Source organism: Mesocricetus auratus, unplaced genomic scaffold (genome assembly GCF_017639785.1).
Source record: "Mesocricetus auratus isolate SY011 unplaced genomic scaffold, BCM_Maur_2.0 Super-Scaffold_100018, whole genome shotgun sequence".
In the NCBI taxonomy this organism is placed as follows: domain Eukaryota; kingdom Metazoa; phylum Chordata; class Mammalia; order Rodentia; family Cricetidae; genus Mesocricetus; species Mesocricetus auratus.
In genome coordinates, this window is record NW_024429199.1 from 29,460,769 (window position 1) to 29,532,857 (window position 72,089).

The window sequence follows — 72,089 nt, forward strand, 5'->3', positions numbered from 1 at the left end:
ATCTCCAATATGGTTAGTTCAGAGCTAAATAAAGAAAAAATCATCTGTAGCAAGAATTTCTGAATATGGGTAAGTAATGAAAGTAATTACTTCCTATTTCTTTTCATGTATGTACAATGATCTAGATACAAACTCTAGCCCTCTTAAGTTCTATAAATAACACAGTTGAGCCTAGAGGAAAATCAGGTCATTCATGAATTAAATAACAATTACGGTTGATATGTAACTGATGAGGAGTGATACAGGTTTATAATCTGTACTGATACAATCACCATGGCAACTATTTTTCATGCATCTATGTTTCTACTCATTTTCTATCAATAAAATAACTAAATGTTAGTAGCTTAAACTTGATTTTTAAGCATAATTTATCATTATGTCCTTATCACTTATATAAGAATTGCTGTTCTTACTATTTTTGAAGTCAACTTGCCTTTTTACCTTAATATTAGAGAGATTACAACCAGAGGGTTTTGGTTGTTATTCCAAAAAAAATTACAGTTAAGGTTGATGATTACCATTCTTGATAGAATGGATTTTCATTCCACTCTACTTCTTTTTTAATCAAGTTAAAGCTACTCTTATCTTTTGAGAATTTTATACAGTGTATTTTGATCATATTAAAAGACTCTTAGTGACTTGTCATAATACCCACAGATTATGATACTGCCCAACCCATATCATATAACTTACTTTATTAGTAGATGGTGATTAACTGAGAAACTTGCCAGGATACAGAGAAAAAGAGACTGCAAAATGTACCACCATGTAGGGAATATCTGTATCACAACTCCTCCTAAGACTTAGAGATCATTGCAGAAAGGGATAAGAAACATTGTAAGAGCCAGTTGAGGTGCATGACACAAGTAAACACTATCTTTCTAGACACAACATGACAGTTACACATATCCATGAAAGCAGCTTTGACCATATGCACAAGAGCTGTGCAATTTTTCCTTTCCATTCTTAAATTTAGTACCGTCAATTACTGCAACTTTAAGATGATGTCTTATACATTTTTGCTATGAAAGGTTAGCTACACTATACAAAATTGATGAACAGATGAACAAAGAGGGTAAAATATGTAAAATAACATTCCTAGGTGTGTAAATTTATAGCACTCAATAAAGGGACGTGGTAATATGTTGAATCCACCATCATTCTCTTCCTAAAGTTTATCTTGGTAGGTGTGATGTCTGACTCATGGAGCACTATAGAAAAAGAGCCTCATGTAATAGAAATAGATAAGAAACCTGTGATTAAATGAAATTTATGTAGTCAGTGTAGAGATGCAGCAAGAAAAATAAATGAAGGAGAGATACAAGATCCATTACTTTTAAATGGAGAAGAAACACCCCTCTGGTGAGATGACATGGAACAGATATTTACATGTGAACAACAACCCATGAGGATATCTGGGTTAATAGCTCATCAAAAGTTGCATCAAAAAGCACCAACATCTATGAGTTTGGCTAGAGTTTCTGGAAACAAGACAGGGTGATGAGATCCTAGACAGCTGGGGCTGATGGGGTAGGACCTCTGTTTGTAAGGTCCAGTGTATAGATTATAATAGACTTTCACAGACCACGTTAAGGACTTCACTCACTGTGAGATGGTGAGAAGATGGTTGATGGAGTTGTTATAACAAGAATTTGCAAGGCTTTTTAGTAACCTTTGCTACCTAGTAGACAACTGACTACAGAAGAAAAGGAATGAATAAAAAGCTGAGAATAAGGAATCTACAATAGTCTAAGCAAGTGACCCTCACGCCTGGAGGAAACAGGATCCCATATTACTGGCCTACAGATCGCAGATTTTGACAATTCTTAGAGTAGTAATATGTTATAGAGATTGTAACCATCATCATTTTGGTAGCATTCAATCTTTTGACAGAGTAGGCAATTCTTCCACCAAATATTAATGTTATTAATAGAACCTTGAGCATAATTTTTAAACTTAAATACTGCAGTTTTGTACATTTCAAGGCTGAAGGTTTTAACTAAATTACCTCCACAATCTCCATCTCTGACCCTTTGTATTTCTTAACTAACTATTGTAGATGTAGAACGTGAAAAATTGTAGGTCATCGGGATTTCAATGCAGCAATGTAGTGTCTTATGCCAATTCCTTTCTAGCTCCCAGGGAAACATTAGGAAACTACTATTACACTAGAGAGGAAGAAAGTCTAGAGACTTTGGTGATTTTTTTAATGATGAATAATAATTGTGCAAAATAACTTTAAAAACTCCAAGGAGCTTTTTCTTGATTTTTTGGTGTGATTGCAATTATGCAATTCAAAATCTCCAACTGAATTAAACCTCCTGTAACCATTTTAATGAGTCAGGAAAGAAAGGGAAAATTGCAGAGCTTAAATTCTTTTTCAATATGATGACTCTTGAGAATTTTAGTGACCTTGGTGGACCTTCCAGAGTTTGAGTTCATTTATAATCAAACCAGAAAAAATATTTTGAGATGCTGTTTAGACGCCCAAAAGAATGATTGGTCCCCGAATAACTTTCTTTGCATGGCATTTTGATAAGGTCATTGTAAATGAGTCAGAAACATGGATTACATTTCCTTTAAAAACACAGATCACTTCATAACAGACTTGGTCCAAATTCATTTTGGCTTTTGCTGAATCTCAAGTGTTTTCCTTCCATTTTTTTCTGTCTTAAATTCTCCAACAAACTAGCAAAACCTGTAATCTAGGTGAGCTCACCTGCCTCTTCTGCTCACTTTCCTATTGAGCTTAGCCCCAGGCTGTTCTTTAATAGCTTGTAACCTCAGACTAGAAATTCTTATACCAAGAATCAGTAGAGGCACAAAGTCTAATAAAAGCCTGGGAATTTTTTTATTTTGGTTCTTTGCTGAAAAATAAGTGCTCTAAGGGAATGATATTGTTCCCGAGTCTTGACTCAAGTTTGTTCTGTATTTGAACTCTCTGATTATGAAATTTCAATTAAAGCTATAAAAATCAAAGCTAACAGATACCAGGGCATGCCACATAAAAAAACAGGATGTTCTTTTTTTGTCTGGGAAATAATTATCTAAGTTCAGTGGCTGGTCCCAGGTTGCCGGGTTTACATTTGCTGCTCCTCATGATAGAAACACTTGGACTATAATAAATTTTCCATGAGCAACAGAGGTGTCATTCAAAATGGTGATTTTATTGGGGTGCAAATCCCTTTAATTATTGCTTCAGTTAATTTTAAAACTGGGTTTGAAACCTGGGGTCCGGGTACAAATAAAGACTGACTCTTCTCATGCCACATCCAGCCTGTTCCTCCTGCTACAGACACCAGAACACCTCCAGGGTTCTCCTCTACCAGGGAAGCCCTCTGTTATTTTGCTTTTTGCATACCTTGTTTTATTCCTCAAAAGTTATTACAGTGTTTGGGTTATGTCTTTAGCACAGGAATAAATCTCCTTGTGTATGTATTACTTTGGTGACTTAAATACAAACTTTAGTAGTGAAGAAAAATAGCCAGTATTTTATACCTTAGCTGTGCAGTTGAGTAGCAATGTTGAGATTGTTGTTCCATACATTCATTGTAGTTAAAGTCTAAAATGACTCAAATAGATGTAATGGCAACATGTTCTTGTCTGTGAGTCTGTGAATATGTCTGTATAAATAAGTATATATGTATATACACATGCACACATATATACAACATGCACATATATACATACACAAATACATAATCATATGTGTGTGAGTGTGTGTGGTGTGTGTGTGTGTGACATGTGTGTAGGTCTAGGTCTAGATAGGTAGATACTAGTTGGAAATGTCTTTGAATTTGAACTATACAACAATGAAATAAAAAAGTAAAATCAGCAATGGTTACTCTGAGTCACTGACACTGGAAATATCTGTAGGAAAGAATAAAGCCATTTTGTTTCCTTTTATGTGACATTAAGACAAAGTCATCTAAAATACTTTTTAGGGATGAATATGCTACTTTAAAGAATTAAACTTATTTTCATGTTTATTCTTTGAGATCTCATACATGAATGTAATACACCCTAACCACACTTATCCCTCTGTTTATTCCTATCTCTCTTCTCATGCCTCCCCTACTCCAATCACTGCATCCCTCCAACTAAGTCCCCATCCTTCTTTGTTTTTGATTTTCTGTGTACGTAGTTTAACTGGGTTAAACTAAGGCTACTTTTGAAGCATATGTGTGAAACTTTCCATTTAGGATTCAGTAACTAACCAGAAGCAACAATACTGATGACAATGACTTCCTCTCCCCCAGGAGCCTTTAAGAGCCATTAGCTCCCTTGGGTAGGTCAAAGCCACAGGAAACTCCCACCCCATACATAACTAAATGTTGACAGGCTCAATCTTGCACAATTTATATGCAGAAAATGCAGATATTGTGAGTTTATGAGTACCACAGCTATGCCCTGGCCATAAAACAGGGTTTTTCATCCCCAACCTTTCATCTGGTACCTCTCATTTTTTTACCCATCTTGTGTAATGTTCATCTGAATTCTAACTTTTCAGTATAGCATCTACTAGGTTAATATTCAGAAGAAATGTTGGATTTAAATACTCAAGCTAAACAAGAAATTAACTAATTACACTACATTTTTGCCCGTGTTATATGGGCACATTCGTAAATAAGCATATTTATCAGTATGTGCTGCTTTTTGAGTTCAAATAACTGTGAAAGTTCATTAACAATATCTCTTTGATTCATGATACAATTATCATAAGTGAATTTTTAAAAAGCCTCTGTTACATATAGACTAATGTAAAATATCAAAGAGAGACATTTCTCTTGCTCCTCATCATAAATGGTCATCAACACTTGAAAACTAATTTTCCCACATATCCTGATCTTTATTTATTACTACTCTCAGAGATCACTCTTGTGGTTGCTTATTTGATAAATATATCATTGGGACTATTCACAAATTTTTAGCTCTACTGGATAATGGAATTAGTCATTCATATTTATCTCAATTCACAAGAAGTTCATAGTTTCAAAGGATTGAGTAGACACATAAAGGAGGTTAAGTAGTTGTTCTTCTCTGTGTACTTCTTTCCTTCATTGGTCAATGGTTGTTGATCAACAGTGAACTTCAACACCTTTACCTTTAAATTGTTTTTCATTTTAACCAGGGAAATTCTATGTAATTTTAAAGAGTAGTTTTTAATGATATCCATAATATTTTTTCCCCAAATGTCAGCTATATTTGGTATTTTCTCCCTTTTAAATCCATTCATTGGCTTAGAGTAGTTTTTTTAATTATCTTGTAGATATGACCTAATCAACTCTAGTACTGAAATGCTATTAAAAGTGGAATGGTTTAAGTATTTTGAAAAGAACACATATTGTCTTCTCAAAGATTTATAATGAATACCAGTTCATTAAAACACAATCAGTATATGTTTTATAAAATTCTATTTAAATTTAAAAACATATATAATATTACAAGTATGAAATTAATTAAAAGTTGAGCAACATCATGATCTGTTTATGTTTGTTGTATCTATTTTAAAATTATAAATAAAAATTTAGTAAAAACTTGAGTTAGCTAAACCAGAATCTTGTTTACAAGGGTTTATTTCACAGTAAGGCAACTGTGAACATGAATAAGTGACACAGATAGTGTAACTATAAATTAGAATAAAAGCAACAAGCCTGTGATACTTGGAGATGCAAAAAGAAACTTTCATTTGATTTCCCATTAGCTCTAGTAACTGAACACCCCTGGTAATTCAGTTGGTATAGAATGGATAGCAATTATTCAGACTGGACAAGCATGTAAACCCAAAGATGACTTACACTATTCCTGCGACTATTCCAAATCTCGGTGTGTTTGTGCTTTTAAATTAACTCCAACAGTAACATTTCTGCTGAAATTGGGAAGACTGTCAGTCCTTTCATCTTCATCCCTCCATTTAAGTTTTAGTTAGCCCACTTACTGGTTTGCTGGTTGAGCTCTGCATGCTTCCTCCATGCTGCACCACAGCTGGATGTTGCGTCATCCTCAACTTAACTGTTTTTTCACAAAGCCCAAAGAACGAACTCACTCCCATTCTGTTTCAAATAAAATCCATCTCCTTAGCGAGCATGGTGGGTCTCTGTTCTTATGTCTTGCTTCTCCTATTATGATGAAACACTTTACAACATTGCAAAAGTGCTTGGGTCAGGAAACACAATCCCTGTCTTCCCAGAGTGATGCTGTAGATCAGCTAGGGCAGTGCCTAGCTGCTATACCAAGGGCAGCCTTCTCTGCTTACAGATTTGGGGGTAATTTTAGGCCAACTTCTGTTATTGATTCTATGTTATTTTACTGATTTTGTAGCCAGAGACTTCAATATGATTAAATATGACTCAGAGGATGATTTTCTTTTTGTAAATATTCCATTCTCAAGGAAAAGGACATATATTTTATTTTGGTGTTGAATGTCCTATTATTACCAATTAAGAGAATTCATTGATTAGTTTTTCCTCCAGTGCTTCATATCTATATTGATTTAATGCCTGTTTTGTCAATTATTAAGACAATTGTAATGAAATCCCTACTCATGATACTGGGTTTGTTCACTTATGCTTGGATTGCTGTTAGTTATCATCTCCTGTATTTGACTTCCATTGTGAAGAGCATACTCGTCAAAATGGTTTAGTGAGAAGAATCACAAAATAGTATTCATGAAAACTAGCCTCAGGAATAACAATAGCTATTATTATTATTATTATATTGTGTTGTTTAGACTTTATATTACTTAGTCTAGGACTAGAAATTGTTAGGTACCAAGGACAATTTCAAGCCCCCAACCTGTAGACCAGACTGAACTTGAACTCAAATATCTGGTTACTTCAGCATCCCATGTGCTGAGATTAAAACTGTGTGCCACTACTGCCAGACTCATGATTCTCTTTATTAGGATAATAGGCATGAGCCAGTATGTCTAGCTTATATCATGATATTGATATACATTATTTTATAAGGAATATATAACATTTTATCATTGCTATTTACCATAATAATGTCTGCTAAATTTTGAAGCATTTAGCACACATACTTAGAATAGTCACAAATTGTGTATTTTTTAAATTAACACTACTGCCTGGCATATTTTTGTGCTTATTATTTTATAAGAAATTATATAATCTTTCTTTTTTAAAATTATGAAGTAATTAATATTGTCAATTAACACAAAAATTGACTTGCATAGGTCAGTAGCCTTCCTTATCCACAAATCTCAAACTTCCTAGAAAAGAGTTCTGGGAATCAGTACCTTTCACAGAAGCCTCAAAAAGAAAACTATCTTGCAGTAGCTCTAACCAAACAACCTAAAGATTTACATAATAAAAACTTTAAGACGTTGGACAGGATTAATATTGTGAATTGGCCATTCTATCAGAAGCAATCCACAAATTCAATACAATTCCTATCAGAATTCCATCGTAATTCTTCAGAGAAATTAAAAATAAACAATCTTCAACTTCAAATGAAAACACGAAAACTCAGGATAGCTGAAACAATTCTGTGTAATAATACATCTGCTGGTAGTATGCCATCCTAGATTTCAAGGTGTATTACAGAGCCATGGTAATAAAAACAACATGGTATTAGCATGAAAACAGCCAGGTTGATCAATGGAATCAAACTGAAGTCACATAGTTCCACACATTTAGAGACCCTGACATTTGAGGAGAAAAAAAAGCAAAAAATACACTCTGTAGAAAAGACAACATCGAGAGGGACCTGTAGGCAGTACAAAGCAGCAAGCATTGGCCTCCATTTCTGCCTTGCCCCTCTGCTATCTGGTAGATAGGTGAGTGCCAGGGGCTCCTCCACCCAACTTCTCACTCTCCCTTCTAGAGTCCCCTGACCTGTGGCCTCCAGATCCTCCCTGCAGCAAAATCACAGTTAAGAGTTTGGAAAGGATTTTCCAAGCAAATGGCCCTAAGAAGCAAGCTAGTGTAGCCATCTTAATATCTAACAAATCAGACCTCAAACTAAAATTAACCTAAAGAGATAAAGAAGGTCATTTCATTTTCATCACAAGAAAAATACATCAAGATGAAGTCTCAGTTCTGAACATCTATGCAGCAAATACAAAGGCACCCACATTCATAAAGGAAATATAACTAAAACTCAAATCACACATTAAACCACACACACTTATAGTAGGAGTCTTCAACGCCCCACTCTCACCATAGGACAAGACAGAAACTTAGCAAAGAACAAAGGAACTAATAGAACTTAGGACCCAATTGGGAATAACAGATATCTATAGAACATTCCACCCAAACACAAAGGAATATACCTTCTTCTCAGTGCCACATGGAACCTTCTCTAAAATATCCCACATTCTCGGCAATAAAACAAACCTTAGCAGATACAAAAATAAATATTGGAATAACCTCTTGTGTCTTATCAGATCACCATGGCTTAAAATTTGAATTCAACAATATTGCAGAAACCGTATAAACTCATGGAAACTGAACAATGATCAACTCCATCACTCCTGGGTAAAGGAATAAATAACGAAGTCAAAGACATCCTAGAATTCAATGAAAATGAAGGCACAACATACTCAAAACTATGTGACACTCTGAAAGCAGTGCTAATAGGAATGTTCATAGAACTAAGTGCCCACATGAAGAAACTGGAGAATAGCTGCACTAGAGAATTAACAGAACACCTGAAAGCTCTAGAACAGAAAAAAGCAAATTCACCCAAGAGGAGTAAATGCCAGGAAATAATCAAATTGAGAGTTGAAATCAATAAAGTAGAAACAGATAAAACAACAAAATGAATCAATGAAAGTAAGAGTTGGTTCTTTGAGAAACTAGACAAATCTTTATCCAGCATAGCCAGAAGACAGAGAGAGAACATGGAAATTAACAAAATCAGAAATGAAAAGTGGGACATAACAACAGACACTGGGGAAATCCAGAGAATCATCAGGTCTTACTTTGAAAACCTGTACTCAACAAAATTCTCAAAAGTAAAGGAAATGGAGAATTTATGGATAGATATCAGATAAGCAATTTAAATAGACCTATAACACCTAAAGAAATAGATGCAGTCATCAATAGTGTTCAATCAAATAAAAGCCCAGGGCCAAATGGTTTCAGTGCAGAATTCTACCAGAAATTCAAAGAAGAGCTAATATGAACACTCCTCAAACTGATCCACACAATAGAAGCAGAAGAATCATTGCCAAACTCATTTTATAAGGCTACAATTACCTTGGTACACAAACAACAAAAGGAAACAATTAAGATAGAGAACTACAGACCAATGTTCCTCATGCATATTGATTCAAAAATACTCCATAAAATACTGGAAAATCAAATCCAAGAACACATCAGAGAAATCATCCACCATGATCAAGTAGGATTCATCCCAGACATGTAGGGATGGTTCAACATACAAAAATCCATCAATGTAATCTACCATATAAGCAATCTGAAAAACAGAAACTGCATGATCCTCTCACTAGATGCCGAAAAAGCCCCTTCATGATAAAGGTCTAGGAGAAATCAGGGATAACAGGAACATACCTAAGCATAATAAAGGCAATATACAGCAAACCAACAGCCAACATCAAATTAAACATAGAGAAACTCAACGTGATTCCTCTAAAATCAGGAACAAATAAGGCTGTCCACTCTCTCCATATCTCTTCAATATTGTATTTGAAGTTCTAGCTAGAGCAATAACACAACAAAAAGACATCAAGGGGATACATATTGGAAAGGTAGAAGTCCAAATTTCAGTATTTGCAGATGATATATCAGTTTAAATAAGTGACCCGAAAAATTGTACCAGTTGATAAATACCTCCAGCAAAGTGGCAGGATACAAGATAAACTAAAAAAATCAGTATCCATAGTATATATATACAGTAAAGGGGCTGAGAAAGAAGTCAGAGAAATATTACCCTTTACAAAAGACACAAACAAAATAAAACATCTTGGGGTAACAGTAACCAAATAGGTGAAAGACCTGTATGACAAGAACTTTGAGACATTAAAGAAAGAAATAAGGAAGACACCAGAAAATGGAAAGATCTCCCATGTTCTTAGATAGGTAGGATCAACATAGTAAAAATGGCAATCTTACCAAAAGCAATCTACAGATTCAATGCAATCCCTATCAAAATACCAGCACAATTCTTCACAGACCTTGAAAGGACAATGCTCAACTTTATACATAAAAATAATAGAACCAGGATAACCAAAACAACCTTGTACAATAAATGAACTTCTGGAAGCATCACTATTCTTGACTTTAAGCTCTACTATACAGCTATAGTCCTGAAAACTGCTGGGAGTGGCACAAAAACAGACAGGTGGACTAATGAAATCAAATTGAAGACCCTGATATTAACCAAAGATATGAACACATGACCTTTGATGAAGAAGCTAAAACTATACAATGGAAAAAAAGAAAGCATCCTCCACAAATGGTGGTAGAATAACTGGATGCTTCATGTGGAAGACTGCAAATAGATCCAGGTCTATCACCATGCACAAAACTTAACTCCAAATGGATCAAAGACCTCAACATAAATTCAGCCACACAGTAGCCCAGATACTGAAATTGATATGTAATAAATGGGACCTCCTGAAACTGAAAAGCTTCTGAAGGCAAAAGCCACAGTCAACAAGATAATACTGCAGGCCACAGAATGGGAAAAGGTTTTCATCAATACCACATGAGACAGAGGGCTGATTTCTAAAATATACAAAGAACTCAATAAGCTAGTCACCAAAACACCAAATAATTCAACTAAAAAGTGGGGTACAGGACTAAACAGAGAATTCTCAATGAAAGAATTTAAAATGACTGAACGACCCTTAAGAAACTGCTCAACATCCTTAGCCATCAGGGGAATGCAAATCAAAACAACTCTGAAATATATACATGTTCCCCCAGAAGGGGAAAGGGACAAGATCTCCTGAGAAAATTTGGAGTATGGGGGGAGGGGAGAGGGAGTTATGAGAAAGAGAAGGGGAAGTGGGGAGAGGAGGACAGGAAAGTGCAAGAAGATTGTGTCAGGGGGAGAACATAAAAGAGAGAAAGAAAAGTGATGCCTTAATAGAGGAAGCCATTGTAGGTTTAAGGAGATATATGGCACTAGGGAAATGTCCAGAGATCTTCATGGATGACCCCAAATACCAATTTAAGCAATAGTGGAGAGGCTACCTTAAACACCCTTTCCCAATAATGAGATTGATGACTACTTTATATGCTATCCTAGAGCCTTTATCCAGTAGCTGATGGAAGCCATGGCAGACACTGAGCTAAACACTGAGCTGAACTCCTTGAATCCAGTAGCAGAGTAGGAGGAGTGATGAGCAAAGGGTTCAGAACCATGTTGGAAAAACCCAAAGAGGCAGCTCACCTGAACAAAGGGGGAGCTCATGAACCCCAGACTGATAGCTGGGAAAACAACATGAGACAGATCCACACCCCTGAACATGGGTGTCAGTTACAAAGCCTGGGTTGTCTATGGGGCCTCTGGCAGTGTGTCACTATTTATACCTAGTGTACAAATGGACTTTGGGAGTCCATTTCACATGGACAGATACTCTTCTCAGCCTGGACACATGGGGGTGGGCCTGAGCCCTACACAAGATGATATTACAGACTTTGAAGATCCCCCATGGGGAGCAAAGGGGGATTGGATGTGGAGGTTAGTGGGGGCCAGGGGAGAAGGGTGACATGTAAAAATGGAAATCAATAAAGATATATGGAAAATAAAAAAAAGAAAGATAGCATCTTCAGCAAATGATGCTGATGAAACTGTATGGTTGTAGAAGAATGTTCATAGATCTACTTATCACACTTCACAAAACTCAACTCCAGTGTCTCAAGGGTCTCAATAGAAGACCAGACACTCTTAATCTGTTAAGAGAAAGTGGATGATGTTGTTGGCACAGGAAGAGATTTTATAAGTAAGACACCAATGACAGAGTCATTAAAACCAACTCATAAGGCTGAAAAGCATTTGTCTTGCAAGGAACTTCTACATTAGGGCAACGAAATAATCTTGTGTTTTGATATTAGTTTTTCTGCCTATTTGCCACTTTAATATTTGTGTAGGTTTATTGATTTATTTATTTACTCTGTGATATTTTCATACGTGTATACAATGAATTTTCATGATATCCACCTCTACCAGGCCCTGACCCCTCCCAAATTTCTTCTCAAGACATTCCCCATACAACTTCACCTACTCCTTTTCCACTTTCAAAACTCACTGAGTACAAGTTTTGCTGCACTCATGTGTGTGGATATAGAGCCAACCACTGGGGCATGTGCAAACTATCAAGAACCACACCTCCCTAAAGAAAATTCTCTGTCCCCAGTAATCATTAAGCCAGTAACACCTGAATTAGGTGTTGGACCTCATGTGCCTACCCTGATCCTTGCTGGCATGTTGACTGACTTGATTTTGAGCAGGTCTTCGGCAGGTAGCCACAGCTGTTGTGAGTTCATGGGTGCATCAGCCTTGTTGAGTCCAGAAGATACTTTTTTTATTTTTCAGTTTAAATTTAGATAAGAAACAAGGTTGCTTCACAAGTCAGATCCAGGTCCCTCTCCCTTTCCCTCCCCTACTCCTGTGCCCTTTCCCCAACCCCCTCCATTATCCCCTCATTTCCCCAGGGAGGGTGAGGCCCTCCATGGGGGTGTCCATAGTCTGACATTTCATACAGAGCAGGGCCTAGACCCTCTCCCAAGAGTTCAGGGTGAGAGTGCATCTCACATTGTTGGATGGGAGTCCAAAGTCCATGTGTATACTCGGGATGAGTACTGATCTGCTGCCCATGGCTCAATAGATTACCTAGGCCTCCTCACTGACACCCTCATTCAGGGAGTCTTGATCAGTCCTATGCTGGATTCCCAGGCTGATGCCTGGGATTCAAGAGTTAACCTTTGTCAGGTCAGCTGTTTCTGGGGGTTAAACCAGCCCAGTCTTAATCCCTTTGGTCATCAGTCCTCCCTGTTACTGGCTTTCTTGAGTTCGGCTCAGTACTTAACCAAGGTAGTCTGCCTCTTCTTCCATCAGCCACTGAATGAAGTTACTTTTTAATGCAGCATTCTTCTTCAAACTCTGGTCCTTAGAATATTCTGTCCTTCTTTTTTGATGTTCCCTGAGCCATCAGGGAAGGGAGTATGATGCAGATGTTCCATTAGTGTTGTTGTCTCCACAGTGACTTAATCATTTGCAGTCTCAGCACTAACTTCTCTCTCAGTGCCAAAGGAAGTTTCTCAGATGAAGGTGGATATGAATATACATACTTTCAGAAGGCAGTTTGATGTTTTTCTATGTCCATTTCACAAAATAAAAGTAATATGTTCTCCCCCCATCCTGTGACTTTACCAGTCATGGATTCTTCACTGTAGCCTTGGTACCAGATATGAGTTTTGTCTTGTGTGGCAAACCTTGCATTGAATCAGAAAACTACTGCTTGCACCCACAGCACTCAAGTATCTATTGCAAGAATCTATTCCAATAGCCATCTCTTGCTGGGTTGTTTATTATTGCACACCTCAGGGTTCATAGCTGACAAAGGCTGCAGGTGACTTTTCTTCTTCAGTAACCTGCAGAGCCTATTCCAGCATTATGAAAGTCAGTCATCAGGAAGGAAAGTTCCGGTCAGTTTCGGCCTGATTTCTTCACATTCAGTAACTATTGTCAATAGCAACAGGGTGTTCTCATCCAGTTGTAGAGGACAAACAAGAGCACTGCTTGGACTCTGTACTGTCTTAGAGGTCTTTTGGACCTCTTTAACTAACAACTTGAACAGAGATATATCCCAAGACTGGTATCCAGATTTCTGATAGACAAACTACAGATTCTGGATAAGACATTGTCTGCACTCCCATGAAGGATAACACTAATTTAATACTTAAAATATAAGTACATATTTTTAGACTGACATAGTTCACCGCCTACGTACGTATACATCTTTATGTCCGTCCGTATACGTCTTTAGTCATGCCTAAAGTGGGTGTGGTTAGCCGTGTGGTATACTGCTCTTACCTCATCTGTATGTGCCTCTAGTAAGTCACATGGTTAATGGCGGCATACAGGCTTCCTCCTACAATTCCCTTTTTAGTCTAAAAAGGACAACTAACTTGTGTCCATGAACAAAATGTATCAAACATCTATTCTATCCAAACCTAAACTTATCTGAAAGAAACACCCAAATCTGAACACCTCCTTCCAATCCCAACTCTAAAATAATTGACAACTAACACTAAAAGGTGTAAACTATCCTATAATATCAATAGTAGGGAAAGGGAGCATGGAATTCTCAAAACTACTTCCTGCTGAGATGGGGCGATGATAATCTCATGGGGACCTGTGAGAAGAAAAATGTTATATAACAAAATCTCAGTAGATAAGACAGTCTCTGTATGGTAGGAGATGCTTGATTGAAGTTCCTGACTGGGGTTCTAGTGTTGATTAAAGCTCTCATCTGAAGCTCTGGCCAGATTGTAGAAGATGTGCTGTTTCAGTTTCTTGGTCCAGAGTTATGTAGAGTGATGTAGTTTCAAGCCAATTTCAGGATAGTGCTTGTCAGGTGGAGTCAATGATATGGGGCAGTTCAGATGCGTCCAGTTGAATCAGGTGAAGTCAAGGAAGTGGATCCTCATTTTCTTTCTGAATCAGTTGAAGATTTATCAAGAGATTTACTGGAGCCAAGGGATGTAGCCAATTCTGAAATCTCTTTTTTTAAAAAATACATTCTCTTACCATAGGTTCCTCTCCATCAACTCTTCCCAGCTCCCCAGAACCTTACCTCTCCCCCCAGATCATCTACTCCTTCATTTCCTTCAGAAAAGAACAGGCCTCCCTCCAAGACACAACAACCTGAAAGAACCAAACAAGATACTATAAGACAAGGCAAAAGACCTCATACCAAGCCAGAAAAGGAAACCCAACAGGAGGAAAAGAGTCCCAAGAATAGGAAAAAAAATAACCAGAGAAATACCTACTCCCACAGGAGTCCCACCAAAACAGCAAGCAAGCAGATGTTTGATTGAAGTTCCTGACTGGGGTTCTATAGTGTTGATTGAAGCTCTTGTCTGAAGCTCTGGTCAGATTGTAGAAGATGTGCTGTTTCAGTTCCTTGGTCCAGAGTTATGTACAGTGATGTAGTTTCGAGCCAGTTTCAGGATAGTGCTTGTCAGGTGGAGTCGATGATGTGGGGCAGTTCAGATGCCTCCAGTTGAATCAGGTGAAGTCAAGGAAGTGGGCCCTCATTCTCTTTCTGAAGCAGATGAAGATTGCTGTCATTAAATCCCTTCTCTGGAAAACTAAAACATTAATGATAACAAAGAAATATTTTAACTTTTATATGTATGCATACTGGAAGAGGTGACAATAGGGAAGATGGTAAACATGAAGGAAATTGGACTTTTCAGAAAAAGAAATCCACAGATAACAGTCCCTAATTTTATTTTCTTCTGTCTTATATCAATGGCTCTTTGATATAATACAGAAATTCTTAATTTTATTTAAATAATATGCTTGAATTTAGAGTAGGAGAGCCAATCCAACTCCAAAGCCAGCTTTAGTTAAATGAATGGGGACTGAGGTATGTGAAGAAATAAAGATAAAAGGGTACTATGAAAAAACAATATAGAGAGATTTAGACTTTTATACCACACAGTGAGTTACTGTTTGATGGTCCTCAGGGTAGCTATTGATTTTTCTTCAGGAATCCATATGTCCAGTATTCTTTGCTGAGTTTACCTGTGAAGACAAAAAACAAAACACTTCTCTTTCCTTTTAGGAGGTCACTTTACCCATGGTGGATATGAATTTATAGATGAGCTGTTATCTTCCTCCTCCTGAGACGTCTTCTGTTCTGATCGAATTTTAATTAATTTTGATGGAACACAAACCTTTTCTTCTCCTGTGGAAACAAAAACATAACCCCTTCACCAACGTAACACATATTCTGGTTTCCAGACTGAGGTCATAACATCCTTAAAATACACCGGTTGGTTCAGTTCAGAAGTCTTCTCTGTAGTCCAGTGTCTTTCTGCTGCAGTTTGTCCTTTTTCATCAGCATTAAGAAAATTCAACGTTAGTAAAGAATTATGTAGCCTGTGTTTAGGGGTTTTTGTTTTCCCTGGCTGTTTATGAAGCATCTCTTTTAAGGTTCGGTTAGATCTTTCAGTTACTGCTGGTTCTGTGGGATTGTAAGGTATAATAGTTACATGTTTTATACTATAATATTTGAAAAATTGTTCCAATTTACTGGAGACATATGCTGGAGCATTGTCAGTTTTTATTGTTTTAGGTATACCCATAACAGCCATCACCTCTAAGAGGTGTGTAATAACAGAATCAGCTTTTTCAGAGCTGAAGGCAGTAGCCCATTGGTAGCCTGAGAACTTGTCTATGGTATGGTGTACATATTTCAAAATGCCAAATTCTGGGAAGTGAAGTACATCCATTTGCAAAAGTTCATTTCTGTGAACACCTTTAGGATTACATCCTGATGGTAATGGAGTTTGATTGTAGAATGAGCAACTGGGACAATTTCTTACTATTTCTTTGGCTTGTTGCCAGGTGATAGAAAAATCCTTCTTTAAACCTTTGCTGTTAACATGGTGTTTCTTATGAAATTCTGAAGCTTCCAACACATTACCTACTAATAAACAATCAATTTCATCATTGCCTTGTGCCAGAGGACCTGGCAGACCTGTATGGGATCTGATGTGTGTTATATATATAGAATCAGTCCTGTTTCTGATGTATTCCTGCAGTTGTAAAAACAATGAGGTCAATTCTGTATTATCAGGAACAAATTCTGCAGTCTCAATGTGCAAGACAACTCTTTCTGCATACTGAGAATCCGTGACTATATTGAGAGGCTCTGTAAAGTCTTTAAGTACCATGAGATTGGCATATAACTCTGCCTTTTGTACGGAGTTGTAAGGGCTTTGAACTACTTTACTTATATTTCCTGATTTATACCCTGCCTTACCTGATTTGTTTGCATCTGTGTAGAAGGTAAGAACTCCAGAAATAGGTGTTTGCCTCACAATACGCGGAAGAATCAAAATTGTTTTCTTTATGAATTTGATTCTTTCTGTTTTGGGATAGTTATTACTAATACTTCCCAAAAAGTCACTGCAAGCTATTTGCCAATACTCATTATCCTTCCATAAGGAGGAAATTTCCTCATTCGTTAAAGGTACAATAATTTTAGCTGGGTTTTTCCCAGTCAGTTGATGAAGCCTTAACTTACCTTTTAATATCATATCAGAGATCTTTTCTATATATGTTTTCAATTTTTTATTCTGTTTATGTGGCAGAAATACCCATTCTAGAATGATGCCTTCCCTCTGCATTAATATTCCTGAGAGGTATTCTCTAGATGGTAAAATAACCAGAATACAGTCCAGCTTTGGATCCACACAGTCCACATGTGCTTCTAATATTCTCTTTTCTACCCATTCTAATTCTTTTTCAGCCTCAGCTGATAGTACTCATGGGCTGTTTAGGTCTTTATCTCCTTTTAAAGCCATTTTCAGGTGTTTTAAATCATGCCCTTCTACACCGATAATTGTCTGTAATTGAGAGATTTCTCCTAATAGTTTTTGAAGATCATTAAGAGTCCAGTAACGATCTCTTCTGATCTGTACTTTCTGCGGTCTAATTTTATGAGCATCTATTTTATAGCCTAAATAGTTAATAGAATCTCCCCTTTGTATTTTTTCTGGGGCAATTTGTAATCCCCAGTGAGGCAAAGTTTCCTTTACTGCTTCAAACATCTTTTCCAAAGTATCCTTATTTGAATCAGATAGTAATATGTCATCCATATAATGATATATTAAAGAATGTGGAAATTTTTACGAATTATTTCTAGAGGTTTATTCACAAAATATTGACACAAAGTTGGACTGTTTAACATACCTTGAGGTAGTACCTTCCACTGGAATCTCTGTACTGGACGGGAATTATTATAGGTAGGTACTGTGAAGGAGAACTTTTCTCTGTCGTTTTCTTGTAACAGTATGGTAAAGAAACAATCTTTTAAGTCTATAACTATAATTGGCCAATCATTAGGAATTAGAGAAGGTAATGGCATCCCAGGTTGTAGAGACCCCATAGGCTGAATGACCCTGTTGATGGCTCTAAGATCAGTAACCATTCTCCACTTACCAGACTTCTTCTTGACAACAAAAACAGGTGAATTCCATGCACTAGTTGATTCCTCAATATGTCCAGCATCTAGCTGTTCCTGAACTAACTTCTCCAAACCCTCTAACTTCTCAGATGTCATAGGCCATTGACCCACCCAGACAGGTTCATCTGTCAGTCATTTTAAGGGTAGAGCTTTTGGTTGCTCTGTAGGTTTGGCACTAGCATCCTGCTTCTGTACAGACTGTACATTTGGCATCTGTTTTCTGTACTGCCTTACTATATTCTTTCTACCACTAAGAGCTTGTCTATAATTCCTAGCTGATACAGAAGGAATGTTAATCTGCGCATTCCATTGCTGGAGTACATCATGACCCCAGAGGTTTATAGCAATATCTGCAACATATGGCTTTAACCTTCTTCTCTGTCCTTCTGGCCCCATAAAGTCAATCCATCTAACACTCTGTTTAACTTCAGATAGGGTAACAATCCCTAAGAATTGAACGTTAACCTCTTTTAAAGCCCAATTGGGGGGGCAGGATTTCTGATTAATGATAGTGGCACCACATCCGGTGTCTAAAATGCCATTAATCACCATATTATTTACCTTAACTGATAACTTGGGTCTATGATATTGTATAGAAGTTTGCCAAAATATAATTTTGTATCTCCTCCTGATATAATTGATTCATCCTCTGGAGCTATATGTATTATCCCGTGCCGTATTATTTACAGTGGGCAGTGGATCTTCTAATTGTCCTGGGAGAGGCTGTCCTCCAATGTCACTGGGAATGACCAGATAATCTTTCTTTTCCGGGCTCGCTTGAGCCCCGGATCCCCGTTTCCCGGCTTTAAAGATCTACCTTGTCTATCTCTTGTGGACCATCATTCATCAGTCCAAGGCAGCCATTTCCACACCTCCTGCAGAGACCAGGAGGCTGAGGCCTTCTGTTTGATGCATTCCTGGTAAAAGCATTATTTCTAGGAATGCGTTGTCTACAGTTCCTACTAAGATGTCCTATTCTACCACAGTTAAAGCATGTTGCATCTTTATGTCTATTAAAATTCTTGGAGATTGCCTTCCCTACCCAGGCCTCTATATCATCACAGGTAGGCATCCTGGTGTCTCCTCAAGCCTGTAGAAATAGCTTCACCTACCTAAGCTCCTGTATTCTGACTTTTATTTTCCAGGTTCGCTGTATGTAGGACCCATTCCTCCAATGGTGCTGATCTTATTTTAATGGCCAAATTACCTGCCTGTATTGAGGATTCGCGTTCTCATATGCCAAAGATTCTATAAGGAGTCGCCTGGATTCTGGATTTGCTACCTCTACTTCTACTGCTCTGGATAATCTCTCTAAAATTTCAGTGAACTTTTCCTTTGGGCCCGGTAAGACCATGGTATAGGGTTGCATTATCTCTCTTGTTTCACAAACCTTATCCAAGGCATTTAAAGCAGCTGTACTACATAAATATAACATATGCTCATCATATGCAGACTGAACCTGCGTGTCAGCGTAAGGACCCTCCCCAAGAATCTTGTCTTGGGGTAAATGACAGTTCTTTAATTCCTGAATCTCTAAGGCTTTTGCTTCTTGCCTCCATAAAGCTCTCCATTGAATTTGACAAGAATTTTCGAGCACTGCAGAGGCTAATTGGGCCCAGTCTTTTGGGGTTACTTTATTTATAGTGGACCATGAGGTTAGGAGCTCTCTGACAAAGGAGGAATGAAGACCATATGAGACAATGGCCTCGTTGTTTCCATTTCGATCCTTCATCTGTACATGTTCCCAGTGATAAGCAATGGGACCATTTGATTGTTTTTTCGTTGCTGGTTTTTCTGTTACAGATACTTGGGAAAACCATAGGTGAACGCATAGCAACCTTAGGGAGATATTTCCGTTATTTGAGAGGTGTTGGGAAAATCCTGTCCTGACCTGTTGCCTGTATGTCTGATTCTGAAGTATCAGGTTGAACGTCTTCTAAATCCTGCAGTCTATTCATCATTGTTTCTCTGAGCTTTTGAAGTTCTTGGGACAAATAATTTTCTAAGGACATCGTGGAATCTTTCATTTTTTAACATTCATCATTTACATGTGATTCCAAATATTTAATATTCTCATCCTTAGAAAGTACCTCAATAGCATGGAAACTGCCTTCCACAAATGATATTCTATCAGTTTATCATTGCTGTCAGACATGGAACAATTTTTTTCTGTTCCTATCCAGGCACACTTTTGGGCGTGGCTAGTGACGTAGTTCACCGCCTACGTACATATACGTCTTTACGTCTGTCCATATACGTCTTTAGTCATGCCTAAAGTGGGTGTGGTTAGCGGTGTGTTAAACTGCTCTTACCTCATTTGTATGCGCCTCTAGTAAGTCACATGGTTAATGGCGGCATACAGGCTTCCTCCTACATTAGACTGTTTAAAAATTATTATTTCTCAGCCGGGCGTTGGTGGCGCACGCCTTTAATCCCAGCACTTGGGAGGCATAGGCAGGTGGATCTCTGTGAGTTTGAGGCCAGCCTGGTCTACCAAGCAAGTTCCAGGACAGCCTCCAAGACAATACAGAGAAACCCTGTCTCGAAAAACTAAAAAAAAAAAAAAAAATTATTATTTCTATATGACTTTCTCAAACTTCTTTAGTTGTAGCTATCCCTCTTACCTCCTACCTCTCCTCTGCTCTTACCCATTTAGATGCCCCAACCACCATTATTCCCTTCTTTAGACATAAAACCCGTGTTCCATTATCCCCTTTTTCTTAAGCCTTATTTTCCCTCTATGCTGCAGAGTAAAAATGCCAGCTGGTCTGTATAGCAGGTCAGATTAACAGCATGAATTTTATAATCATGAAGTAGCTAGTATTTTATGAAGTTGCTGGTGACCCAAGCTTGTTTGGCTGACACCAAAAAAGTCACTATTAAAGTCATATGTCTAATACTTTGTGAACACTCATAATTAACTTTGTTATTTTTAGATAATGTAAAGGCATAGAATATATAAAGTTGCTAGTATTGACTGAAAAGCTCATGTCAGAAATTCTCAGTCTGTCCATACATCATTTATCATTTATCTTCTTTTGTTTTTTTTTTGTCTGATTAGTTTGTGTGTGTGTCTCTCTGCATACGTACGCTACATGTATGATTAGAGGATAGATTCTGAGGTCTGCCATCTTCATTGATTTCTTCCTACTTCAGGTTTTTTGAAATAGAGTCTTTCTCTGAATATTCTCACCTTTTTAAAAAGATATGTTGGGATTGTCTGGCCACCCACAGAGCTCAAGTTACACACTCACAACACTATACCCAGCATTTATATGGATGTTTGAGATCCAAACTCAGGTCCTCAGCTTGATCAGCATTTTACTTACTGAATCATTTACTCAGCATCTCTACCATTCTTAGAATGGTAGAAATATTCAAGTCTATCATGGTTTCTCTTTCTCTTTCTCTTACTCTCTCTGTCTCTCTCTCATACACACACACACACACACACACACACACACACACAAAACAATAAGATTTGGTGTCACCTTTAAAAGGAATTATTGGTGAGTTTTATAAACATTATCCAAACCAGTTTAAACTCTTCATGATTTGTTTAACAGATCAAAGAACAACCACATGTTTCACCAAAAGAAGCATAGGACAATGAAATTAGGAAGGTTTTATCTTATCTGTGTATGAACATATTCCTAAGTCATGTTCAGAAGTCATAAAAGTTGAGTGATTGTAAAAATAGCGTGGGTAAAATGGTGGTACAACAACAACAAAATGTGACTTAATTACTCTGGTGGTATTCTTTGATGTGGTAGAAGAAGTATTGCACTTCAGTTAGAAAATCTCCTTGTAGAGGTCCAACCGTAAAGAATGCTGGACCCTGAATCACCTTTCACACATCACTTTTGGATGATTACATTTTCTATTCATTACCATATGCCCAGGCTAGGGTCTGTGTTAATTTGCCAGTTTTATAAACTAACAATAGCTTTGTTTTTAACCAACTAAAGAAAGTACCTACATAATATAATTTTAAATACTTTATTTTATTGATTACATTAAAATTAATTAAACCACTAGAATTTATAGCTACCTAAAAAAAGGTTCAAAGTTCCCTTAAAATAAACAGTTAGAATGTTATTTTCATCAGTTATTTGTTCAACATATTTTGCTTGTCAAATAGTGACACTTTGGGGAGGCACAGAAGCTACACTGAAAAAGAAAACAAGATGGTTGGAATCCCTTGAACTCCTAAAAAATAAATCACACATAAACATACATTCCTCTATGTACATGTTAGCATTTAACCTGTGAAGTTACTTGGAGACATTGAAAATCACTAATATAAGATAAATCAATTTAGTGAAATATTTTATATTATTCTCAGAGACTTTATATTGAAAACAAATACTTTTCATCCATTAATTGAAAATAATGTAGATATGCTATAAAATGTAGTGTCAATGATTTATTTCATTTTTTGTCTAAAGAGTACTAAGAATAATATGATTATATAGGTATTTATCATCAGTTTTCAAACTGACACATAATCACTTCAGTGCTTAACCTGAGGCCACCTTCACGTCTACCTGGAGGCCCTTACACAATGAATAAACAAAATTACAGTGCTTGGTGTCACCATGGTTTGTTCCCTGATTTTCATTTTATCATTGTCTCAATTTAAGCATTTTTTATTTAGAAACATTTCCTATTTGATACCATGCGACACATGAAGATTTCAGCAAAACAAGTGCTTGACAAGATGACATCAAAATCTGCAGTAGTTAGTATAAATGGTTTCATGTATTGTAAATCAACTACTTAGCAAATTTTTGTTACAAGAATTATGTGTGCTTCTCATCAGAAAGTAGTGTTATCCTATAAATTTTGATTAGACATATTCTCAGTAAATCATTTTAATGTCTGTGTATTGGAAAAGAAACAATGGTGAAATCATTTACTAAGCCTCAAGCTTATGTTCTTTCACTGATAGACTGGAGTGTTTCAATTGCTCAGTATAAGATAAAAAGCTTGCATTCAGTCCCTGTGTATTCTCTGCTAGGTTTAATTTTAGTGAGCTTTACCGTCAGTGAATAAAGGTGAACAGAAAAATAGTTTATTATAGTTCATTTTATTTCAAGTCCAAAAATTAATGAGAGAAATCAGCTGCATAAATAATGTTCAAATTAGTTGTCATTTACTGACTACTTAATAACTCTGCAAAGTGTTAGTTCACTTATATGAATTGTTAAAAAGTATTTGGCCTGACTGTGTGACAAATGCAATAATATGCCTCTGGTTGGATGGGAGCCCTTCACACCTTATTTTTACTTCCCTATTGGATGGAAGTCCATCACATTTTTTTACTTCCCTATTTTGTTGGCTACCATACATGTATAATCTCCTCATACATATTAGCATTTAGTGGTAATATAAATCTGGAATGATCCTTTAAACCACACTTAGCTAATAGATTATACTTTTTATACGCCAATATGTTTTTATGATAACATACATTACTTGTAAGTATAATAGATTTTCTAGCTGTGTGTATGTAAACTAAGTTAATTATAACAATGTATTTCATAGGTACACATAAGCACAGTAAACTTAATGTTGTTGTGAAGGGAAGCTTTTATCTGGTATGTAGCTCAAACATTAAAGTTTCCATTTGTTAAATTTTATATGCACATTCCAATATTACAAGCAATATTAGAAACTATGATTAGAAATGAGCCTGGGGGACTAGGAGAAACATGGAGTTGCTAAAAGTATATCAAGTCTTTTACTGGTTGAAATCCAGCCAACATTAATAGGTTTCCATGTTATAATCTACCAAACAAAATGACTGTACTATGATGGCCAGTTCTAGTGAACAGGTAGCTACAGAGATCTTTGTACTGTCTACACTTGCTGTAACATTAAAGGCATTTTACATCGTACCCATTCATAACTACTGAAAATTACTCTTGAAAGGAACAGAAATGATTCTTAATGAGTTTCTCTTTTTGGACATGTACATTGATTTTATTGCAACTCGAAGGACTGCACATTTTCAAAGGGCAGTCTAGAGGATTTTTTGAAAATCTTAAATAAATTTTTATTCGTTTATTCACTGAGAACTCATATATGAGTACTATATTTAGAATCATTCCTACCTCCTTTTCCTTCTCCAACTTCTCTTGTGTTCCCCTAATCCCTCTTCGATTTGCTACTTAATCTTTTATAATTAATTGTACACACACACACATACACACACACACACACATACACACACAAATACTGACACACACCCCTCCTTAGCCTATTTAGTATTGTTCACAGGAACATGTGTTTAGGGCTAACGTTTAGAACTGAAGTGATGCTGACTAATTCTTCCTCTCCCAGTAGCCAAAAATTGCCTGTAGTTACTCATATAGGAGTGAAAAGAAACCTCATGTGATTCCCCCATCCATGTTTTCATGTTGACTGCTACAGTAATTATACAGGTATATTTTAGGCAACCATTACTTTGTATCCTATATGGAACTATTTTATGTGCTGTAAATACCAGAAGGACATTTTAATATCCTGTACCCTCAGGATATTTTAGAAACACATCTTATATATTACTACATAGAAGGCATATACTTATTTAAAATAATTGCTTGTAATTATTATAAATTTATAGAGACACATATTTACTATATATTATATTTGTTGATTTTTTGGGGATAAGTTCTCACTCTGAAGCCCTGGTTGGCCTGGAACTTGCTATGTACTGCAAGCTAGCCTTGGACTGATGACAATCCTATTGTCTCAGCCTCCCAAGCACTGGAAGTGCAGGCATGTACAAACATGACTAATGAGATATGTTATCGCTAAACATTATCATTATACTATAGCAGCAAGTAGTTAAATCTTAAAATGTGTCAATTAAAATTACCTGAAATTCCTCAGTGAAATTGTTAATAAAGGTCACTATTCCTGAAACACTTTCCAATCTCTCAATCTAAAGAATAATAAAGCCATAACTATTTCATCTGATGCTACAATTGTTGTAAAAAAGAAGTAATCTATTTTGAGGTAGAATTTTCAGTTGCCTGTAGAATTTTATGGATAAAAGTGACACAAATATGAAAGAAGCAGCACTTTCTTGTGTTTTTATTTGGTGTTTGTCCATGTATTCTTGTAAGACAGTTTTAACATGCTCCTGGCATAACTCATAAAACACATTGAAAGACAAACACCTTTTAATGTATTTCTGGGCATTAAAAGCATGAATTGTTCTTTCATTCATTACTTCACTATTAATTCTTTTTTGATGAACAGATTTGCCAGTGGCAATGATACAGTATCATAACCACAATAATGTAATGTTTTCACTGAACCATAAATGGAAATTAGTCTCATTATTTCAGCAAACTTATTTGTAAACTTATTTATTCTCCCAAACTCCTGGAGATGTCTGAGTTTCCATTGATGATAGCAGTTTACAAGGCAATAACCCTCAAATGGTTTTGGGCAGAAAGCAATTATCAAAAATAGGATTTGGAAGTGAGGCTACCTAAACAGTGTGACAATTTGTAGAACTATTTCTAATATTCCTGCTTAGGAAAATTCTTGAAGGCACATGTCTATAGCTCTTTAAAAGTATTAATCTACTTAAATAGTTCTAATGTTTTGTCGTTCCAAAAGAAAATGTGTGTTATTCTGTGTTTAGTGTCCCAAACTAGCAATTTAGGATCCCGTATTAAGTTAGCATAAACTATCCTTTTTAAGCAATAGCAAAAATACAACTGTGTTTGAATTCATATGATGATATGGAAGGAACACTGTTAATTCGACTTGAACAAATTCTGGACTTCTTTTCCAGAAGACAGATTCACAAGGGAGAAAGAAAAATTTATGAAGATGTGAATTTCATATAAGTATGGTTAGATTTCATGTATCTTAAGCAAAGAACACTACAGTTTCAAAGAAGTGACAAGAAACCCTGGATGCAAAAGAGTATCAAGCAATGAGGAAGCAAAGGCAAGGAAGGGTTCATGCAGATGTTTCTGGAACTTCCTTTAGAATGGTGTCTAAAGACACCCCATTAATTAACTCTAATCCTTCCTCGTAGATCCAGGAGGAGCATACACTTGCATCTGTTTATCCATGTGTCACATGTGGGCAACAGGATAAGGACAAATAACTTTCCTTGTATCTGCTTCTTTTCATTTACTTTCAACTCAAAGCCATATTTTGAAAAATGTTTTGCTTTAATATTATAACTTTGAGGAATGTTTTCTTAGCCTAGACACATGGGGCAGGGCCTAAGCCCTCCCCAAATGTAATGACAGACTCCTAAGATCCCCCATGGAGGCTGACACCCTCCCTGGGGAGCACAGTGGGGCTGTGACAACTGGAGTAATTGGTGGGAGTGTGGGGGAGGAGGGGAGGGAGAGGGAGCTGGGATTGGCATTTGAAGCAAGCTTGTTTCTAATTTAAATAAAAAAGATTAAAAAATATTATAAGGTAATTACACCATTCTGCCTTCCATTGTCTACCTCCCATAAAACCTCTATACATTTTTTTCATTCCCTATTCTCTCTCTCTCTCTCTCTCTCTCTCTCTCTCTCTCTCTCTCTCTCTCTCTCTCTCTTACACACACACACACACACACACACACACACACACACACACACACATGCACATTCCTAAATGCATAAGTGCAGGTTCTAAATGCTTAAGTATAAACTTCTCATTCTGAATAATGCTATTTATGCTTTCGAGGTTGACAATTTGGTGTTGAGCAACCAAAAGATGTAGTCTCCCTTACGGCAGAATATTTTTCCCATGTTCAACATTTCTTAAAGACCTGTAGTTATTCATCTGGGGTTGAGGCTTCATGAGCTTTACCCTACTTAAGATAGTATATTTGTTGCTATTGTCATTGTTAAGCCCATGGCCAGACAGTCATGTGGTTGAGGCTCTTTAAGTGTAGCTTCTGACATTCTTTGATGCCAAACATCAAACTCTCTGGTCCATTCTTAAGTGTGTGTGTGTGTGTGTGTGTGTGTGTGTGTGTGTGTGTGTGTGTGTATCATTTTAATAGTGTATGTGGGTTGAATGTAGGTCTTGGTACTGACATTCAGATTAAGAAGTAAATTTGCTCTCATTTTTCTATTCTTATACAAACACAACTAATGGGAATTTTTGCAGATTGTCTATATATTGTAAATATTCCACTTTTTGTGATAATCATATCATTAAACATAAGCAAAGAAACTAATTAAATATAGATGCTTTACACTATATTCAGCATTGTATATAATCTAAATGTATTCTATTGCTATTGTAAACATAGTCTATTACCATTTACATTTGCCAAGGGGATAAAATAAATAAATTCAGATTGTCTGTGCCAGAATCATTAATGCAGTGTAGTGGAGATCAAAGATGAATGTTCAGCAAAATATGTGCAAATGATTCAAACTGAAGTTAATTTGGAGAGATCACACTTTTCTAATAGTACTTCATCAATACTCTAATAAATCTATAAGTGGCAATGGGCTGTGACTTTATCAAATAAGAAATATCATTTATCCATTAACCAAAGTGTGAGATGAAACCCTAGCACCAAGAGTGGAAAATAGGAAAAATGTTTAAAATCAATAACAATAGTATACTACTTTGTTAGAAATTTGTTCCACTATTTAATAATGCACAAACTAATTATAAAAGAAAGTAATTGAATTTCAGAACTTTGATTCCTTGTTCCCTGGCTAATTCTTTTCTTTAACGTTAAAAGGTGATTATCCATTAGAAACAGATTTTGAAAGAAAAAAAACTTCCATAAATCAATTAAAAAATGGGAGAATCTAAACTATGTAGACCATGTATCTAGTCCTGGCAAATATCCCAATTCTTACTAATTGAAATTTTGAGTATTGTATCTACTTACAGAAATCTTGCTCATTGGTGGCTTTTTGAGGAGCCTGGTAGTAATTGCTTAGTCAATTTATGCTAAGCTCCAAACACAACTTTGTTAAAAACAAGTGAATGAGGACATTTTAATTCCTCCCTTTTACCATATACATTATTGAAGAATGGTTATAAGAGTATTTCATTACCCCAAAAGTCACAAGGCAATTCTATGTGATAGCCATCTTCTCAGAGCTTATGACTGAGAAACCAACTTTAGTCTTGTTTCTACTATGAAATTTTAGAAAAATTATTTCTGTGAATTGTTCAAGATTCTGAAGTATTTTGTGTGTTGTGAAACAGAAACTTCAGTCTCCATTCACAGGACACTAGGATCTATGTGGAGAGCTCTCAAACTTCCTTCTTAGTTTGGAATCACTGAATGTGTTTTAAAAGTTTCAAGATAATGATATTTTGAGCACAAGATTTGTTGGGCAAGGATTGGAGTACCTGGAGCCCTAAACTTATCACATCTGGGGTAACTCCATATTACACATAATAGAAATCTTGTAATTTCTTCACATTTAAAGTTTTTCAAATCCTTTAATTGATTTAGAAGACACTATCGGGCAATGCATAGGCAACATGGTATCTGTGTAGGTTAGACAGTATCTATTGGAATTTGTATTCCAGTAGGAGTATCCACAGTTTCTAAAAAGAACAAGAAATCCAACAGTAATACACACACACACACATACTCACAAAACTGAACTGGAAATTTAATCTCTAGGGTTAAGCAATAAGAGGAAAGAACAATAAAGTTTTGCAATCGATAATGTGTGTATGGCCTGGACTATCATACTGGGAGACACTAGAGGTGAATTTACTGTAAAAGTGTTATGTGAATTTTATTGTAGCAATATAAAACTTCTAGTTTTAGAAAATGTGCAGAAAAATGTGCTGACTCCAAAATACAAACAGATCAAAGACAAGGTTCACACTGTGTTTTGTGAAATTTAGTTGTTCTCATTAGGCATGCTATATAAGAAGTTGTTACGTCCAAAAAGTGTCCTTAAACTTAAAGCTGTATGATGAACCTTTGAAAATCTATTGGACTCTTATTGGTGTTTACAAGGTAATGAATAATCTTCCTGATTTTTTTGGTTACTAAAAGAATATTCCATCTTCAGGAAAAAAATTAAATACACTTACTTTTTCTCACTTTGCATATATTACAAATATATGAGTAGGTATTATATAAATATAAAGATGTTTAATTTCAGTTGATTGATTGGGACACAGAGAATTCTTTGAAAAAATAAATAAGACTGGAATAACCATTAGTCAAACTAAAGAAACAAGCATCTGTTTGCACATAGATCTCTAAAGCCTCATCAGAGACAGCAGTCAACATGATTCACTACTAATCAAAGAGCAGAGACATAGTGACCGAGAGGCACTCAGTAACAAACAGGACATGTAATTTATTCTCTTAAGGCTGAAGGACTATCTCAGAAGAATGTGGGGACAGACTGTGGAAGCCACAGGTCAGAGTAAAACAATGTCTCCTGGAGGAGACTCGGTTAATGAATTCATTACCTCATAACAGATCTGTACAATGTTTACTTGAGATTAATCCAGTCAACATTCTAGCATGGAAGTCAGATGGTCATGAGTCCCACAACTCACTGAAAAGCTGTTCGCAGTTGATAGCTTCTGAGGAAGAATCTGTTTTCTTTAAGGGTAACCCTCTGGTAGATTGACCATGCTATGGTATATGGCCCTATATGCATGAGTAGATTGGCAGCTGTAATTGAATGGATTATTTAAGAATATATATTACCCAGGAGGTGGTGGCACACACCTTTAGTGCCAGCACTCAGGTGGCAGAAGCAGGTGAATCTCTGTGGTTTTGAAGCTGCCTCATCTACAGAGCCAGTTCCAGGAGTGACTCCATAGCTGTTGAGAACCTCTGTCTCAAAAAACAAAATAAATAAATAAATTATATATACATGTATATATGTATATATATTAAGAAGCACACAAAACTGGGAGGCAGCAGAAGGTATATCTGGAAGGAACATAAGAGTATTAAGGGTGGATAAGATTAAAATAGATTCTATGAAATTCTTCAAGAATTCATAAAAGGATTTCCAGTAATGTCAATATGCTTCACCAGAAAGGAAAGGAAAGAAATAAGGGAATCATACATAAATAGACTGACAGTAATCACAAGGTCCTGTCAATCAATGCAGAAAGTGCCTTTGACAAATGTCAATAATCTAAAAAGAAGAAAATCAACACATACAGAGAAGGAACATTTCTGAACAAAAAAAGTATATAAGTGGCAAAACTGTGGCCAGTATTATACTAGACAGAGAAATACTAAAAGAATTTTCTCTAAAATCAGGAATAAAAAGTGGTGCCTCCTCTTTCTACTCATGCTATATACTACTTAAAAGTTTAGCTAGACCAACAGGAGAAACAAACATTATAGAAATATGAATTACAAGTCAAACTATTCTTATTGACATAAATATTCCATCTTGCTCATGTAAAATGAATGTCATAAAGAAAACAAATGACATGAGATGTTGTCAGGAATGTGAGAGGAAAGGAACACCAGAAGTGGAGAGTTAAATTGGAAATAAGAGGTTCCTCAGAACACAAAAATTAGGATGTTGAGTGTGGTTAGTAGCATAGGAGGCTCTTGGAGGATTCGAAATAGGTTCTCAGCACCCGTATGAGGGATTCAGGACTGCTGGCGACTCCAGCTCTGGGGGACCAGAAGTTCTCTTCTGAATTCTATGAGTACCGACACTTCCACTCACAAGTACTCACTGACAGTGTCACAGGTCCACACATGAGTCCAAGTAAAGGAGACTAGCAAGCAGAAAGGGGACAGAGTAGGTGAAAGCAGAAAACAAAGAAAAAAAATTAATAACAACTGACAATCTTGTTATCAAATCATATTGTAAATTTTAAAACTTATTTCCAAATCCACTTGGAATTCTTAAGTTTACTCTGCCACCCAAGATCTACCCAGTGTACTTGAAGGATTCGTTACCACTGTGGTTTTTGTCAGTGCTGTGTAGTTGGATTTTTGTAAGCAGAAATGAATTTGCTGAGATCTTTTGAGATATCAGTTAAAATACTGGAAATTAACACAAAATCTAAATTTGGGTGATTTTTAAATATATTTGTCCTAATGTCTCCATGCAAATAGTTTAATGCTAAAATTTGTGAGAATGCCGAGCTGAGCATGGTGGTACATGTTTATCATTCCAAAACGAGGGAGACTGAAGAAGAGAGGACCACAAATTCAAGATCATCAGGGCCTATGTGAGATTGTGTCTCAAAAGAACTAAAAAAGCAGACAGTGTTTTTCAGATTGATGTCTGTGACATTATATCAGTAGAAATAAAACAATTATAACATTTTTATTTACTTCATCTAAAGTAGAAACAAACTGAGTGATCTTTTTAAAATTTTATTTGAAGAAGATAGTATATGAAATATGTCTGCTTTATTGGACAAAGGCAAATAAGGTATTTCCCCACCATGAATTTAAATTTTGATACCTGACTAAGAAATTAATGAATTGGTTTTTGAATTATGTTTGCCCTACATGTGAGCTCAAATTAAAATTATCACAGCATATCTGAAAGTTTTGTGTATGAGAAGAGACACATAACACATTACTTAAATGTCATCATTATAATTTCGTCCATGAAGCTGTGCCAAATCATACATATTCATTTCATGGGTCAGCCCTACACAACATCACAGCAGATTGCTCTCAAAGCCCTGGATGCTACAAGTCCATGTAAAGCCTTTTGAAGGCCAATTCCACCTGGGAATTTCAGGGAGCACCTGTACCTCCTCCTGCTTTGGGATCTTGCTTACCTTGGCTTGCTATTCTAATCTCAGTGTTCATTTTTATGTCTAGGTCCACAGTTTCATGTTTTATACAAACACTAGTCACAAGGCCTGGGCATGCTGCTCTGATATGACTTCACCATAGCTAATTACATATGCAATGACAATTTTAAATGAAGTTCTAAGAGTTAGGTATGTACATTTGGGTGGATTGCAAAGGAAGGGGGATTTCAACCCAGTAGACTGAAATGGACATGAAACCCCAGACTGCTGAACATTACCTTCAAATGCATTCTATCACTGTCTCAAGGAAAAAGACCTCTAAATTTCCATGTTTTTGTTATATAATCTGAAGACAGATCCAACAACTTCAGTCTGATGTATGCTACACAAATTTTGCGGGAGGTTTTGATATGCATTATGAAGTAAAATATGAATCAGTTCTTTAAAATCAATTTGAGGTGGCAAACCTGTGAATTGAAGCAGAGCATTTGAACTCACATCAAAGAATACAAGTTTTATATGTGAAAGCGGTATTTTGATAACGCCTGGTTCTCAGGTACTTCTTCACCCTGTATTGATCACACCACTAGAGGGACATAAATGTTGCCAGTATTTCTTCTTCGCTTTCAGGGAAGTGATTTGCTTGCAGTATTAAAGCTATCTTTTAGTTGGACTTTCAATCTCCATTCTCCCTTAAGGCTGTCCTTACTTTTTTTCAATATTACTTTATTAAAAGCAGTAAGTCAACTTGTCATTAAAGGTATAACAAGAATAAGGACCAAGCATTGTTCTTGGTGTGCTTTGTATCTACTGTTGTCATAGGAAAAAAAAAGAAAATTTGTGGAATGCTTAATGATTACTTCTAATAAGCTTTGGATTATGATTTTAGACAATGTGTGGATTTGGAAGGGGAAAAATGAAAAACTAAATTCCAATATAACTGCACATAACCTGCAACAGAAAAACACACCGGCAAATTAATTCATTGGATTAATCCCCCCTGGTCTGAATAATTGCCTCCAAGAATTCAATATTATTTTACCGTTGGAAAAATTGTACCAAATTAACTACTTTACAGGAAATAAAATAATTATTTTGGGGATAGTAAAATATCAAATTCTGCCTCATTGCATACTGAAAAAGAATCATGCCCTTAGCCACAGGTAGAATGGAAAGTGTTTTAAAACAATGTTTTAATTTATTCTTTGTAAATTTCATATAATGCATTTTGATTATATTCATCCCCCAGTTCTTCATACAGTCGTACTTACTTTCCCTCCCCACCTAACTTTATGTTCTTTATCTATTAAAAAATTGAGTCCATTTTGTGTTAGCTGATTACTCCTGAGTGTGGAGCTGCCTTTGGATTTTAGTCAATATTGTAGGTGTCAACCCACTGAAGACTGACTTTCCTTTGCCAACAACAATCAAATGTCTACATTGATGGGGAAGATTCTTCTGCGTATATGATTGTCCTATTGGCTGATGAATAAAACACTGATTGCCCAGGCAGGATGATAGTTAGGACTAGGAGACAAGGAGGATTCTGGAAGGTATAGACAGAGAGGAGTCGTCATGTGATCCCAGGAAGTGACTTAGCTGGGCAGAAACTGCCACTAGCAAGCCATAGAGGTCTGGGGGGTCTGCACAGACACATCTGCGATGAATCAGAATATAATCAGGGACAAACAGGAAATTGCTCTCCCCTCTTATCTCTGGAGATGTAGCAGGCAAAGCAGTTGCAGTCAGGCACTCCCGATAAGTCAAGACCACATGGAAATACTTAGATTGATAGAAATGAGTTAATAATTAAGTCAGAGCTACCCAATAAGAAACCATAGCCAGTGACCAACAGCTTTATAATTAATATAAGTTTCTGTGTGCTTATTTGGGGACTCCAAAGGTGGAAACAGGGCCAGAAACATTTAAATTATATTACATCTTCTTACATAAGGTTGGAACATTCTGCCTACCTCCCATCCTCCATGCTGAGATTATGTGTTTGGAACTTATACAAATTTTGTGTATGATTTCAAAATCTCTATCAGTTCATCTGTACATCTTCTAAATTTGTGATTTTAAACCATTTTTTCCTTTTAGTCTTTCATCACCTCTGGCTTTTCTAATGTTTCTATCCCATTTTCTGCATTAATCTCTGAGTCTTGAGGGGACTTAATAAAGGCATCATCCAAATGAGGGCTGAGCATCACTCTCTGCACAGTCTAGTTGAAGATAACTTTTAATAGCTTTATCTCCTTAATGAAAAGTTTCTGATGAGAGTTGATGATCACTGATCTGTGGGTGCAGCAATATGTCATGAGAGTAGTTTATTATTTTGAGTCAGGCCTATGTCATTTAGGAATCATTGTCTCAAATTAAAAATGTTACTGGTGTCTGTCTTTTTTTGATTAATCCTATTTATGTGTGTGTGTGTATGTATGTGTACACATGTGCACTCCTATGCATAGAATATTCTTCAGTCTTCTAAACTTGTTATCTTTATTACTCTATCCTAAAATATGATAGGTGGCATGTCTTGGTTGGGTTTTAAAATTAAATTTATTCATTTATTTTATATCCCAACTGCATCTACTCCTTCCTCCCTTTTTCCCATCCTCCACCCTTTCTGCTCCCATCCCTTTAATCCATTCCTCCTCTGTTTCTGTTCAATAAGGAACAGGCTCCCCAGGATGTCAACACAGTATGTCATATCAAGTTGAGGTAGAACTAAACTCTTCCCTTTGTTTTAAGACTTGGTAGGGCAACCAACCCAGAATGAGGAATAGGTTCCCAAAAGCCTGTCAAAGCTTCAGGGACAGGCTCCATTCCCACTGTTGGGAGTCCCATAAGTAGATCAAGCTACACATTTGTCACAAATATGTAGAGTGTCTAGGTGGGTCCCATGTGGGCTCCTTAGCTGTTGGTCCAGTGTCTGTGAGCTCCTATGAGCCTAGGTTAGTTGTCTCTGTGGGTTGCCTTGTGGTGACCTTGATCACTTCAGGCATTGGTTGCCTTCTAAAGCAACTTTCCGATTTCCTTCAACTTGTTTTAATTTATTTCATTGATAAGTTTATAGGAATAATCTAAACCTTGTTAAGATTCCTGGTAAAAATATCCTGGTAATTATGCTAGTAGTGTTGGAATTCCACCAAGATGGGATGGAAGTGTTGTTTTTTGACATAGCAAATGAGGAAGAGGCTAAGTTGTTTAAGGCAATGGAAAGGAAGGCAACTAATGTGGACAGAGCAGCACATGATCTATTACTTCTGACATGAATAGAAAGTTACAGCCTTGAATAGTGTGGATTGCCTAATAACACTTCTAATGACCACCCTACATATAGCCAAATGGAGAAAGATGGTATGCTATTTAATGTATTTTCCAGTAGCAATTTGTGTCTTGTAATATTGTTATAAATGTGATGCAGGCTGATGATGGGAAGTATGTAGCAAGGAAAAAAAATATATAATTTACTGCTAACAGTATCTAGGAAATGAGATAATAGAACACTTGCAGTATATTCCAGTTGTTCATACATACATACATACATACATACATACATACATAGATGTTTCCAAATATACATATACTGACTTGAATGAAAGTAATAAGATTAAATTCATTCCATATTTACTCTGATATCTTTATAACCTACAAATAGTATGAATTTCTTCTCATGTCACTAAATAGTCCTATAGTAAGCCAAATAAATGTTTATACAGTGACCTTAAAGGAAGAAAACTGACAATTTCTTGCTGACTCACAAAGAAAACATGTTTTTCTAGCATGGGATATGAGCCTAATATTCAAGTGCTAAATTTGTTACTACAATCATTCTGAATAATCCACAAATGGCAATGATTAGCCAGTAAATGTCAAACACAACAGTGTAAACAAATTGACTGAAATCCTCTCTGTGTGTTGTGTTTGATAACTGAAGCACTTTGACTTACCTCTCTTATGTATTAAAGAAACAGACTGAAGTAACGGGTTCTGCATAGGAGCATTTCTTTAAATGAAAACGCTTCTCGGAGGTGGGACAAAAGATTTCATTGATTCTGTCACTAATGTCCTGCTGGGGGAAATGGTGTTTGTGTCCATTTCAGAATCTCACAATTTACATCTCACCATTGTGCCAAGTGATTGTAGAAATGTGATGGGTTTCTGTTTGCCATCATTGAGTGGGTATATGTAGGCATTTAGTCATGAAAAACAAAAATCTATGTATGTCATATAATTTCCCCTATAATACGTTTCCAATATAAATCTGGGAACTTCCAGGTTTCCCCTCAAGATACTTTAGAGAAAGAACCTTTGGAACTCTGCTGTTTTTTCTCCTCTTGTTTATTCTTACTAGGTCGTCCAACTATGATTTCTTTTAAGTTGGCATTCCCTGAAAACCAATGTTGTTGCTGTTGGTTATGATTTTATATTTTAACCTTATTGCCTCCTTGACATTTACCTTTCCAGCCATGATCTGCTTTTTCCTAGCAGCAGGGACCTTCATCCCCTTCTGTGCCACATAATAACAAGATCAAAAGGGCAGATGGTGTATGCTCAGGGCCCTGCTTTCCAGCTGCAGTTTGGTTTGCAAGGCTAGAACTGTTATTCTACATTTACCTACTTTCCAGTGGTGCCTGGAGAACAAGTTACATTTTCTGAATACTGTATTCTGCCTTTGATTCCCCCTCTTCATTTTTCTTCACTACTAGTTGCCAGAAAAACAAATATTTTTTGAGCAGTAGTTCTAAGTAACAACTCCAGACTTGGTCTTCTCTTAATCATCATCAACTTAGCACAGTTTAAAGAGCACTAATGGAGAAAATCACATAAATGTGGAAAATTACACACTGAAAGCTTTTGTTTATCATCTCTGTTCTCTTGCTACAAAATAATAGTAATAATGATAATAATAATAATAATTTAAGAAGTCAGAGAAAGCCAACGACATGACAGATTTCTTTCCTTTCAGTTTTGTATCATGGCTATATTCTGTGGAATATTTCCTGTGTTTTCCATTTAAATTAAATTGTTGCTTTTGTTCCCCAGAGAATTTGTTGAAGTCAAGTGTGTTTTACCCTAGAGAGATGATTATCTCGGCAAGACGGCTATGGTTAACTCACTTTGACAAATGGAACCTGTCTCTCTTCGAAGATCATGATTCTGCTTTAAAGTACTTCACATCTTGTCGAGAGACAGAGTTCTTACTTCCTGTACCCTAACTAGGACACCATGTGGGCAGCTTTGTTAGTCAGCAGATTTATCAATTCAGGGTGATGAGTAATCCTTTTAACATTTCCCAAAACCTGTTTACACATGAGTCACCTTGGAATGCTCTTAAGTACTTTTTTCTTTTTTTCTGTTCTTTCTTCCTTTCTTTCTTTTTTTTTTGTCTATAAGCGGAACCTTGAACTCATCCCCTCCAGTAGCCTCTGTTGCACTTCAGGCACTATGGACTTAGGTTACACCTTCATGTACTGTGGACTCTGGCAAGCAGGAAGGAAGTTTCCCAATCTATTCATACTGGCTTCTGCCATCATAAATATATTATAACTGACCTTGAGGTTTTTCATTAGTTAACCTATTTCTGGGAACAAAATTATCTATTCATGCAGAGTACCGGCATTCAAACGCCAATGTATATTCATTTATTTATATATATTCATATGAATTCATTGGATGATTGTCTTACATCCTAGTGAGTCTCCATGATTTTTCATATATGCTTTATCCTGGCTAATTCACACCTAGAGCTTTGTCTCCCCCAACTCCTAACTCCACCATCATTTAAAGTTTGAACTTCCAGCCCCAGCATTCCCTCCCTCTTCTTCTATATCCCATTTGGTCTACTATCCCTCCCTATTATCATTTCAGAAAGGATATTTACAGACATTTTCTTCAAGTCTAATTCTTATATCTTTATACTTAATGTTACTTTTAAGGGAGTGGTATTACTTTTGATACATGCATTTGTCAGTTACATTATTCAATTCATTATTCTTTTTTATTTATGATTTAAATTGGAAACAAGATTGCTTCACATGTCAATCCCAGCTCCCTCTTCCAAACCTCTCCCCAAGCCACGACACCAACCCTCCCAGGCCCCCACCCAATACCCACTCCATTCCCCAGGGAGGGTGAAGCCCTCAATGGGGGACCTACAGAGTCTGTCATTTAATCCAGGGTAGAGCCTAGGCCCTCCCCCATGTGTCTAGGCTGAGAGAGCACCCCTTACTGTGAGATGGGCACTCAAGGTCCATTTGTATGTCAAGGAAAAATACTGATCTACTACCTAAGGCCCCATAGATTGCCTAGGCCTCCTCACTGACACCCATGTTCACGGGGGTCTGGATCAGTCCCATGCTAGCCTCTCAGGGTTCATGAGCTACCCCTTGTTCAGTTCAGCTGTCTCTATGGGTTTCCCCAGCCTGGTCTTAACACTGTTGCCAATCATTCCTCTCTCTGTGTCACTGGATTCCAGGAGTTCAGTTAAATGTTTAGCTGAGGGTGTCTGCCTTTGCTTCCATCAGTCACTGGATGAAGGCTCTAGGATAGCATATAAGATAGTTTCAAAGTAATTATCAGGGAGGGGCATTTAAGGCAGTCTCTCCAATATTGCTTAGTTTGCCAGTTGGTGTCATCCTTTGTAAATCTCTGGAAATCTCATTAATGCCAGACCTCTCCTCAAACCTATAATGACTTCATCTACTACTATGTTATCTCTCATCCTGCTCTTCTCTATTCTTCTCCCCATTCCTGCTCCCTCATGTCCTCCTCTCCCCCTTATCTTCTCCCCCCCTCTCTTTTTCCTGGATCCCTCCCCCCCTCCCCCCATGCTTCCAGTCCACTGAAGAGATCTTGCCTCATTCCTCCTCTCTGGGATACAATGCATATCTCTCTTAGAGTCGGAACTGTTTGCCAGACTCTCTGGCAGTGGGATTGTAGGCTGGCACTTCCCTGATCCATGTCTAAAATCCATATATGAGTGAGTAAATGCCCTGTTTGTCTTTTTGTGACTGGGTTACCTCACTCAGGACAGTTTCTTCTAGTGCCATACACTTGCCTGCAAATTTCAATATTCCATTTTTTTCCTCCTCAGAATAATACTCCATTGCATAAATATAACACATTTTCTCTATCCACTCTTCAGTTGAGGGGCATCTAGGCGACTTCCAGGTTCTGCCTATTACAAATAATGCTGCTATGAACAGAGTGGAACTAATGTCCTTGTTGTATGAAGGTGCATTTTTTGGTATATGCCTAAGAGTGGTATTGCTGAGTCTTGAGGTAGATGATTCCCATTTTTCTGAGGAACCTCCTTACTGATTTCCAAAGTGGATGCATGAGTTGACTCTCCCACCAGCAGTGGAGGACTGTTCCCCTTTCTCCAAATCCTTTCCAGCATTAACTGTCATGATGTTTTTGATTTTAGCCATTCTGACAGGAGTAAGATGGTACCTCAGAGTTGTTTTGATTTGCATTTCCCTAATGGATAAGGACATTGAGCACTTTCTTAACTGTCTCTCAGACATTTTGGACTCCTCTATTGCAAATCTCTATTTAGTTCTGTACCCCACTTTTTAATTGTATTTTTTAGTGTTTCAGAAACTTGCTTCTTGAGTTCTTTGTAAATTTTGGAAATCAGACCTGTGTCAGATGTGGTGCTAGTGAATATTTTTCTAACTCTGTGGGGTGCCTTTTTGTCTTGTTGACTGTATCCTTTGCCTTACAGAAGCTTCTCAGTTTCAAGTGGTCTCATTTGTTAATTGTTGATCTTAGTGTCTGTGCTACTGGTATTATGTACAGTAAGTAGTCTCCTGTAAAATATTCATTCAAGGGTACTTCCCACTTTCTCTTCTAAGAGGTTCCGTGTGGCTGCATTTATGTTGAGGTCTTTGATCCATTTGTACTTAAGTTTTGTGCTGGGATTTTGATGGGGATTGCATTGAATCTGTAGAGTGCTTTTGGCAAGATAGACACTTTTACTACTTTAGCTGTACTTATCCAAGAGCATGGGAGATCTTTCTGTTTTCTGGTACCTTCTTTAATTTCTTTCTTTAAAGACTCAATGTTCTTTTTTTTTTTTTGATTTTACGAGACAGGGTTTCTCTGTATTGTTTTGGAGGCTGTCGGTCCAGCCCAGCCTCGAACTCACAGAGATACACCTGCCTCTGCCTCCCGAGTGTGCCACCACTGCCCGGCAAAGACTCAATGTTCTTATAATACAGGTCTTTCACTTTTTTCATTCATGTCACCCCAAAGTATTTTATGTTGTTTGTGGCAATTTTAAAGGGTGATGTTTCTCTGATTTCTTTCTCAGCCCTTTTATCATTTGTGTATAGTAGGGCTACTGATTTTTTTTTAGTTGATCTTGTATCCTGCCACTTTGCTGAAGGTATTTATTAACTGTGGGAGTTCCCTTGTTAAGTTTTTTGATTACTCATGTAAACTATCATATCATCTTCAAATAGTGAAAGTTTGACCTCTTCCTTTCCAATATTTATCCCCTTGATCTCTCTTTGTTGTCATATTGCTCTAGCTAGAACTTCAAATACACTATTGAAGAGGTATGAAGAGAGGGGACAGCCTTGTCTTTTTCCTGATTTTAGAGGAATCATTTTGATTTCTCTCAGCTTAGTTTGATGTTGGCTGTTGGTTTGCTGTACGCAGCTTTTATTTTGTTTAGGTATATTCCTGTTGTCCTGGATATCTCCAAGATCTTTATCATAAATGAGTGTTGGAATTTGTCAAAGGCTCTTACAGGATCTAGTGAGATAATCATTTGATTTTTGTTTCTCAGCTTGTTTATATGGTAGATTATATTGATGGATTTTTCTATGTTTAACCATCACTGAATCCCTGGGATGAAACCAACATGATCATAGTGAATGCATTTTCTGATATGTTCTTGGGTTTATTCTCTAATGTGACTATTCTCCAATTTCTTTATGTAGGCATTTAATGCTATGAACTTTCCTCTTAGCACTGTTTTCAAAGGGTCCAATAAGTTTGGATATGTTGTGTCTTCATTTTCATTGAATTCTAGGACGTCTTTAATTTCTTTTTTATATCTTCTTTGAACCAGGAATGGTGCAATTGTGCATTAGTCAATTTCCATGAATTTTTAATGTTTCTACAATTTATGTTTTTGTTGAATTCTAACTATAAAGCATGGTCATCTGATAAGATACATGAAGTTATTCCAATTCTTTTGGACCTGTTGATGTTTACTATGTTGCCAAGTATGTGGCAGATTTTTGAGAAGGTTCCATGTGGCACTGAGAAGAAGGTATATTCTTTGGTGTTTGCATGGAATGTTCTATAGATGTCTGGTAAACCCAATTGGGTCATAACTTCTATTAGTTCCTTTGTTTATTTGTTTAGTTTCAGTCTGGTAGTCTTGTCTAGTGGTGACAGTGGGGTGTTGAAGTCTCCCTCTATAAGTGTGTGAGGTTTTATATGTTATTTGAGTTTTAGTAATGTTTCTTTTATAAATGTTGGTGCCTTTGTACTTGGGGCAAAAATGTACAGAATTCAGACATCATCTTGGTGAATATCTTCTGTAATGAGTATGAAATGACCTCCTTTGTCTCAATTGATTGATTTTAGTTTAAAGTCTAATTTGTTAAATATTAGGTTTCCTACCACCACTTGTTTCTTGAGTCCATTTGATTGGAAAATCTTTTCCCAATTCTTAACTTTGAGGTAATGTCTGTCTTTGTATGGAGCAGGAGCATGGATTCTGTCTTCAAATCCATTCTGTTAGCTTGTATCTTTTTATGGGTAAGTTAAGACCATTAATATTAAGAGATATTCATGACCATGATTGCTCATTCTTGTGTGTTTTGGAATGGTTGTTATTAGTGTAAATGTATGAGGATTTCCACCCCTCTTTTCTTTTGGCTGTTGGTAAAGTGGTATTATCTATTGTGTATGTTTTTCTGGCTGTAGTTAACTTCCTTGGGTTGGAGTTTTCATTCCAGAATTTTCTATAGGGCTGGGTTAGTGGATATGTATTGTTTAAATCTCATTTTGTCATGGAATACCTTGTTTTCTCTATCTGTATTAATTGAAAGCTTTGCTGGGTATAGTAGTCTGGGCTGGCATCCATGGTCTGCTAGTGTTGGTAGAATATCTATCCAGGACCTTCTGACTTTCAGAGTTTCCATGGAGAAGTCAGGTGTAATTCTGATAGGTTTGCCTTTATATGTCACTTGTAATTTTTCCTTAACTGCTCTTAATATTCTTTCTTCATTTAGTATGCTTGGGGTCTTGATTATTATATGATGAGGGAACTTTTTTGTAGTCCACTCTATTTGGTGTTCTGTATGCTTCTTGTACCTTCATTTTCATGTCTTTCTTTAGGTTGGGAAAGTTTTCTTCTATGATTTTGTTGAATATGTTTTCTGGCCCTTTGACGTGGGTTTCTTCAGCTTCTTCTTCACCTGTTATTCTTAGGTTTGGTCTTTTCTTGGTGTCCCATATTTCCTGCATGTTTTGTGTTAGGTATTTTTTGGACTTAAGATTTTCTTTGGTCAATGAATCTATTGATCCTAGTGTATCTTCAACACGTGGGATTCTCTTTGCAATCTCTTGGTTATGCTTGCATCTGTAGTATCTGACTGTCCGCACAGATTTCCTATTTCAAGCATTCCTTTAGACTGTGTTTTTTTGTTGTCTCGATTTCAGTTTTCAATCCTTGGACTCTTTGAATTGTTTCTTGCCATTTTTCTTTGTCTTTTCCTCCATTTCTTGCATTTTTGGTTTGTTTTTTCTTCAATTTCTTTAAGGGATTTTCTCATATCCTCTTTGAGGACCTATATCATTTTCATGAAGTTGTGTTTAAGATCATTATCTTATGCTTCATTTGCATTCGGATGTTCCAGTCTTGCTTGTGTAGCGTCTCAGGACTCTGGCGGGGTCATATTTTTTTTCTGTTGCTGACTGTGTTTTTATATTGTCTCATTCCCATCCCTTCTTCTAGCAGGTACAGAAAGAGACTCTAATGATCCTAGTGTATACAGGACCAGGGTTCCCTTCTGGTCGGTACAAGCAAGTCCATTGTTCTGGTAGCTTTCCTCTTCTTGGTCCCATGGGCATAGAAATGGCACAGGATGCTGGGTTGCCTTGGCTCCTGCTGGGATGAGAACCATAATGTCTGTTCCCAGGCACAGGAAGGCAGCCCATAAACAAACCCTAGTTTACAAGGTCCCATGGGTGGCAAATGAGACTTAGGATGTTGAGATGTGTTGGTTCCTGCTGGGATGGGTCAATTAATTATTCTTGATTGTTTTAAAACTAAGTGGGGTAAAACCCAATTTCACACGAATTTTTCATTGTGTTCCTTTCTTGAAATTTCATATACAACTGTGCTTTTTTTGTAATTAAAGAAAGAATGTTTATATATCTTAGGTGAAAGATTATACTTTTGCATTTCTGTCTACTTGTTTTTCATGCTGTTTTAAAAAGCTCCAGCACCATTTGATGGAAGTTCAGTTGTTCTAGACTGAATTTCATTGAATTTAGTAAGTAAAATGGATCTTTTTCACAGTATTTATATCAACATTAAGCCTATATTGTTATGGTAAACTGCTTTGTGTTGGGATTTGACACTTAGCCCTGTGGTCTGTCATTATGTTCTTTTCCATTGTTATTATTTTGACATAAGTATTTCTTTTAAAGACTTATTTTATTTTTTAAATTATGTGTCTGTGTGTTCCTTGTTTCAGGTGAGTGCAGTTGCTTAGGGAGGCCAAAGGTGTTACATTTCCCTACAGCTGGGGTTACAGGTGACTGTGAATTCTCTGATGTGGGTGCTGCAAATCAAACTAGGCTCCTCTGCAAGAGTGGTACATTTATAACCAATGAGCCATCTCCCCAACATCTTCTCTTGCGTATGTTTATGTGTCTTAGAATCAGCTGCCAACTGCTATCCCAAATTTGTACTGAAATTTTGGCTGGCATTGTAAGATTTGAACTGCAGAATACATTTTTATATCATTTTATCACTCCGTATAAATTTACTTCTGTCATTTTCATGGAACACACTTTAAACTGGACTTTTAAATATCTTAAAACTCATAAAATTATTTTGCTAATGGTCATTGCAAACTTGGGGAGAGTGTAAATTTTGGGGCTGTTGAGTGATTTGTCCTATGAGTGTACTTTTGTCCTAATATTCATTCATCTAATTCTGAATATCAAAGTCATCTTACATAAAAATTATTACAGTTTATCAACTTAATAGCAATGTTACAAGGTACATAAAGCAAAAAGTTTAATAACTATGAGAAGAATATACAAACCAATAATTATAATAAAAGTTTTAACAAAAATATCTAAATAACTGGCAAGAAAAACTTAGTGGGCAGAAAGTCAATAAAGATGATGACCATTTAAAAAATACCATGATAAGATATATAAATTAACCAAACCTAGAATGTTTTGTTTTACTTTAAGTTAGGGTACAATATGAAAATCATATGTCAAATTGACACACATTTCGCTGATGTCATGTTTATGTTGTTAGTCTACAAAATTCCCTATATTATTAACTATAATTTTAATATTTTTCATTCTGTTCCTAGCTAGAATCAAAGTCAGTATATTTTCTTCTATCTGCTTGGTGAGAGACCATACTATGTGAACTTTAAAAAAAACAAACGGGGGAATATGGTTTATTACACCAGACATGCACAATTATTCATCAAGGTAAAACAAAATCCATCTTCCCAAAAAGCAAATATGATTTTTAAACAAGGCACTGGCAAAGTGTTCAAATTCTAAATGCATTCTTCAGGATACTGTGGGATAGAATTTGCTAGGGAATGAATTTTACTTGTAGAAACAAAGAAACAAATAGGATAGTAGAATTTGACTGGCTGTCTTGGTGATAGACTCATTTTGTGTTCCTTCACAATGTAACAATATGCCATAAAGAAAGTATATCTGTGTACTCCATCTTTTTATTCTACTTGAAATGAAGTTGCTGTGTGGCTCAATCAATACCTCAGTGTTGAGTTGATTACATGTTTGACGTTTGTAAAGAGATGAAAGAAGTCTGTGATACTTTTCTTGTGATAAGTGGGAATGTGCTGCCGAGGTTATAACTGTGTAGAGTCGTTACTATTTTTTTTTCTTGACAGACAACACTGTACATGAAAGTGGCTGGGAATCTCACACAGGCTATATGTTGCAATTAGTGAAAGCTGACCTTGAATTGAGATAGTATGTTGAGTTCAAAGACATGAAACACCCAGGGCTATTTTCTCAAGATAAATGCTGAGGACCAAAATAAACTATTAACTTAGTTTACTCATTCATCCAGGCAATAGTAAAACCTTTCACCCTTGCAGAAAGCTATATTGATGATTCTTATTATGATTAGCAGTGCTAATAGGGCAAGGATAAAGATATGTTAATATTAATGAGTTAGTACTTGCTATGCATAACATCATAGCAAGGCTAGAAATAGATTCTTCTCAGGCTGAAGCAGAGAAAATATCTGGTCTTAGCTAAATGACTTTCACAGGTGAAACATGATAACTCCTTACAGTACAATAGACTGTGACACTTCATAGTCAAAGAAAACCCAGTAAGAACAATTTAAAATGCTAGACAAGCCATGTGTATTAGCTGCTCTTAGGTTGCTGTGACAAATATCCTGAGTAAAATCAAGTTCAGGAAAAGTGTTTATTTGGCTTATAGTTCCAAAGGTAATACAATCCACCATGGCAGAGAAAACACAGAAGCAGGATTGGAAAGTCTGATGGTTAAGAATCAGAATGTCTACTATATTTCACATAAACCCACAAAGGAGAGAGAGCGACAGAGAGAGAGAGGGACAGAGACAGAGACAGAGACACAGAGACAGACAGAGAGACAGAGACAGAGACACACACAGAGAAAGAGAGAGGGGGTGAGAGAGAGGGAGGGAGGGAGGGATTGAGAGAGTGAGGGAGGGAAAGAGAGAGAGAGAGAGACAGTGACAGAGAGACAGAGAGAGCAGGAAGTAGGGAACAGACTACAAAGATTTAAAGCCTAATCCAGTGGCATACTTCTTCTATGAAGGTTCTGTTTCCTTAGGTTCCAGTGCATTTTTAAACTGTGCCCAAGTGGAGACTAGATGTTCAAATTCATGGGCTGCTGGGGGTCATTTAAAATTCAAATGGCAACATAGGGGTTTTTATTTTCTGGTGTACTGTAAGAATGTAGAAAAGGTTGTTGAGCAGATACTTCATGTAATTGTTAAACAGATGTGCTTGGTTTCTCTTTAATGATCTGCCTTTTCTAACTTTCAGTGTATAGATTTAACATATAGACTTCTGCATTAACTAGAAAATAATTACCCATCTGTGACATAAAAGCAGGCTTACAAATGTATGGCTAGTTGTGCTCTCTGAATGATTAGAAAAAACAGCCAAAGAAAAACCCCCATTATTTAGATTACTTTAAAAGCAGAGAAACATTGTGCAGTGCTTACATACTTGTCCCACAAACATTTTCATTAGATATTTAATCATATTAAAATGTGCTCTGGAAAATTAATATTAAATATTTTATTGAGTTTTGATGTCCTCTGACTTGTGAGAATGTTCACAATTAAGTCCATATTTATAATTTTTTTACAAAAATCTCTAAAATATAAATATTGATTTCTATTTTAGTCATATTTAACATAATACAAAAGAAAATGTTTTGTGGTGTGGATATAATAATTTTCAGAGTTATATTGTAAATTGCACAATAATACTGTAGGCTATGATTTCAATAGAGCTTCCAATTTTTGAAAGAATGAAAAATACAAAAAGCAGGTACAAATTTCTAAGCCTATTTTTTATTTAAACAATTACTAGTATGCTTAATATTATTTCAGTTGATCTTCAAAGGTCCTTTTAGATTAAGCATTCAAAGTCATGTCTAAATTAAATTAAGTTGAACATGTTGTTACAATTCTGATGAAATTAATCATTCGGCTTGCTGTTTAAGGAACCCCTTTGCAAAGACTCAAATTAAACATGTCTGCACTTGAAAAATGTACACTAGATATTAAACCATATAATTTTGGACAGATAATACAAATAATTTTGACGTTTTGATATTTGACACCCTATATATAACTAATTTAGACAAAATGCAATGCAGCATAAAGGTCACTGAATAGGGGTTCACAAATCCTAAAGTCTAACTCTAAAATCTAACCATGACCTTGGGAAGATAGCTTCACCCTTTAAAACCTCAGATTGTTCAAATTTATCATGATAAGGCTATTTTGATCCCTTTCAACTCTATGAATATAAATGTGCTATTGTCTGGAGAGCAGCTGAATGCTTTCACTTTGTTTTCATGAAATAAACTTTGATGGTTATATCAAATGTGCTTAACTAAAGCTATTTATCTTGGAGATATGTCTGAAGCAAGCATCCTGCTGAGAATGGCTTCAAGATTATGCTTTGCTTGCTGTACTGCCAATACTGATTCAGGGACTCTGAAAAAGCCTACCCTAGTTTATGAGAGAGTTCAGTGTCCTAAACAGCATCTACTCTCTTTATTTTGATTGCATGCTGTTTCTTGTGGGTAGTGGACAGCATATTGCACCAGTTTTTATAGAGATACATACCTCTTTTGTTCTCAGTAATGGGAAAATGTATATGTGGTATAAAAAGTTAGAAGACAAAATTTTCCTTTATCATGTATAACATAAAATTCTATATATCTTATTTATGGTTTTCTATTGCTGTGAAGAAACACCATGACTATGGCAATGCTTATAAAGAAAACATTTAATTGTGGTGGCTCACTTATAGTTTTAGAGGTTCATCCCATTAAGCATAGCAGCATGCAGGCAGACATTGTGTTCGCTACATCTTGGCTTACAGATAAACAGGAAGTTGACTGACTCACTGGGATATTTCCTGAGCATATGAAACCTCAAAGCAAGCCCTGCACAGTGCCATACTTCCTCCAACAAGACCAGACCTACTCCAACAAAACCACGTCTTCTAATAGTGCCATGTCCTTGTCCTATAAGATTATGGGGTCCAATTACATTCAAACTGCCACACCATTTATACCATAATTATTGCTTAGATTTCACCCAAAGAACAAAAATCCAATAGTGATCAAATTAATGAAAAACATTTCCACAGAGTACCTTTGCAATTGCAGTGCAAATGGCCAGTCACTGATTTTAGTGGTCTGGCTCTGTTGGTACAGACTCCAAGGTTGTCCTGAAATGTGGCATATAACAAACCACAGCTAGAGCAATGCTGTCAGCCCTTAAGAAGTGGATAAACTGGAAGAACATGCCCATGCTCAAGTGTTGTTAGCCAACATGAACTGTTAAGCTCCTCAGGGTACATAATCTCAGCAATTTCCCATTCAAATGAATTCTGACATGAAATAAAGTTAAAAATCAGTTAAAACTCTTATTGAAATTATTTAAAGGATGGCATGGATTATATGTGATTACACATTATTGTCAAATGACATTCCTGTTGACAGGCTAATACTCAGTGTTATAAGATGGCATGGCTTCTGTCCTTGACATCCCCCCTTCTTTATGCTGAAACTATATCATCTACCCATTCTCTTCTCCTGTGCCTCTTCCTTCCTATTATAATTCTTCCACTTCTCTTTGATGCAAATTAGTCTAGACTTTCTAATCAGGCTGATTCTCCTCTGTACTTGTAACTCAAATTACTATACAAAGTGACATGTAAATTACCACATCCTAGCAGTTGTGTCTTTATTACACCAGCAAGTAAAGCAGTGTGAGCTCAAAATCGGAGATTCAATGTAGGCAAGTGTCAAAATACTAGAAGTCCAACAGGAAAGAACTTACAATTCCGGCTTCCAATTGAAAGAATCCTGGTTAAAGGCAAACACTGAAGCAGGCTTGGTGACTCAACAGATCCCAAACAGAGATGTCAAATCACCTAAAAAGAGTTAGAATCTCAGGCAAACTGGGAGCCTGAAAACAGACAATCAACAGATTTCCTAGAGGCCTTCAGGACTAGTGATCCTATGGTCAAAATGAAAACATGGGTAGCTATTATCAAGAAAGGAAGATGAAGACTCCATTTTATAAACTAAGACCAAAGAAGATGTGGAAACCAACTGTGCCCCTGGTGCTTTAATATAGTCCCATGATTATTGTAGAAGTGAATGCTTGTCCTTTAATTCATCAGATATATGGGTTTATGATATGGTAGTATGGATGAACTAAAACGAGTAATTTTCATTCATCTAATACTACCTATTGCCTCTCCTAAATGTACCTATATGTGTTTTATGACAGAGATGCGATGTCCTTAGACACATGTGCATATATGTCCCACTATATCCTATACTGAAGCCTTGATTATTGGTGGCCACTTTTTAGAAAGCTGTTTCTAATATTAGCAGCAAGTTTTTGCTTATAAACCTTTGGATGCTGGGCAGGGCCTAGGTCCTCCTCCAGGTTGAGAGAGCATCCCTCCATGTACCAAGTCCATTTTTATGCCAGGGATAAATACCTATCTACTATCTGAGGCCCCTTAGTTGCCAAGGCCTCCTCACTGACACCCATGTTCAGGGGGTCTGGATCAGACCCAGGCTGGCCTCTCAGTTACCAGTCTGGGGTTCATGAGCTCCCACTTGTTCAGGTCAGCTGCCTCTGTGGGTTTTGCCAGCCAGGTCTTGACTCCTTTGCTCATCACTCCTCCCTCTGTGCAACTGGGTTCCAGGAATTCAGATCAGTGTTTAGCTGTGGGTGTCTTCCTCTGCTTCCATCAGCCACTGGATAAAGGCTCTAGGATGGCATATAAGGTAGTCATCAATCTCATTATCAGGAAAGTGATTTAAGGTAGCCTCGTAACCATTTGATGTCATCCTTGTAGACCTACGAAAAATCTCCCTAGTGCCATATCTCTCCTCAATCCTATAATGGCTCCCTCCATTATGGTATCTTTCATCCTGCTGTCCTCTATTCTTCCCCTGACTCAACCTTCCTGAACCACCATGTCCTCCTCTCCCCTCCTCTTCTCCCCCCTCTCTTTCTCCCAGCTCCCTCTAACCCCCCTTCCTCCCATGCTCCCAATCCCCTCAGGAGATCCCATCCCATTCCCTTTCTCCAGGTAGCATGCCTATGTCTCTTAGGGTCCTCTGGGATGATATGACAGACTTTAAGATTCCTCCATGGAAGGCCTCACCCTCCCTGGGGAGTGGAGGGGGGGATGGGGTGGCGGGTTAGGGGTGGTAGAGGTGTGGGGGAGGAGGGGAGGCAGAGGGAGCTAGGATTCACATGTGAAACAAGTTTTTTCTAATTTAAATTTAAAAATCTTAAAAATAAAAAATTAAAATCAATAAAACTTTGGATGCCCAGTTTTTTGCCATTGTACTGAATTTATAAAGTTGTACTGACAAATATTGTTGTTGTGGCTCATTTTTATATGTGATCTATATGCTTGTTATTACAGTGTAGTTTTGATTTTTGTGAATGAGTGTATGTTGTTACACAGATTGATAGAATACTCTATACTGAGATTTTGTCATCACAGGATGAGCATCACAATTCACACATCCCGAAGGCAAAATGCTCCAAAACACAAAAACCTTCTTAGTGTTGACATGGTGCCAAATTGTACACTTGAACTCAAATGCTGGGTGATCCACAGACAAAATTCAGGCTAATTGAGCACATTATATAAATTGATATTTAGGTCCGGTCCATTGAATTTATATTTTGTTCTCCATTCCCCAGATTCTGTATGTGTTCTTATGAAAGCAAACATCATCAAATCTCCATTATTTGGCTCATGATTATGTCAGCCAGGAAAGTATAAATATCATTCCTTTTTGGATATTATTAGAAAAGAAATTCAGACCATATTTTAAAATAACCAGAGTAATAAATAGGTTGATGGATTGTTTGTGTGCTAAGCATAACTTTTCAGCATTTATTAATGTACTGATAACATGCAAAGCGTGCAGTAGAGCTCACACATTCTTGTGCTTTAATGACGAGTAAGATGAAAATGTGATCACCTTGTCCAAATTAGCAAACGGAATCCTGACTCAGTCTCCTTTCATCTACCTATGAAGCCAGCATAGTGACAAACTACGTAGCCGTGTCTCCTCCAGGATGAGAGGACATAAATGCTGTCGATTGAAGATGAAAGAGTATCAGGAGGAAGGACAGAAATGGGTGGGAGGAAGGAAATGAATCACAGATAGTAATCCTAGAGAGGAGATATTTCTGTTGTCTTGTTTTAATGAGGCATGTGTCTGGCCTAGAATTGAGCATGGGGAAGGACTTTTTAGACAATACACTTAGAGATGCAGAGATCACAAATATGTGACATATTCAGGAAATGTTGGGAAGCCAATGTGACTAAAGTCCAGCTTACAACTAGTGAACAGAGTAATACAGGTCCCCATAGTGGTATAAAGTGACACAATTCTCAATTACTTCAGTGTCTTCTGTACAGAAAATACATTGTTTCTTAAACTATGGCATCTTTAAATAAAATTTGAAAATGATCAAGTGACTTTTGTTTGTTCATTGTAAATAGGGACATGAAAACAGCAAAGTACGGACTAGATACATTGTTGGATCATTCATAGCAAGATTGTGAATAAAAGTGATATACTAAACCCTGTTTCGTAAAAATAAAAAAAGGGATATTACCTACATGTAGTGATACCAGCCTCTGTGTTCTGCATCTTCAATGAGGCTATATACACACTGAGTCACATTTGGTACTATAAGAAACCTTGTGTATCACAGGATGAGATGTCAGAAATACACTGTAAAGAGGGACAAATTAGTAGATCATAAGCTCTGTGGCCAGTGAAGGACCGACATTTCCATGGTAATACTGTTGGCATAGAGGAGCATCTCCAAGAATATCTCCCTATGATCCCCCCTTAAACAGAATTCCCCTTAAACAATTTCTTTTAGTATAAAATAAATTATAGATTATACTTATATATTTAATCAAAACCACTTATATGTACTATTTTATGAGTTTATTTTATAAATACTATCCCTAGATTGCTATCTTAATTATTCCATTTATTTTCAACCTAAAATATTCTTTAAGATTTTATAAACTTATGACTTATTTCATTCACAGTCAACATCATTGTTTATTGCTATAGTTCCTTTAGGGCTTCATAATTTCCTTAAATGTCTTCAGGCCTGTTAATGGACAACACACACATTTTGCTAATGAAAACTCTGGATTTGGTAAATAGTATTGGTCGTTTATAGATGAGAGCAAAGTTATTAATATAAATTATATCACTTAATTTGTCATGCAAATAGAGGAAATATCATTAAAATTCATTCATATCAGTCAAATTCATTTCATGCTTTTTCAGTCATTAGAAGACATTTTTGATGTTTTATTTCTAATATTTAAACTAAACACACAGTTTTCATACATTTTAACATAAAGGCTCTAAGATCTTACAAAAACAGAAGTAACAGCAGAGATAATGACTCCAAAGGTTTGTTACAGAAGCAGATATTTATGTTGAACAGCTTTTTTTCTCATTTCTGATGTGACCCAGGAATTATTTAACACAAAACAAATGCCATGTTAACTGAGCAAATTAGCCAATAAATGAAAAGACATGAATGCTTAAGAGCTTACATCTAATGAGTCAGTTACTTCTCCTTTTTATAGTTTTAACTGTTAATAATTTAAATCTCTGATGTTTATTATTTTAGGGAGTAGAGTATTTAAGATACTGAAATTGGATTCTTGTGTGGGAAGCATTATGGTTGTAACTGTAATTCCTCTGCATTCTCCTTCATCTGCAGTCTACCATGGTCAGATTTTTAAATGAAAATTATGAAAGCAAATAGTTCACAATTTAATATTTAACATGTTCTGTGTCATATGCTGAAAATCTCTGCCATGTGACATGCATCATCACTTTGTTCAGCAAGTATTTTCCTCTCACCAAGCAAAGCCAAGTGTCATGCCTGCACTGGGAACATAGTAGCTGACCTGCTTATGAAGTAAGTCTTTCAGTGTTATGTGTTTTAATTAAGAAGTCCTTTGTCTTATTTATGCATGGTGCCAACTGCAGGAGTGATGACACTGATAATTCAGATGTACCAAAGAGAGTTCCATAAGAGCTTCCTTTAATGACTAGGGTTGCTAATATCTATAGTACAAAATGGTGCACTGATAGAGGGAGGGAGTAAGAGAAAGCCAGAAAGAAGGAATGAAGAACTTTTCACATGAATTTATTAGGCTGTACTCTTGTAATTTGGGTTATATTACTTATCATTTTAATTGTCATTGTACCTTATTTATAAATTAAGCCTAATCCTGGGTATATTTTTATTGGAAATATGGTATATATAAAGATTAGAAACGACTTTGGTTTCTCTAACATAAGGAATCCTCTGAGAATTAAAGCAGAGAAAAGGATTAATTCGGCTCTAGGTTTTGGAGGGTCTGTTACTTTGGGTCTATAATGCCACAGAGCATCATGGTAGGAACATATAGCAGAGAGAAACAAGTTACCTCCGGAACCACAAATCAAAAAACAAAAAGAAGTTGGTTACTACCTGCTTCGGAAGCATGCCCACAAAGACCTAACGAATTCCATTATAACACATGGGCCTCTGGGAAATGATATTCAAAATAAGGTAAGTACTGCCTGACCTATCAGGTAGTACTGGGAGCCTTTATCTGTATTCCCTGTTGCTGAGGGCAATGATAGACATTTTCTTATTTGTCTTAGTTACTTTCTCATTATGATGACAAAGCACCATTGCAAAGACAACTTATAAAAGGAAGTGTTTAACTGGACTTACAGTTTCAGATGGCTTGAGTCTTTGATGGCTGAGCAAAAGTTTGGCAGCAGGAACAACTGAACTCACATCTTGATCTGTAAATAGGAGACAGGAAGAAACACTAGGAATGCTGCAAGTCATTTGAAATCTCAAAGTCTTTTCCCAGTGACACACATTCTCCAAGGCGATATCTCACCATCCTTCTTAAACAGTTCGGAAGCAAATATTCCATCATACGAACCGATAGGAGCCATTCTTACTCAAATCACTATGCAATTAAATATTATTTCCACTTATAATACATTTTAAATTAATTCTTTCAGTTATTATAGCCATAAAAATCATGAAATGATGCTATCTCAAATACATTTATTAATAGAAAACATTGATATTTAACTCTTAAATATTTTATATTGATTAATCAGAAATTATTAAATGCAGATAACAAGTTATGCCAACAATTGGAATCTGTGAATAATATCTAAAGACTAAGATATATGTTACCTTTAAATCTTGATGCCAAAATATTGAAGCAAAGCATGTATTACATATTTAATGCAAATTGGAAAATTGAAGCTCAGCGATATGGTTAGACACATCTAGAAAATGAGAAAGAGAACAAAGATTTCAATCCAAGCTCACTAACCTTAAGACTTTTGCTTTTGCTCTGCTGATCCTAAACCTTTTAACTGATAAGTTCTGCGCTTGTATTCGTTTAAAGAATATATACTATTAACTAAAATGCTCATTGTGGGCTGAGGTTATAACTCACTTGGTAGAGTGTTTCTGCACTAGCAGGAGGCCCTGAGTTTGGATCTTCAAAACTCATATAGTGTAAGGCAATGACTCTAAATTCTTGATCTGTGTAGTTTTATAATTTCCAGAATATTATATAAGAGAAATTATATAACTTTTGAGATTTGGATTTTCTTCACTTTCACAAAATATGTTTAGATTACATGTGAATTGTTATGCATATGGATGTCAATATTTTATTATATTTTATTTAATATTCCATGGTTACATTTGCCAGTATACTAAATTATTTACCTGTTGAAACATACCTGAGGTTTATACTGTTTTGATTATCACAAATAAAGAAGCAATGAATATTTATGTGTGTTCTTTTCTAAGAAGAGATGTTTTCTTTTCTCTAGGACAAATTTCCAACAGTACAATTTGTTAGACATACAGCTTGACTTTGAATTTTGCATAGAAAAGAGCAAATTTTTTTTGTAGAATGGCTCTACCATCTTATAGTTTTGTATTTCTAGCACCAGTGGTTGGAGTTCTGCTTTTCCACATCATCAATATATTTGGTGGTTTAGTTGTTTTTTTATATATTTTACTACTTTTTTGAAAATTTCACATAATGCACTTAGAGCACATTTCACCCAATGTTTCCTTTGAAGTCCTCCCAGATCAAACAATCTCCACATCATGACATGCTTCCCCCATGTCAGGTCCTCTTAAAATATATGTCTTAACACACACTGATGCAAATTTGTATTGTCCGTATACTTCTGAATGTTGCATCATCCACTGGAACATGGTTAACTAAAAAATCACACACCTTTAAGGAAAACTCCCTTCCCCCAGGCCATTGATTCGTGTTAGGGGTGGAGGCTCATGAACTCTGTCATACTCCATCCAAGAATGTTGTCCAGCTGGATTGTCTGCAGATCTTCTACATACAAAGTTGTGACTAATTTTAAACAGTGTGTTTATGAATTTCTTTGTGGTTTGAAATTTGTTTATTTGTAGCCAAAATCATTATCATTTTTTATAGTTATGCTCTTCTCTGCCATTTGTTTATTGTATGTAGTGAAACCTCTTTAATATTTGCCCACTTTCTATGTGCACTCCTTCAAGTTTGAATATAGCCTTGAGAGGTCTTCATATGTTCTAGATCTGTCTGTATTAGTGTGATTTGTAAATAATCTCTTCTTTTGCAGTATCACAATTTATACTTTTCAGGTGTCTTTCAGGGAATAAAAGTTTTGAATTTTTATATCCAATCTGTCATGTTTACTTTTACTGGCTGTGTTTTGAATCCTGTCTCACATACCTTCTACCAGCCATGGAATATTTCATACATATTTAAGTTTTGCTTCCAGATTTTTATAATTACATTTATCATAAATTGGGAGCAAAGTTTTATACATGTTGTGAAAATCAAGGAAAAATCACATTTACACTGTTAGCTTTCACTTATTTAAATTTAAGTAATTTATTTCTTTACCATAATCTTGTCTACAGCATTATGTGAAAAATCTCAAATTCTAAAATAGATTCTTTCTGCTCTTACTTTTCAAAGTATTTTTTCTTTTCTAGATCTTTTGTTTTTCACACAAATTACAGAATGTACTTGTGGCTATCTGTGTAAATCTTTGATAATTTAATATTATATGACATTTAATATAATTCTTGTATAACTCAGTTTGGGAACCAGACATCTTCATTATGTATATTTTTCTGTTACACAAATATTTTAGGTTTTTCATGTATTTGAATCTTGGATTTCTTTCCTGAATCTCCGTGGATATTTTATATAACAGTACATTCTACATTTCATTCCATATACATTTAAATATTTATTTGTAACAATTGATATAATGCTCTCATTTTACATTTTTTTTTTGATTTTTTTTTTTCGAGCAAGGTTTCTCTGTTGCTTTGAAGCCTGTCCTGAAACTAGCTTTTACAGAACATGCTGGTCTCTAACTCACAGAGAACCACCTGCCTCTGTCTCCCAAGTGCTGGGATTAAACCTATGCGCAACCACCGCCCGGCTTTCATTTAACTTTTGACATGATGATACTATTATTACTGGATGTGTTTCCATTTTTATAGACAACTTTATGTTGTGTGAGTATCATACCTCCATACATATATTGGATATTAAGTCCTAACATAAAGTTTCCATGAAGTGAGGCTTGAGGTGAGGCTGACACTTGTATGATTGAGACATAGAGAGCTCAACTGTTCCTCAAACAATAGCCTATGATTTTACATGTTATTCCTATTTATTTGGCTAATCTGTCATTATTTTTCTGGTTCCCAGAAGCACTTTTCTAAAATATCATGCCCTTCCAGTTCTGATGAAAATCGTAAAAAATATGTACATACATCTATTTATAGGTCCTATGGAACTATTTCCCTAGCCTTATGCCAATAGTTCTTGGTCTTAATTAACCTTTCTCTACATCTTTAAGTCTTTCAACCATAGAATTATGGATAAGATATAAAATGTTAGGAGAAAACATAGGTGAGAATAATTCTGTGCTCATTGAAAATGACTAAAATCAAATACTCATCCATAAATGTTATTTTTTAAAAAGTCCAATAATATGTAAAATATGTTATAATCAAGCTTAATTTTTATAAGAAATAAGAGGTTCATTAACATGGGAAATTTAACTACCATATATTTTACTCTTAACTTTGAAAACTAAAAATAATGTGATTCCACCAAATTTATAAGTATTAATAAATTTTAATATGTAGTAAAGATTAACTGGGTATAAGAAGAATTTTCTTAATTTGATGAGAATTGTTTAAAAAGTTGATGTTGAAATCATTAAATTCAATGATATATTTAAGCCTTTTCTTTGTGAATAAAAATATAACAGTTCTTCACATTTCTGTTAGACATTTTATTAAGAGTGTTATTTTATTTTATGAAACAATAATAAAAAGGAAAACAATTTAGAGAAGACACAAAAACTGGCTCATAGATTTTACAATTATATTATGGAAAACGACTAAAACATACATAGTTATAATCAATTAAATAATTTAACCAAGTCACTTACTATACTGACAATGTAAGGGTAGTTGGTCATGGGTAACTCAGAAAGAGTACATAAAGTACACAAAATACATCTATTGAATATAACAAAACATACCTCAGGAAAACACATGAAAAAGTAAAAGTTGGGTCAGGCGTTGGTGGCACATGCCTTTACTCCCAGCACTCAGAAGGCAGAGGTAGGTGGATCTCTGTGAGTTCGAGACCAGCATGGTCTACAAGAGCTAGTTCCAGGACAGCCATCAAGGCCACAGAGAAAGGCTGTCTCGAAAAAAAGAAAAAAGAAAAAAGAAAGAAAGCCTAAAAGTTGTCTTTTCCTGAAAGTATGGACCTGAAATTGATAATATATTTTGTATTTTTCCCACAAAAGATTTTCCATTAGCCCAGGCTCTTGGTGCTGTACATCTGTTGTAATCTGAGTTCTTGTAAAATGAGGCATGAGGATTGAATTCTTCTTTGGCTGCCTCTTAAACATTCTACCACCCTTGGCTATGTGAGACTCCTCTCAATAAAGCCAACAGAACATCTCTCCAAATTAAATTATGCCTTGACCAGCAGACAAGCAGATTTTGTACTGTGTGTACTTTTGTGTATATAGGCATATATGTTATACAAAGAGCCAATTGTAACTGTAATAGTTATCTTTCTATTGCTGTGATGTAACACCATGACCAAAAGCAATTTGGGTAGGAAAGTGTTTACTTCATCCTACAACTCTCAGATGATACCCAAGTCAGGCCAGGAACTCAAGGCAGAAACTTGGAGGCACACAATACAACAATAGCTTGGAGGAACACTTATTACTGGCTTGCTTCTTTCTACATTCTCGAACCATCTTCCCAGGAGTGCCACGACCTACACTGGAGTAAGTCTGACCATATCAATCATTAATCAAGAAAATACCCAATGCACTTTCCCATAGGACAGTCTTAAGACGACATTTTCTTAATTGAAAGCATTTCTTCCCAAATAACTGTAGCTACGGTGGCATATAACTAACACAATTATCAACAATCCTGAGCAAGAATTTTGAAATGAGTTCTTTAGGCAAATACCTGGGATCTTATGCCAAAATGACACCTCACTGAGCCATAACTGTAGAAAATGTATCAAATTTTAATTCAAATGTCTGCTCACCAACAGAGTTTTGGTAATGTGATACATTAGAAGTTAAGGCTGTCTTTTTTGTGTATAACTTAAATTACTTTTTCTTTCATTATTGTTAAATGCTACAGTTTATTCCTAGAAAATAAATAAAATTCACACTATTTCTTTATCTGCTTAAAAATCATCTTTAGCTCATTTTTTGTCAGTTTTATCAATAAATACCAAGTTAATTCATCTAGGATTTACTAATGCAAATATCAAACAGCTGTGGTGGTATGGGAAAACATATGAAAAAGCCAACAAAAATAAATTAAAGAACAACAAAAACAGAAAAAAATGATCCAGTACAAAGCCAAGCATACATGGGCAGTGGAATCAGGACAAAATTTTCCTGCAGAAGAGAGGAAACATTAATTCCTATAAAACTATGCTGTATTAATGAATATAACTAATAAACATGTATTCTGATACTTATTTCACCCTCTATTAAGATTTCTTCTATAGATATTTCTTGACATAAAAAATAACATAAAGTGACTATAAAACAGGTGAACCTAATGGGCAATAATATTTAATAATAATTCTAATTCATGTAACTGACAAAGAATTGGCCTATGTGATATTTAAAGAACTTCACTAAAAAAGGAAAGCAAAAGGGAAGGAAACCTGAGCCAGCTAAATAACTACATTTTCAAACCAATTAATATTTTGATAGATTTATTCAACTTTCTTGTGTGTGAGAGTCTTGCCTGCATGCATTCCTGTATACTGTGTCTGACACTGATACCTGTGAGGTCAAAAGACAGCACTGACAGCATTAGGTTGCCCTGCAACCAGATTTACGTATGGTTGCAAAGCAAAATGTAGATGCTGGGAACTGAACCCTGGTCCTCTGTAACACTGACAAGTGCTTTTAACCACTGATCCATCTCTCTAGCCCCTGAAGCCAAATTAACATTTCCCCATCATAAATTAGACAAATGACCAGAACATGCAACTTAGTGCTCAGTTTCATTATTAGTCTGGGAAAATGCAAATACTTGGAAATTGTATCAAACAACTATATTAAAAAGTTAAAAGGTCCCAGTTAAAAAGTTCAATGGTTGTTTGTTGGTTTGCCATGAGAAGCATTCAGCAAGTCAGCTATAACATATAATACTGCCTGTGAGTATAAGTGGGAAGCATCCTTGAGGAGAAAATCTAGTACTGTCTTAGCTACACAGCACAAAAGAGTTGATGTAATCATTTGACTAAGTTTATACCCAGCAGACTCTTATACATAGCACATCAAACCTATTTACAAGACTGATGGTAGGATACTATACAGTGTCTTTAAATAGGTGGCAAAAGTGGCAATGGAAACACTTGTGGGTTCACACAAAGAAAACAACATGGTGATGAAAATGAATTGAGTTTCTCTAATCTCAACTCATAACAGAATAAACCAGTTATACTTCCGTCAGAATAAATCAAGCATAAATAAATTGATCATAAAAATCATATTTATTGTTTCTTTTCCATTTAAGGAAAAGAATGGCATTTCAAGTAAGGTTAAGTGGGTCAGGATATTGAATAGGTAGAAAAAAGGGAGCCATGGCTTTTGTTCTCAATTATTCTCTATGCATATGTGTCTGTGTTATGTTTTTTCTCTCCTTTTCTGTTGAGCTATAAATAATGTATATTTTAGCTTGAATACTTAGTGTTTTACAGTAACCATTTACTTGAGAACTTTTTATGGTCAAACAAATTTAAAAAACATATTTTGAAAATGTGTCAAAATTGAATAAATTCCATTATTCTAGAGTTTCTGGAAGCCACTAATAATTGAATTTGCGTTTTTTCTTAAAAATACAACACACTCTTTATCAGTCCCCGAGAGTATTTCCGGAGAACACTGATTGGGAAATAGTCCTTATGTGCAGTCATTTGAACCAGCACAAGTACTTCCTGATCTATTCTTAGAAGGATTCTCTTCCCTATATCTGTTTTCCCCATTTCCACATTATTTTCTGCATGTGAATCCACTAGATTGCATGGACTCTTCAAATAAACCCAATTGCTTCCTTCCTTCAGCATTGAATAATGCCTGAAACACTTTCCCACTGAAAACATGTTTAAACCCTAAGCAATTTAAAGACTCAAATTATAGTCACTCTGTTATAAAAAAAATCATAATTTTCTTAGTCTTGGATGAGTGTGCTCTTTGGATTTCTCATGGACATTATCACCATTCTCTCATAGTACTTCTTAAAACTGAGTGTGCACCGTTAGCCTGGGTTATTTCATTTACAATATCTCACAACTACATCCACATGTTGCAACTATATTGTTTGCATTTCCTTCGGTTAATTGAGCCAGTTACAAAAAGATAAAGGCTACATGACCACAATCACATGAGGAGTCTAAAATGGTGAAACTCACACAGAACAAGGGCAAATGGAGTAAGTTATGTATATCTGACTGACAATACCAGGTCTATACTTAATGTTGTTTTATATGTACTTACAACATTTTAAAGATACTAGATCTGATGTGAACTGCTTTCCCCCCAAAAACCAAATAACATGAGCAATTCTAAGGAGTGGGTGTGTCTGTTACCTATATTCAGTGATGAAATGGTTTTGTGCATGTACTGTATAGGGCCGACAATGCTTTGCTTCCATGTGTTTAATGCTCTAGACTATCTGTGCAAATTTATTAAGTATAGCACAGGCATCACAGAGGAAGGTATGTACTTCTATTTAACACAAAATTGATGTTGTCCAAAAAGCTAGCAAACACCTAAATTTTGAACAAAGAAAAATAATCATGGGAAAATAATGTAGGGCTGGAGCATCGGGGAAATGGTAAATTGAAGAAGAACTCTCTAATCTCAGTTGTATTTTTATTATAAAATAAGCAACTACTGGTTGTGAGGTAGATCAGTGTTAGCAGGGTATGTAACACGAATAAATTTCTATTGTCAATCCCCAATATCCCGAGCAAAAGAAAGTATTAGTCTGTGCATAATGGTTCAAGCCTGAAATCTCTGTAACCCAGCTCTTGGATTATGGAAGCAGGAAGAACTGGATTCCATGTTATCTTTGCATTTGGATATGTAGCAAGTTAGAGGTCAGTTCGAGCTTGGGGCCCTGTTTCAAGATATGAAAAAGTAATATAGCAACAAGAGGAATTCTAAGAGATCTGTTTTAACAATGTGCCATTGACTCAAGTGAGCTCCCTCTGTCATTCCTCAGTGGTAAGAATGTGTGCTTCCTCGTGGCTGAAGAAACCAGCTCTCACATGGGAATGTAATTCCCTCTTTGTTTTTTTGTTTGGATATAGCTTCATTTTAATCATGTGTCCCTGTGTGGGGTTGTGCACCAGAGTGCTGGTGACTGAGACTAGAGGGCATTGGGTTCCCTGAAGCTGGAGTTACAGGAAGCTTGTGAACCAACCACCCTGGGTGCTGGAAGTGAAACATGATTCCTCTGCAAGAGCAGCGCAGGCTTTTAACTCTAAAGCACTGCTGCAGCCCATAGTCTCCTGATTTTTAAAGAAAAATATCATCGAAGTTAGAGTGTCTTCCCTCAATCTGCTTTTTCACATGTGCTTTTTATTCAAAATAGTCAAAATTCCAAGCAGGAAATTTTGAGGTATTGTTTTCAGATACCAATTAATACAAATGTTCAAATGCATCAATTTATGCACATTCACAATATGATAGCTTGAGTTTGGGGGTTAAACTGCAGTAAGGTTAGTTTTCAATCAACCATTATATGCTCTGTAAAGTATCATACTCCTCTGTGTATCTATCAGGTTCATGCTCACTAAGTTTCACAGTTAATGGATTACTTTCATAAATCAAGAAACTTCTAGTTTCTCTCTTTATTTGTAAGAAGCAAGGTAGAGTCCTGTGAGTGGTATTGTGACTCTTCTTTTATGCCTGTGTATACCTACCTGGATCGGGAGTCAAGGTCATTTGCATTCCAAGCTGTTAGACACATATAATCATCAGGATTATAGAGGAACACAGTACTGTGGGCACATGGACACTTTCACCTCCTACTAACACTAATACAGGGCTTCATAACAAGAGCAGGCAACACCTTAGCTTCAGACTTCTTTGCGGATAAAGGGATTTTGTAACCCTCCTGTGTCTGTGTCTTGTTTGAATTGCTCTGTCAGCAAACAAATGCAGATATAATGTACTTAGATCAGAAACAGCAAGGGCAGATCAGATGACTGGAGTTCAATTCCGTATATGCTCTGTTTGGGGCAAACTGTGAGGCTTTATTGAGATAACTTAAGTAAAGAGCTCAGAACAGTTCTGGATGCACTAGAAGTCTTAGGTGAGTTTGATATATCACCATTATTTATGAAGTGATTGCAGTTCTCTGATATTGTGGGGATAGCTTTGAAGAAGTCTAAGAACACTTGATGTGTGTTTGTGTTGATGCAAGTGGAGGCTAAGCTGAAAGGAAATTGGGTAATGAATTGAGCTCATGCACAAAAATGATCTTGAGGAATAAACAATAGACATTAAATTAATGCCAGTTTCTGCTTGTTACTGTGCTCATGTATGCTAAAGCTTCTGTAAACTAGACGACATCACAGTCTGCAATGCCACCCGACTTTTGTACATCTTTCTATAGGTGGATTTAAAGAACCATTTTAATGTGTGTACTGCTGATTACATATATACAGAAAATGGGGTTGTGAGTTCCAAGGAAGAAATAAAAGGTTAAAAAGTGCCATTTTTTTCCTGTTTCCCCAGCAGACACAATTCTTCAGACTCTTAGCTAGCTCCAACAGAATACCACCTGAAGTTTCCCTTCCCCTTCTCCACACTTCCTTTGAATTCCATGGACCATTCCCTCTTGGCTTCCCTTCCCCAACTCAGGCAGATACCCTGATCACATAGAACTCTCCTGCCAGAAGACCAAGTAGGCTGCATGTGGATTTTCTCCCCCCTCTCTCTTTTCCCCTAGGAGACCCAATCCCTAAGCCTGGTTCCTAGTGCTGCAACAGAACACCATTTTTAACATTCCTACCTTGTGGTCCATGTCTTCTGTGGACCCCCTTCCTGACATTCCTCCCCCACCAATGCTTCATCCCAGCCTCCTGTTCCACCAGGCATTCCTTTTGAACACACCAACCAAGCAGGCAGTAAAAACATCTAACACAAAGCCATTGCACTTTCTGAAAACCCAGGCAAACAGACACCAAGTGTAGTAGATTTTTTTTCTCTTTGCTCTTTATCTTTGAGGGTGGGGGGCGGGGCGTGCTGCTATCCAGTGTTGTAATTTAAGGAAAGCAGCATGTGAGAGAAAGAAACCATGCAACAAGGTTCAAACAGAGGGGTTTTATTAGGGAAAGGGATCATAAAAGGGGAAAAGAGAAAGGGCGAGAGACTGGCCTCCAGAGACAGGAGCAGCAGGAGAGAGGAGAGAGAAAATACAGGGACAGAGAGGGGGGAACAGACAGAAAGAGAGGGAGAAAGAAAGAGAGAAAAGGAGACGGGAGGTGGGGGCAGTGCTCTTTTAAAAGGGAAAATAGTGAATATACACAGGTGATGCTCTTAGTGGCTGCAGGTGAGGCCGCGTCCTGTCAGAACACCAAGGATAGGCCAGTACAGATGCCTGAATATTAACATCCAGAAGGCAGGCTTTAAATGAGTCCACCAGACCCAAGATAAACAATAAATAGGTGTTTATTAGGGAAGCACTTACACAGATAAGAGTAAATAACTGCTGTAGTCCTTCTGTTCCAGAAAAGGTAGACTCTACCCTTCAGATGCTCTCCACAACCCAAGAGAGCTTGACTCAGCCCCTCCTCTACCTCATATTGGGCTATGTCTGTACCTGAAATCATGCCCAAAGGGTGTGGGCACCACCTCAAGTTCACGGACAAGGCAAGATGCCACTACAACACCCAGCTCCTAAGTAATCTCACAGAGTTATTCTTACTTACAAATGCTCAAACTTAGCTTGGCTTATTTCTAGCCAGCTGTTATTAACTCAAATTATTCCATCTACCTTTTGCCTCTGGGCATTTACCTTTCTCTATTTCTGTATATCTTTCTATTTCTTACTATTCTGTATCTGGCTGTGTGGCTGAGTAGCTGGTCCCTGGCATCCTCCTCACCTCCTTTTCTCATTCCCCTTCTTCTCTTTTAACTCTTCTATCTATTCTCTCTGCCTGGAAGCCCCTCTGTTCCCCCAAACTCTTCCTACCCCGCCCCTCCACGACTCTCCTACCCAGTTATTTGGCCATTGGGCTTTTTATTAGACCAATCAGGTGTTTTAGACAGGCAAAGTAACACAGCTTCATAGAGTTAAACAAATACAACATAAAAGAATGCAACACATTTTTGCATCATTAAACAAATGTTCCACAGAATAAACAAATGTAACACATCTTCAACTAATATTCCATAGTATCCAAGGAATAAAACACCCACACAACAGAAACAAGCTCCCAGAAATCAGCAACTAGACCTCTAATCAACTCAAACCCAGATACCTACATAAGAACAGAAACAATAACAGCAAGCACAGTATGCCTCCACTTGAGTCCAGCTATCTACCGCAGCCAACCTTGAATATTCCAACATTGCTGAAGCACACGAAAAAGACTGTGAAACCAAATATTTGAAGATGATGTCCTTAAAGCAAATTTTAAAATCTCTTAAAGAAATCCATGAAAATATGCACACACACACACACACACACACACACACACACACTGGAGGAATCATTAAATCTCTTAAAGAAAGCAAAGAATAAAAACAATTTTGAAGAAAACAAACTGTTCAATTCTAGGAAATGAAAATGGAAGCGATAATAAAACATACAATGGAGGGAATTTTAAAAATAAAAAAAAATTAGGGATTTGAACAGAAACTACTGGAGCAGGCTTCACCAACAGAATACAAGAGATGGAAGAGAAAATCTCAAGCACTGAAGATAAGTAGAAGACGAAATGGATACATAAGTCAATAAAATCTTAAAACTAAAAAACAATTCCTGATACAAAATATCCAGGAACTCTGCAACACTATGAAAAAAGCAAATCTAAATAAGAATATTAGAAATAGAGGAAGGAAAAAAATCACAGTCCAAAGTCCCAAAAATATTTTCAACAAAATCATAAAAGAAAATTATTCTAATGTAAAGAAGGAGATGCCTATAAAGGTACACAAAGCATAAAGAACACCAAATAGATTACAGGAATAAAGAAAGTACCCATGTCACATAATAATAAACACACTAAACATACAGAACAAAGAAATAATATTAAAAGTAGCAAGGGGGAAAAGCCAAGTAACTTATAAAGTCAGACCTATAAGAATTACATCTAACTTCTCAATGAAAACTTTTAAAGCCAGAAGCACCTATACAGATGTGCCTCAGTCTATGATACCACAGATGCCAGCCCAGACTACTATTCCAAGCAAAACTTTCATTCACCATAGATGGAGAAAACAAGATATTCCATGATCAATACAAATTCATGCAATACCTTCTATCTATAAACCCATCCCTACAGAAGTTGTTAAATGGAAAATTCCAACCCAAGGAGGTTAACTACAGTCATGATAAGACAGGAAATAAATAATCTCAAACCAGCAAAGGAACAGAAGGGAAGCACACACACACACTACCACTGACACCACCACAATCACCACCACCGCCAACAATAATAACAACAAAATAACAGAAATCAATGTTCATTGCCCATTGATATGTCTCGAATTCAATGGTCTGAATTCCTCAATAGAAAAACATGGAATTAACAGAATAGATACAAATATGGGACCCATCCTTCTTCTGCTTCAAGAAATATACCTCAGTATCAAAAAACGACATTACCTCAGGATAAAATGTTGTAAAAATATAATCCAAGCAGATGGATCTATGTAGAAAATTGGTATAACCATTATTGACAAGGGAGGTCAATGCAATATGGAATATAATATATTTATTTACCAGAGAAAGAATTTACACACAAGCTGAAAGGTCAGAGCATGGCTGGCATCCAAAGAGAGCTTACTTTTTCTTTTGCTTCCTTTTATCCTCACCTATGTTAATCTTCCTATCTCTGCCCATTTGGGCGTGGAGAGTTTCGTGGGCTCACCCCTACACATTATACTATCTTATACAATATACTTCAAACAGAAACTGGATCAAAAGAAATGGAGAATAAAGTCCATGTTAATTAAAGGAAAAATCCACCAAGATGAAATTTCAATTCTTAACATCTATGTTCAAACACAAGGGCCCATTTTTGAAAAAAAAATACTTCTACAGCTTAATTCACATATTGATCTTTACACACTAATAGCAGCAGACTTCAGACTTCAGTACTACCACATCTTACCAATGACAGATCATCCAGACAAAAACTAATACAAATGAACCTAATGGATATGTACAGGACATTTAACCCAAACACACACACACAAAAATAAACCTCTACTCAGAAACTCACAAAACTTGCTTCAAAATTGACCACATACTTGGAAACAGACAAACTCTTGCCCAAACTAAATAAAAGACACAGGGAGACTAGCCAAATTAATAAAACCATAAGTGAAAAATATATAGGATTAACCAAAAAAAAACAGTTGCCCTTCCATATTCAAATGATAAATGAACTGCAAAAGAAATCAGGGGAAAAGCGTCTTTGAAAAGAGCCTCAAATGATATAAAATATCTCAGTTCACTCTAATCAAGCAAGTGAAAGACTTATATGACCAAAATTCAAGTATTTGAAGAACATATCAGGAGATGGAATGATCTCTCATGCTCAGGAATTGGTAAGATTAACGTAGTAAATATGACCATTTTAGCAAAAGCAATTTACAGATTAAATCCAATGAACATCAAAATTCCAACATAATTCCTTACAGACCTTGATAATTCTCAACTTCAGAAGGAACAAACAAACAAAAAATTAGGATAGCTAAAACAATTCTGAATAATAAAAGAGCATCTGAAGGCATCACTATCCCTGATTTCAGATTATACTCCCTGATTTCAGGTTATTCTACAGGGCTATAGCAATAAAAACTGCATGAGATTGGCACAAAAACAGAAATGTGGATCAATGGAGTTGAATCAAGACCCAGACACAATTCCATACACCAATGGACACCTGATTTTGATAAAGCCAGATATATACACTGGAAAAGTGAATGCATATTTAACAAATGGTGCTCATCTAACTTGATGTCTGCATATAGAAAAATGCAAATAGATCCATACCTATCACCCTGCACAAAACTCAATTCCAACAGGACCAAGGACCTCAACATAAAACCAGATACACTGAACCTGAAAGAATAGAACATGAAGAATATCCTGGGACCAATTGCTACAAGAGACTACTTTCTGAGCCGAACACTAAGATCAAAAATTAATAAATGAAACCTCATGAAACTGAAAAGGTCTATAAAGCAAATGACAACATCAGTAGGACAAAGTGGCAGCCAACAGAATGTGAAAAGTTTTTTTTTAATTCCACATTCAATAGAGGTCTAATACCCAAAATATAAAGAATCCCCACCAAAAATTTTAAAAAATGTATATAAAAATTCCAAATATCCAATTTAAAAACGAGGTACAGGTCAAAACAGAGAATTCTCAATAGTAGAATCCCAAATATCTGAGAAACATTTGCAAACATCCTAAGCCATCAGGAAAATGGGAAATGAAAACTATTTTGTGATTCCATCATACATTTGTCACAAAGGTTAGGATCAATAACAAGTAACAGTCCATGCTGGGGAGGATGTTGAGTAAAGGAAGCACTTATCCATGCTAGTGGGAGTGCAAACTTGGACAGCTGCTATGGAAATCATTGTGATGTATTCTTAGAATATTGGGAATCAATCTACCTCAAGACCCATCTATGCCACTCTTGGTCATATATCCAAAGAAGAATCCATCCTACCACAATGACAGCTGCTCAAGTATGTTCATTATTCTGGCTTTATTCATAAGAGCCAGAAACTGAAAACAACCTAGTTGCCCCTCAGCTGAAGAATAGATAAAGAAAATATGGTAAATCTATGCAAAAGAGTATTATTCAGCTTTTAAAAAAATAACATCATGAAATTAGCAGGCAAATTGATGGAACAAGAAAAAATCATCCTGCTTGATGAAAAGCAGACTCAGAAAGACAAACATGGCATGTCCTTGCTTATAAGTGGATATTAGCTGTTAAGAGGGAATAAAATGCTGCAGTGCAGAGACCCAGAGAGGTTAGGTAAAGAAAAGGGCTCTAGGGAAAACCCATGAATCTCCCTGGGAAAAGGAACTAGAATATATTTTACAGTTTGACTGGGCATGTGAGAGGGTGGGAGTGGGAGGGATGGAGGGAGAGGATTCAGGGACAGAGGGCTGGAATTGGGAGCATTTTGGGCAATCTGCAGGTAATTGAAAGAGAAATGTGGACATCAACCCAGCCACAAAACTTTTGGCCTACAGTCTGTCCTGCTTTTAAGTCTGGCTGGGTAATGGTGGGTGCAGAACTTGAGTGAGTGGCCAATGTCTGATTTATATAAGGGTCCACTCATTTGAGAGGAAGCCCATGCTTTACACTGCTTAGACTGCAAGAAACTGGAGACTGGATTGCCCAGACACTTAGGATAGAACCAAGTAAGACTGACCAAAAAAATAAAAGGCAATGAAATGATTTCTAATGATGTTCTGCAATACTTATAGATCAGTGCCTTGTCCAATCATCAACAGCCAGGCTTTCTCTGTTAGCAGATTGGAGCAGGTGCAGAGACCTACGACCAGACATTATGTTGAGAGTCTAAACTGGAAGTCTTCATTGGGTGCCTCCATACTGAGCTCAGGAAAATCCCACAGAAGAGGAGCCAGGAAGACTGTAGGAGTCAGAGGTGGAGCATATCAGGGGAGCACAGCCCACTGAATCAACTAAGCACAACTCATATGGGCTCACAGAGAATAAAGGGACAAGCATGGGGGCCTGCAGGTGTTTGCACCAGGTCCTCTGTGCATATGTGGTAGCTATTAGCTGTGTTTAGTGAGACTTCTAACTATGAAACTGTGTGTGTCCATGACCCTTTTGCCTACTCTTGGGAGCCTTACACTCCAGTTGTGTTGCCTTGTCTCAGTCTTGAAAGCTTTTGTCTTGTCTTATTGTATTTTGTTTCTCATGTTTGGTTGTTGTCTTTTGGAGACCTGGTGTTTTCTGAAAGGTGAGAGAGTGTGGGAGTGAATCTGGGAAAGAGAGAATGTAGGGAGGAGCTGAGAGGAGTGGAGGGAGGGGAAACTTTGATTGAGATGTATTATATGAGACAAAATATTTTTACAATTAAAACAAGTGCAAATATCTCTGACTTCAAGCTAGATAGTTTTCCTTGCTGCTTCACATTTATTCAGAAAAGTCAGATAAGTTGGAAAGAACTCAAAACAGAGACTTGGGTACCATCAGATGAGATGACTCTTAATATGGAGGTTTTCTACTCTTTTATATATGATCTTCTGTCCTGTGTACCAAGTCATATATTGAGAATATTTAATTAAATATTTTTATATCTCATACAAATGCTAGTAACACAAACTCTGAGTGTGATCTTGTGACTTTATTGACACCAAAAGAGCTTTCTAAATTTCATTCAGCTTTTAATTTGCTGTAAAGGGACATTTCCTCCACAAAGGAAAAACAGACACAATTAATGACATGTATCATTAATTACAAAATATGTTATTCATAAAAAAAGTATCTTCAGAGGGTCTCTATTCACTGGTGCTGTCCTAATCTCTCTCTCTCTCTCTCTCTCTCTCTCTCTCTCTCTCTCTCTCTGTGTGTGTGTGTGTGTGTGTGTGTGTGTAAAATAAATATTCTTTATACACAACTGGTTAAATAGTACTACTATTATGAAGTCAATTTTTCTGGTGACTTGTCTATGCTTCTTTTTTGTGGAATTATAAAGGTATGCCATAAACTTATGCTATATTTTATTTGCAATAGAATATCTACTGTTTCTTTCCTGTGCTCACAAAGTACTGAAATTAAATAGTTTAATGCCTTATATTTTATTTGTTTAAAAATATTTTATTTGTAACACAGGAGTTTAAACTCTGTAGGAGGAGCCATGCTCCTTTTGTTCTAGAATTCATTGTCATTCTCATGCTCCAGTCTGCCAGTCTATGAGATTTCAGGTGTGAGCTACCACAATGGAATGGTCATTTCTAAATACATTTTGGATATTTAGTTTTAACTCTCTTAAGAGTGGAAATAGCACATAGTTGATAAAAGATGAGTTGAAGACCAGAGCTGGATAATTTGCATCATTGAAGACATTAACGTGTGGCTTTGATAAATAAAATACCTTGTGGCATCACTCATTGAAATGTATATGTCTACTGATCAGCACGGGAGTTTTGACCTGTTCCATTTCCGACCTGGGCCGGTTCAGCCCTCCTTAGGCAACCTGGTGGCTCCCACAACCCCCACCCCCCACCCCCGCTCCCTCCACCCCCGCACCCTCTCACTCCCCCCACCTCCTCACCCAGATTGGCATAGCTCACTACAGCCCAGAACTCCTGGACACAAGCGATCCTCCTGTCTAAGCTTCCCGAGTAGCTGGGACAACAGGCATGTGCCACGGCGCCCAGCAAAATGTCAGGAAACACGATCAACTAAAAATAAAAAAAAAAAAAAAAAAAACAGCAGGGCGGTGGTGGCACACGCCTTTAATCCCAGCACTCCGGAGGCAGAGGCAGGCAGATCTCTGTGAGTTCGAGGCCGGGCTGGACCAACAGCCTCCAAAACAATACAGAGAAACCCTGTCTCGTAAAAACAAAAAAACAAAAAATAAAACAAAACAAAACAAAAAAACAGTAGCCCCTACCATATACAGATGATAAAAAAGACTGAGAACGGAATCAGAGAAACATCACACTTTACAATAGCAACAAACAACATAAAATACTTTGAGATAACACTAAACAAAGAAGTGAAAGACATGTATCCCTAGAACTTTGAGTCTTTAAAGAAAGAAATTAAGGAAGACATCAGTAAATGGAAAGATATCCCATGCTCTTGGGTAGGTAGGATCAACATAATAAAAATGGTTCTCTTTCAAACGCAATCTGCAGATTCAATGCAACTTCCATCAAAATCCCAACACAATCCTTACAGATCTTGAAAGATCAATACTCAACTTTACATGGAAAAAAAACAGGATAGCCAAAATAACACTGAAAAATAAAGGAACTTCTGGAGGCATCACCATCCCTGACTTCAAGCTCTGTTATATAGCCATAGTCCTGAAAACAGTTTGGTATTGACCAAAAAAATGGAGAGGTAGACCAATGGAATCGAATTGAAAACCCTGGTATTAACCCACACACCTAGGAATACTTGATTTTTGATAAAGAAGCTAAATGTATGCAATGGAAAAAGAAGGCATCTTCAACAAATGGTGTTGG